Below are 69,802 nucleotides of genomic sequence, written 5' to 3' on the forward strand. Positions count from 1 at the left end.
CCCCAGCTCCCTGATAGAGACCTCATTTGAGCGCTGAAATAGTGGGCACCATTAAAACGTACAACAACATGACAACAAAAAATTACAAAATACTGCTACACTGCTATTTTATTTATAAATATCACCTGAATTTTCTCTTTTATTCTGAATCTGTCAGTTTCGTTTGTCTGCTCTGTCATGATTAGCTAATTTTCATTATTAAATTTAACTACCGATCTTGCATTTATGCCCATCTAAACAGTATATTGGATTACATAATACATATGTCATTGTCAGGGCGACCCATGGTGATATCCACTGGGATGCAGTCTATGGAAACCATACGGCGTGTCTACAAGACCGTAAAGGAGCACAAGCAGAACTTCACCCTCCTGCAATGCACCAGCGCCTACCCTTTGGATCCTAAAGAGGTCAACCTCAGTGTGATCAAGGTAATATTGGTGAATAATTTCCTCATACTCAGTCATCATGTTCTCTGATTATATGCTTTTATTGCAATCCATAGCAGCAAACAAGGGAACGTTCATGTTCCAAAAAAGGCAATCCCTTCAAGCAACATTCCTCAACACTTTTAGTAAAAATGACAATTCTTAGGACACTACCTGAACCTTCAGTTTCCCCATTCGGATTAGTCTTGTCCTCAGTGGCAGCTACTCATGGCATTTTTTTGTTTTGTTTTGTTTTTTCTCTCCTTTGTTTTTGGCTCTAGCTGTTGCTGCACACATGAAGTTTGGTTTTAGTTAGTTTCTTAAGCATAGGAAGATTTCCCATTGCCAATTATGTTAATTAAAAAAATTCTGTCAGACAATTCTATTTTATAATATATTTTCAATTTTTCACTTATCTTATTTATTCTTTTTTTTCTTTTCTTTTCTTTTTTTTAAAAAATGTGGCAGCAACTGACACTTCTAAGAAGCCATTTGACCTCACTCATAGCTACTCTCTGGTGATCTGCTCCCACAGTGCAAGGAGGACTCACAGTTCTAACTCTTGTGTTATCACTTCCTCAGGAATCTTCTTGAATCACTCTTCGCACCACTAATTATATTTAGCATCTATCAGCAATCACAACACTGGAAATGCTTTTAACAGATCAAACACAATAAATGTGAGATTAATAATAAAGACATTTAGTAAAAGTAATTATTTGTAGTTCTACTCTGGTACTGAGCCGTTTAGCCTTTTGCACTTGACTCTTTGCAAAAAGTTTAATCTCCAGTGCCTTTTTAAAGATTTATTATTTTCTGCAATTATACCATTAATTGCTCCTATCATTAACGATACAGATTTTGCATCTTTGTGCAATTAAGGAAAAGACTGCCCAAATGTATGCTAGCTTAGCCTCTTATAAGGATCGGCTGTATTAGCATGCCTTCTGAAACATACCTTCTTAAAGTTACTAATTCCAAACAGATCCCACATTATATATCCCACTGTCTATACCATGGAAAATAGCAGATCAAGGGTCTATGGAGCCTTGGCAGTTTCCAGCTGGACCAGTTAGTGACCGGTGTTGTGTCCATTCAAGTAATCACATCACTGTGGTTGCTGAGAAGGTTTTAAACTGTCTAAACAATAAAGAAAATTCTCTCTGGATTATGGTGAACAGTCCCAAAGGAAACTAAAAGTCATATGAAATGGAGCGCACTGGAGAGGTAGAGTGTGGGATTGTTTTTCCATCTCTTCATACATGGCACATTGCCAGAGATGAAGACTCATTAACCACATTAGTAGAGCAGGTCATTGTAGTAATCATTTCGAAAGTCCTTCTTGTCAACTGTAAACATCTTGTTGTCAACAAGAGAACAAGACGTACAAGCTAACACAACATTTAGCTCAACAGTTACTTAACTTCAAATCCATTCTTTAAATGTTATATGATATTACAGTGTCATCTTACACTATCACAAAGTTTTGTAGGTACTGTTTTCTAGAGAGAAGGAACCTGCCAATGAAAGACTTGAGAAACCAGTGTTTGTTTACACACTTTGCTTAGATGTTAAATTAAATTGTGTATGTGTGACCACTGTATTGTATGAAAGTGGTGGGTACACAAACAGGCAAACAAGTTTTTTACTCTGATTTTTCCATTTTTTCTGGAAGACATTCCAGGAAGAATTTCCAGATGTTCCAATTGGATATTCTGGACATGAGCAAGGCATCTACATCACTGTGGCTGCTGTTGCAATGGGAGCAAAAGTTGTGGAGCGCCATGTGACCCTAGATAAGACCTGGAAGGGAAATGACCATGAGGCATCCCTGGAGCCCTCCGAGCTGGCAGAGCTGGTCCGAGCAATCCGACTGGTGGAGACGGCAATGGGGTCACCAGTCAAGCAAATGTTACCATGCGAAAAGACCTGCCATGATAAGGTCAGTTTGATTCATTTAGGATGAACTTCAGCAAAAAGCTAAATGTTGAGACTGGAAGTCTGCATTTCAAGCTTGATTTTTTATTATTTCTCACAAGTGCCACTTCGTTAATTTAATTCAATTCAGTTTTATTTATATATCACCAAATCACAACAACAGTTGCATCAAGGCACATTATATTATAAGATAAATAACGCTACAATAATACAGAGAAAACTCCAATAATCACATAAACCCCCATAGCTGAATTAAGGTGCACTAAAAAATTACTGGGGTCCCTTTTGTACAACCACACACATTTCACATGTCTTTGTGCAAGATATTTCTCTGTTATTCTGTTCCAAATATGTCTATCTTTTTACTTTAAGTGCATATGTGCCAGAAATTAGACACTTGGTTGATGTTACATAATATAAGGTTTATAGTAAGTCTCATTTCATGTAGGGTCTATCCATCACGTTTATTTTAAAGTACCTTTTGAATTTTCTGCCAAAGGGGGCTTGGGCCTCTCCCTACCATCACTGGGCATGAAACAGGTTACAGCCTGGACAAACAGAGAGACAACAATACAATGTCACATCCATGATCAATTTAAAATCAATCATTAACCTAAGATGTTCTTGCACTTTGGAAGAAAACTCACTGTGGGAACTTGCAAACACAAATAGATTCATACATTAATAGTGCTAACAATTTCAGTGCCACGTTGTGTAATAGCAGCTTATAATTACCATAAAATACATACTTATGGTATAAATTTTATTTAGAGAAACAAAGACTAAACCTTGGCAACATTTGGCAATGTGGCAATACCTTATTTGTGAGATAGATCAAGTTGTTCCCATAAAAATGATAAATGTTTAGTATTTATATGTTGTTAATCTATCTGTGATTTCTGTATTCTTTGTTTTCTGCACAGCTGGGCAAGTCAGTGATAGCTAAGGTGGCCATTTCCAAAGGTACAGTGCTCAGCCCCGACATGTTTGCCGTGAAGGTTGGTGAGCCAAAGGGCATCCCTCCAGAGAACATGCAGAACCTAGTGGGCAAGAAGATCAAAGTGGATGTGAAGGAAGATGACAGCATCTTGGCAGACATGATAGAATGAATAACCTTCAAAACTGTTGGAATAGAGGCAGCCAGAAAGAGAGGGTTAGAAAATGTAGAAAGAAATTGGACAGGTGATGTGAACAGATAGAGAAACAACAAATAAGGGAAGAAAATATGGGCTTAAATGAAGATAAGGTGTGTATCTGGTCAAATTAATGGGAAGAGCGGAATTGTCATTCCTCTGCATAATTTGCACAAATAAAGCAAATTAAATGTGAACATGTCTGTACTTCAGAATTAGAATGCAGCTTAAGGTGCTCTATCTGTATGCTTCCATGCACTGTTTGCATGTAAAGGCAAAAATATCTGCATATTCTCATGTTAGGAATGAATGTTTACATTTATAGCATCAGATGCAAATATATCTGATATGCAAACATTTCCCCCAAAATAAGGAAACAACTGTGTATGAGATTTGTCAAAACTGACACATGCACTTTATAAGAATATACAAACACCTTCACTATTTTGTGAGTGATTTTTTTCCTGCTTCTGTTTTCCCAGCACACATTATTGGGTGATTATGGTGATATATGGTTATATAGGTTCCACACCAATCAAACACACCTTTACCACCTCTGTCATTTTTGCAGGCTTTACATTTGGAGAAATGATTATGGTCCTGGATTTTTTAATAATTATCCTTTAAATAAAAAAGTTCTGAAAACATCTAGTTTGCATCATCTTTATTCTGGAGTGATTCATCCCTTCCCATCCAAACATTTAAATATGGCAAAATGTGTCAATACAGAGGCTTCACACCAATTAGACACAGATTAATAAACCCAAGATGGTAACATTAGATATAAGTATGCAGTACTGAGTATAATTAGGTGTTAGGTACACATCAGTGTGTAATTTACAAACACAGTTTACAAAAACAGTTTATAAGTTTAAATATAATAATGACATTTTTTAACCTTAGAAACAGTGGAATCAACATTTAAACAATCGTCTCTATTAATTGTTCATGCCATCACAAAAATGGTCAAATCATTTATATGCAAAATAGTTAAATGTACATTTATAACTAAAACAAATTTTGTCAAGTTTTATAAACATTTATTGCAATCCATGGCTAATTCAGGGAGCTAATAGTTGTTAGTGAAATACAATGGGTGACCTCATCAAAAGTGAAGATCATCTATCGCTTAAGCATTTGTTAGTGGAAGGCCAGCAGTACCACAAAAGTCTCGGCTATTTTTGACATGACAAAAGAGAAAAGAAAAAAATGGAAACAGGCAAAGGACAAAGTGATAAACAGCATACAAATCTTTATTGCAAGAGTCAACCTTAACCCGCTTCAGCTTTACAGAATACTGCAATGAGAGTGTGAAGGATTGGGAGGGGTTTAGGAGAGAAGCATTGAGCAACTTAAGGCACAGGCTACTCTCAGCTTGAATATACTGAACCTCCTGCAGTTAAAATTCAACGTTAATTAGGTTATGCTTCTGTGGACTCATTTTCCACAGCAGCACAGAAGCTGAGGGGCAGCTCGTCCCACAGCATAGCTTAAAGTTCATTGTTAGCATGGAGGAATTTGGGGCAATTTGGACATTTCATAGGTTTTGCTTTAAATAGTAAACTCAAACACCACTTTAATGTTGTAAAACATCAGGTTGTAGGTAACAAAAAAAGCTAACTATTATAAATAATAAATAGTGTTACATTTCTAATTAAGTTGGCAAGCAAATAGCACGTAAAGTTTACTCTAATGAAAAAGACATGAGCTAAAATGAATAATAAAATTCTTACTTTCTAACTGCTGCTTGCCAGGTAAAAATTGCTGCAGCTTCAATTTGTTTCAATTTAAACCCAACTACAAGACAAAAACAAAAAACAAACAAAAAAGCTAGCTAGTCATAGAATCAAAGAGGATATTTGGTTATTATTTCTGTTTACAATTCCTATGGGGTTGACTAACAAACTTAAAAAAAAGCTGCATTTTCTCAATTCAGTTTTTTTTTATATAGTGCCAAATCATAATACCAAATGTTTCAAGGTGCTTCTAAGAAAAAAAAAATGTTTCGCAGTCATTATCCTCTAAATAGCAGGTCAGGTTAGCATTAACTGTGGCTATTGACTATTAAGTATTTTCAAATACAACTTTGATGTAAAAAATCCAACTGTCAAATTAATTCACATAGAATCAATAAATAGTACCTTTATCCTGTGTCATTTGTTTCTCCAATTTTCTTTCTTTTCATCCTTCAGCAACACTTCCAAATTCTTTTCAGGAGTCATTAATGCAACGTTAGGGTAAACTAAAATTCGAATTGAGATCTAACATTGATGTTAGCGTTGATGTTAGTGATGGTGGCTCTGTTCCGATCTTTCCCCCAGCAGCACCGCAGACCAAGCCCCGCCACAGATTCGCATATGTTGCATTAGTCCTTTACACGAATAGCCTGTCTTTCCTGAAACTAATTTCAAGACTTATAGGTCCACATAAAAAATCTTATCTGACAAGATAAGCTTATCTTATTGTTTGGTTTAATGACAAATATAAAGCCACAGCAGTTTGCTACTATTTCATGTGGCATGGTTTCAATTGTGGCAGGTTTTAGACTGGTGTTAAAGCAATGCGTATCAGGGCAATCTTCCTGAGCCTTTTTATAAACGTCTTTTCTAACGTTATCCTGGGAACAGATATGTGTGTGACACTCTTACAGAGAAACAATTCAGCTATATTGTGTGCTAGTACATGATCTGGGAGATTCATTCTCTCAGCTTACTAATAGGTGCCTTACTTAAAATGTCCACCCTATTGTTTTCCAGAAATACAGGGTGAATACACGTTGCTAGGCATGGTGGTCACTGACATTAAATGCATAATTGTATAAATACTTTTAATTCACTTCAAGCAAAACATTCTAGGGGTTTAACCTATAAAACATTTTTAGTTTGAATAATTTTTCAGTGCATTCATAAAATTCTTTCAGATTTTGATATCTAAATCCCCTAACATGTCAGACAGTGGAGAGTATTAAAATTGTGTTTAAGTGATAATAATAGTAAATTTAAAATATAAGCTGTTTATTTTATTTTTCTTATTATATTATGTTTTATATATAATATTTCATTTTTAAATAAATGTGTATAATTTATATAAATGTAAAAATAAGCCGTTTTAAAGCTGTTGATATAATTAAATTAAGCAAGCATTTTGTCATGAAATTGATGTTGCCATATGAGACTTTTAATTCGAAGTAAAAAGATAACAATAATGCAAAGTATATTTTACTATCCAGAGGGGTCTTTATTACTGGTTGAATTTTGGACCTCTCTCTCAAATATAGATCTAAATAGCTGAATTCAGATTATAGACAGTTGCATTGCCTGTCAAGTGGTACAACCATTATAAAACTGGGAAAATATTTGCATATCATAAACTCTTTTCTTCATCTAAGGTATATGTTTACTACACCCAAAAGCTAATGCAGCTGTCCACTTAACAGTCTGTTTGAGGTGAATACACTGTAAAAAACAAAGTTTTGTTTTCTTTTCAAAAAAGGCGTTCCATCGCAGCACATGCCATCTGCTCAACGGTCTCAAATTTGCATAAAAGATAATGGTATAAATTTTTAACATGTATGAGTGCTGTGAAATTTTAGCTTCATGTATCTAATACTTTAAGATATACTTTTATGAAAAATGGTCAGTTGACCCACTGGCCTTTCTTTCACACATTAAACACTCATAAATGTTTGAGGATGAATATCTAAAAGACTATTAAAGCAGTCGGTACTCTGATGTAATTGCTTCTAGTGATCTGTAGGTTCCAAAAGTGTTGGAAACATTGCACATTTTTGTTATCACTAAATACTAGCATCGCAAAATTGTTGAACATTCATGATGCAACCCCCCTAAGATATGGCATAATCAAAAGCATTTAGTAATGCAGTACTGCAACATTTATTGGTAACCACAGGACAAGACTCAGCAGTCCATCTGCATCCTAAGGACACTCTTTCGAGGATGCCAATGTTCACATTTTGGACAGAGAGGACAGATGGTTTGAAAGAGGAGTGAAAGAAGCCATCTGGCGATCGTGGCTCAAGAGTTGGGAGTTCGCCTTGTAATCGGAAGGTTGCCGGTTCGAGCCCCGGCTTGGACAGTCTTGGTCGTTGTGTCCTTGGGCAAGACACTTCACCCGTTGCCTACTGGTGGTGGTCAGAGGGCCCGGTGGCGCCAGTGTCCGGCAGCCTCGCCTCTGTCAGTGCGCCCCAGGGTGGCTGTGGCTACATTGTAGCTTGCCATCACCAGTGTGTGAATGTGTGTGTGAATGGGTGGATGACAGGTTGTGTAAAGTGCTTTGGGGTCCTTAGGGACTAGAAAAGCGCTATACAAATACAGGCCATTTACCATTACCATCTATGTCCACTGTGAGCGACCATCTTTGAACAGTGGCGGGGGTTTACGACACCAACTCTCTGCCATCTATAATCCAGTTTGAGATCCCTTCCCAGACGCCTTAACGCCCACTCACATCCTGGGCCATCTGACCTCAGGAATTCGCATGATAAGGTGGGGCCAGGTTTCACAATGAACACACCCGAAACTCTGGCTGATTGGGACCCACACCCAGTTTCACACCTTGGCTCAGGTGATTAGAGGATCATCAGGGGGTCCGTTTGTCCCTCTGTGGGGGGTTACTCCCACTAGGTTTATATCTGGGACTCTCCACCATTTGACCTTAGAACTGAAGAAGCTTCTTGGATGAGAGGTGAAACGTCTTCAAGTAACTTAAAGAAGTCCAGACGCTTTTCTTTGCAAGCTCCTTTGACCATGGTGAACAGATCAAAACACTGACAGAATCCATGGATGGCAGGCTTTTGAGTGTCCTTGCAAAGAAAGGTTGCTATATTGGTCGCTGATTTGTTTTTGTTTTGTTTTTGAATGTCAGAAATGTATATTTGTGAATGTGGATATGTTATATTGGTTTCACTGGTAAAAATAAATAATTGAAATGGGTATATATTTGTTTTTTGTTAAGTTGCCTAATAATTATGCACAGTAATAGTCACCTGCACACACAGATATCCCCCTAAAATAACTAAAACTAAAAACAAACAAAAAACTACTTCCAAAAACATTCAGCTTTGATATTAATGAGTTTTTTTGGGTTCATTGAGAACATGGTTGTTGTTCAATAATAAAATTATTCCCCAAAAATACAACTTGCCTAATAATTCTGCACTCCCTGTAGGGTTAAGCCTTAGATTTTTGGCATAGTTGATGGAAGCTACTTTTTACCACAATAGACACCTGTTTATCCAGTTTGAAGGAACTATCCATAAAAACTCCAAGATTCCTAACAGCATCAGTGAGGTGAATAGCAACCTCACTAATTATCCATAACTGTAAATCTGCAATTCTGTATATATTTTTACATAAACATCTTAATATTGCATACTCTGTATATATTATCACTGTGACAGTGTTGCAACTACTTGCACTTTAAATTCTTATTACACCCACACATTGTTTTACCTATTTAATACTTTGCTTTTAGTTAGACTTTCATTGCTCTGTGTAACCATTTGTGTTGGGCTGTGTACATGACAATAAACTTCTTGAACCTTGAGATAAGCTTATCTCTGCAACACTTTTGTGTGTGCCTGCAACTTTTGAAATTAGTTCGAGGAAGGGAAGGTTATTCCTGGAAAGGGCTGAATGCAACATGTGCATTTAAATCCCTGTAAAAAAACAAACCAACAAAAAAAAAAGCCCGCACTTTTCTATTTTTGCTCTATGCTTTTATTATGCATTCTTCCTTTTTTCTCCCCTGTTCCTTTTTCTTTATTTTTTCTTTCCCATCCTACCTTTCAGTTTGGACATTGACATACTGCACATGTACTATAATAACAGAAGTGCCATGAATTTGAAATATGTTGGTGATGTATGCTGCGCCGGTGGCGGAGCAATCGTGGCCGCGAGCCGAGCCGCCAGATTCTCAATCCTCTGCATCTGGCGCTCGATACACTCCTGGAGTTCTTCATGCTGGCAGCACAACACTTCCTCCTGCTCCCTCTGTGCAGCCGCCAGTTCGGTCACCATTCGGGCTAGCTCCTTCCCAGGCTGCCCCGGTCCTGGGTCTGCGTGCCCCGCTTCTGGGTTTTGACACCACTGTAACAATACCACGGCACACCCAACTATATGGTAACACTTTTCACATACACTTTATTCTTACAGTTGCTGTTTTACAATCGGCTGCAGCTTTGCAGCTTGCAGCCGCGCACATCACCAACAAACAACAATTGCAGCAAGACCCAATTCAGACTTTAAGCCGGCGAAGCATGATTGCCGATACCGCTCAGGTGCGTCCACCAGCAGCACCGCAGACGAAGCCCCGCCACAGATTCGCATATGTTGCATTAGTCCTTTACACGAATAGCCTGTCTTTCCTGGAACTAATTTCAAGACTTATAGGTCCACATAAAAAATCTTGACAAGATAAGCTTATCTTATTGTTTGATTTAATGGCAAATATAAAGCCACACCAGTTTGCTACTATTTCATGTGGCATGGTTTCAATTGTGGCAGGTTTTAGACTGGTGTTAAAGCATAACATTTCAACCTTGTCACCGTTATTTATAGCATAACCTGATATGCATAATTGTATAAATACTTTTAATTTACTTCAAGCAAAACATTCTAGGGGTTTAACCTATAAAACATTTTTAGTTTGAATAATTTTTCAGTGCATTCATAAAATTCTTTCAGATTTTGATATCTAAATCCCCTAACATGTCAGACAGTGAGGCAGCCCATGTAAAGTAAGACAATGGAGAGTATTAAAATTGTGTTTAAGTGATAATAATAGTAAATTTAAAATATAAGCTGTTTATTTTATTTTTCTTATTATATTATGTTTTATATATAATATTTCATTTTTAAATAAATGTGTATAATTTATATAAATGTAAAAATAAGCCGTTTTAAAGCTGTTGATATAATTAAATTAAGCAAGCATTTTGTCATGAAATTGATGTTGCCATATGAGACTTTTAATTCGAAGTAAAAAGATAACAATAATGCAAAGTATATTTTACTATCCAGAGGGGTCTTTATTACTGGTTGAATTTTGGACCTCTCTCTCAAATATAGATCTAAATAGCTGAATTCAGATTATAGACAGTTGCATTGCCTGTCAAGTGGTACAACCATTATAAAACTGGGAAAATATTTGCATATCATAAACTCTTTTCTTCATCTAAGGTATATGTTTACTACACCCAAAAGCTAATGCAGCTGTCCACTTAACAGTCTGTTTGAGGTGAATACACTGTAAAAAACAAAGTTTTGTTTTCTTTTCAAAAAAGGCGTTCCATCGCAGCACATGCCATCTGCTCAACGGTCTCAAATTTGCATAAAAGATAATGGTATAAATTTTTAACATGTATGAGTGCTGTGAAATTTTAGCTTCATGTATCTAATACTTTAAGATATACTTTTATGAAAAATGGTCAGTTGACCCACTGGCCTTTCTTTCACACATTAAACACTCATAAATGTTTGAGGATGAATATCTAAAAGACTATTAAAGCAGTCGGTACTCTGATGTAATTGCTTCTAGTGATCTGTAGGTTCCAAAAGTGTTGGAAACATTGCACATTTTTGTTATCACTAAATACTAGCATCGCAAAATTGTTGAACATTCATGATGCAACCCCCCTAAGATATGGCATAATCAAAAGCATTTAGTAATGCAGTACTGCAACATTTATTGGTAACCTTATTCAGTTTCATATTTTCTAATAAACCATGAAATGTATCTGTCAAACATTATCAGCATTTTGTTGAATTACTAAATTTCTTTTCTTACTCCATCTTAGCTTTCTTTGGTTATATGATTGAATTTTTCAGTGCATATATGTATCTGACATCCATAGATGGCTGTGGAGTTCCTTCATGAGCTGGATGTGCCCTTCTTCAAAGTTGCCTCGTGTGATGCGAACAACTTTCCATATCTTGAGAAAACTGCCAAAAAAGGTACAAGGCATTTTGCGAGTACTTCAAATCACTCTCACCTAAACTGTCATGGGAAACAGCAAATCTGCAATGTACAGTGCATTTTATAGCTGATCCCACCTTGTGGGTGTAGGCCTTAGTAAAAAAAAAAAAAAAAAAACCCCCCAGCTCCCTGATAGAGACCTCATTTGAGCGCTGAAATAGTGGGCACCATTAAAACGTACAACAACATGACAACAAAAAATTACAAAATACTGCTACACTGCTATTTTATTTATAAATATCACCTGAATTTTCTCTTTTATTCTGAATCTGTCAGTTTCGTTTGTCTGCTCTGTCATGATTAGCTAATTTTCATTATTAAATTTAACTACCGATCTTGCATTTATGCCCATCTAAACAGTATATTGGATTACATAATACATATGTCATTGTCAGGGCGACCCATGGTGATATCCACTGGGATGCAGTCTATGGAAACCATACGGCGTGTCTACAAGACCGTAAAGGAGCACAAGCAGAACTTCACCCTCCTGCAATGCACCAGCGCCTACCCTTTGGATCCTAAAGAGGTCAACCTCAGTGTGATCAAGGTAATATTGGTGAATAATTTCCTCATACTCAGTCATCATGTTCTCTGATTATATGCTTTTATTGCAATCCATAGCAGCAAACAAGGGAACGTTCATGTTCCAAAAAAGGCAATCCCTTCAAGCAACATTCCTCAACACTTTTAGTAAAAATGACAATTCTTAGGACACTACCTGAACCTTCAGTTTCCCCATTCGGATTAGTCTTGTCCTCAGTGGCAGCTACTCATGGCATTTTTTTGTTTTGTTTTGTTTTTTCTCTCCTTTGTTTTTGGCTCTAGCTGTTGCTGCACACATGAAGTTTGGTTTTAGTTAGTTTCTTAAGCATAGGAAGATTTCCCATTGCCAATTATGTTAATTAAAAAAATTCTGTCAGACAATTCTATTTTATAATATATTTTCAATTTTTCACTTATCTTATTTATTCTTTTTTTTCTTTTCTTTTCTTTTTTTTTAAAAATGTGGCAGCAACTGACACTTCTAAGAAGCCATTTGACCTCACTCATAGCTACTCTCTGGTGATCTGCTCCCACAGTGCAAGGAGGACTCACAGTTCTAACTCTTGTGTTATCACTTCCTCAGGAATCTTCTTGAATCACTCTTCGCACCACTAATTATATTTAGCATCTATCAGCAATCACAACACTGGAAATGCTTTTAACAGATCAAACACAATAAATGTGAGATTAATAATAAAGACATTTAGTAAAAGTAATTATTTGTAGTTCTACTCTGGTACTGAGCCGTTTAGCCTTTTGCACTTGACTCTTTGCAAAAAGTTTAATCTCCAGTGCCTTTTTAAAGATTTATTATTTTCTGCAATTATACCATTAATTGCTCCTATCATTAACGATACAGATTTTGCATCTTTGTGCAATTAAGGAAAAGACTGCCCAAATGTATGCTAGCTTAGCCTCTTATAAGGATCGGCTGTATTAGCATGCCTTCTGAAACATACCTTCTTAAAGTTACTAATTCCAAACAGATCCCACATTATATATCCCACTGTCTATACCATGGAAAATAGCAGATCAAGGGTCTATGGAGCCTTGGCAGTTTCCAGCTGGACCAGTTAGTGACCGGTGTTGTGTCCATTCAAGTAATCACATCACTGTGGTTGCTGAGAAGGTTTTAAACTGTCTAAACAATAAAGAAAATTCTCTCTGGATTATGGTGAACAGTCCCAAAGGAAACTAAAAGTCATATGAAATGGAGCGCACTGGAGAGGTAGAGTGTGGGATTGTTTTTCCATCTCTTCATACATGGCACATTGCCAGAGATGAAGACTCATTAACCACATTAGTAGAGCAGGTCATTGTAGTAATCATTTCGAAAGTCCTTCTTGTCAACTGTAAACATCTTGTTGTCAACAAGAGAACAAGACGTACAAGCTAACACAACATTTAGCTCAACAGTTACTTAACTTCAAATCCATTCTTTAAATGTTATATGATATTACAGTGTCATCTTACACTATCACAAAGTTTTGTAGGTACTGTTTTCTAGAGAGAAGGAACCTGCCAATGAAAGACTTGAGAAACCAGTGTTTGTTTACACACTTTGCTTAGATGTTAAATTAAATTGTGTATGTGTGACCACTGTATTGTATGAAAGTGGTGGGTACACAAACAGGCAAACAAGTTTTTTACTCTGATTTTTCCATTTTTTCTGGAAGACATTCCAGGAAGAATTTCCAGATGTTCCAATTGGATATTCTGGACATGAGCAAGGCATCTACATCACTGTGGCTGCTGTTGCAATGGGAGCAAAAGTTGTGGAGCGCCATGTGACCCTAGATAAGACCTGGAAGGGAAATGACCATGAGGCATCCCTGGAGCCCTCCGAGCTGGCAGAGCTGGTCCGAGCAATCCGACTGGTGGAGACGGCAATGGGGTCACCAGTCAAGCAAATGTTACCATGCGAAAAGACCTGCCATGATAAGGTCAGTTTGATTCATTTAGGATGAACTTCAGCAAAAAGCTAAATGTTGAGACTGGAAGTCTGCATTTCAAGCTTGATTTTTTATTATTTCTCACAAGTGCCACTTCGTTAATTTAATTCAATTCAGTTTTATTTATATATCACCAAATCACAACAACAGTTGCATCAAGGCACATTATATTATAAGATAAATAACGCTACAATAATACAGAGAAAACTCCAATAATCACATAAACCCCCATAGCTGAATTAAGGTGCACTAAAAAATTACTGGGGTCCCTTTTGTACAACCACACACATTTCACATGTCTTTGTGCAAGATATTTCTCTGTTATTCTGTTCCAAATATGTCTATCTTTTTACTTTAAGTGCATATGTGCCAGAAATTAGACACTTGGTTGATGTTACATAATATAAGGTTTATAGTAAGTCTCATTTCATGTAGGGTCTATCCATCACGTTTATTTTAAAGTACCTTTTGAATTTTCTGCCAAAGGGGGCTTGGGCCTCTCCCTACCATCACTGGGCATGAAACAGGTTACAGCCTGGACAAACAGAGAGACAACAATACAATGTCACATCCATGATCAATTTAAAATCAATCATTAACCTAAGATGTTCTTGCACTTTGGAAGAAAACTCACTGTGGGAACTTGCAAACACAAATAGATTCATACATTAATAGTGCTAACAATTTCAGTGCCACGTTGTGTAATAGCAGCTTATAATTACCATAAAATACATACTTATGGTATAAATTTTATTTAGAGAAACAAAGACTAAACCTTGGCAACATTTGGCAATGTGGCAATACCTTATTTGTGAGATAGATCAAGTTGTTCCCATAAAAATGATAAATGTTTAGTATTTATATGTTGTTAATCTATCTGTTATTTCTGTATTCTTTGTTTTCTGCACAGCTGGGCAAGTCAGTGATAGCTAAGGTGGCCATTTCCAAAGGTACAGTGCTCAGCCCCGACATGTTTGCCGTGAAGGTTGGTGAGCCAAAGGGCATCCCTCCAGAGAACATGCAGAACCTAGTGGGCAAGAAGATCAAAGTGGATGTGAAGGAAGATGACAGCATCTTGGCAGACATGATAGAATGAATAACCTTCAAAACTGTTGGAATAGAGGCAGCCAGAAAGAGAGGGTTAGAAAATGTAGAAAGAAATTGGACAGGTGATGTGAACAGATAGAGAAACAACAAATAAGGGAAGAAAATATGGGCTTAAATGAAGATAAGGTGTGTATCTGGTCAAATTAATGGGAAGAGCGGAATTGTCATTCCTCTGCATAATTTGCACAAATAAAGCAAATTAAATGTGAACATGTCTGTACTTCAGAATTAGAATGCAGCTTAAGGTGCTCTATCTGTATGCTTCCATGCACTGTTTGCATGTAAAGGCAAAAATATCTGCATATTCTCATGTTAGGAATGAATGTTTACAATTATAGCATCAGATGCAAATATATCTGATATGCAAACATTTCCCCCAAAATAAGGAAACAACTGTGTATGAGATTTGTCAAAACTGACACATGCACTTTATAAGAATATACAAACACCTTCACTATTTTGTGAGTGATTTTTTTCCTGCTTCTGTTTTCCCAGCACACATTATTGGGTGATTATGGTGATATATGGTTATATAGGTTCCACACCAATCAAACACACCTTTACCACCTCTGTCATTTTTGCAGGCTTTACATTTGGAGAAATGATTATGGTCCTGGATTTTTTAATAATTATCCTTTAAATAAAAAAGTTCTGAAAACATCTAGTTTGCATCATCTTTATTCTGGAGTGATTCATCCCTTCCCATCCAAACATTTAAATATGGCAAAATGTGTCAATACAGAGGCTTCACACCAATTAGACACAGATTAATAAACCCAAGATGGTAACATTAGATATAAGTATGCAGTACTGAGTATAATTAGGTGTTAGGTACACATCAGTGTGTAATTTACAAACACAGTTTACAAAAACAGTTTATAAGTTTAAATATAATAATGACATTTTTTAACCTTAGAAACAGTGGAATCAACATTTAAACAATCGTCTCTATTAATTGTTCATGCCATCACAAAAATGGTCAAATCATTTATATGCAAAATAGTTAAATGTACATTTATAACTAAAACAAATTTTGTCAAGTTTTATAAACATTTATTGCAATCCATGGCTAATTCAGGGAGCTAATAGTTGTTAGTGAAATACAATGGGTGACCTCATCAAAAGTGAAGATCATCTATCGCTTAAGCATTTGTTAGTGGAAGGCCAGCAGTACCACAAAAGTCTCGGCTATTTTTGACATGACAAAAGAGAAAAGAAAAAAATGGAAACAGGCAAAGGACAAAGTGATAAACAGCATACAAATCTTTATTGCAAGAGTCAACCTTAACCCGCTTCAGCTTTACAGAATACTGCAATGAGAGTGTGAAGGATTGGGAGGGGTTTAGGAGAGAAGCATTGAGCAACTTAAGGCACAGGCTACTCTCAGCTTGAATATACTGAACCTCCTGCAGTTAAAATTCAACGTTAATTAGGTTATGCTTCTGTGGACTCATTTTCCACAGCAGCACAGAAGCTGAGGGGCAGCTCGTCCCACAGCATAGCTTAAAGTTCATTGTTAGCATGGAGGAATTTGGGGCAATTTGGACATTTCATAGGTTTTGCTTTAAATAGTAAACTCAAACACCACTTTAATGTTGTAAAACATCAGGTTGTAGGTAACAAAAAAAGCTAACTATTATAAATAATAAATAGTGTTACATTTCTAATTAAGTTGGCAAGCAAATAGCACGTAAAGTTTACTCTAATGAAAAAGACATGAGCTAAAATGAATAATAAAATTCTTACTTTCTAACTGCTGCTTGCCAGGTAAAAATTGCTGCAGCTTCAATTTGTTTCAATTTAAACCCAACTACAAGACAAAAACAAAAAACAAACAAAAAAGCTAGCTAGTCATAGAATCAAAGAGGATATTTGGTTATTATTTCTGTTTACAATTCCTATGGGGTTGACTAACAAACTGAAGAAGCCCTGTGTTATTATATAGGTACTAATGTATGACATGAACCAGCTTGTTTGCATTTTCTGTCTTGGGGTTCTCAAAATATACAGAAACAAATAAATAAATAAGAAGTACAATCTGTACATCCTTTAAGAAACAAATATGCAGACCAGACAGCAGAGGACACCACAGAACATCCATGTATCATCCACCAAACAACACCATAACACTCCTTGAGTGTCTTTAAAGCAAGTCTCTTAAAAAACTCTTTGAAAAAATGTTAAAGAAAGGGAAAAAATTGTGTCCCTTTGTTTAATTTCAGGTCTTCCCCGTTTAAGGCCACCTTCCCTTCCCTGTGAGCAATGATTCTCAAACTGTGGGCGCCCTCTACTGGTGGCCATCCAGCCATTTAAGAATGGGTGCAGACAACCAGAGGAAAATTATTGTGAAATTACTTTGAATTCATATAATAATTTCTTAGCAAAAATATAGAATAGTTAATTGATGCTGTTGTCCCCATCTAAAAACAAAAAAACAAAACACATCTAACCTCAGATCCTTTTTCATTAATAACTGTTGATTTAAAGAACACAATAATAAATACACTTAAAAGGTGGAGGTTTTTGAAAAAACAACACTAACTCTTATTGGCTTCTCTTCAGAAATAGAAGGCTTGATTAACTGGTGTATGAGAATACTGTACTTACATTCAAAGCTTCACTGACTATTCACACAGTTCTGAAAGTATATATCAACCAACTGACTCAAGATTTCAAAACTCTAAACACAGTTCTATTTGTCTCACCAATATTAACTTTATAAATCTTTAAAAATTCCATCATTTAGATGTGTTTGGTCGAGGTAGAAACACTGGTGTTCAAAATGCAACATACTGAATACCAATTAATCTTACTCATGTTGTGCCTGAGCGCACTCAATTGGAAGGACAATTCAGCCATGTGTCAGGATAAAAACAAGGCCTCAAGTGACTTATACAGGTGTTACGAAACAAGATGGAGAAGCAAGAGCACAGAGGAAGAGTGATTGGAAGAGGCCTGTGAGGCAACAGAAGGCAATGTTCAAATTGTTATTGTCTTTTAAACGGACCAATTTGTGTAGCAAAAACAAATAAATATTTCTTATGTTATCTTTGTGATTTTATTTGTAGTATTTCCTGCCACATCTACATTAAATTAAAGTACTCAGGTTTGCTACATACACTGAAAAGTTGCTCATACATGTTCTTCTAGAACCATTTTCTTAATTCTGTTGTATAAACAAGTTAAACATGAATTTTCAGTTTGTCTGCACTGAGTCATCTCAAGTGGGTGGATTTATTTATTTAATAAATTCTTCAGACATTGTTTGCTTTGTGTTAAGACTGTCCTCTCTTTGTTTTACTTTCTGTTTTAAGACCACAGGCTGTTTATGTGAGACCAGGACCTTCATGTCTTTGAATAGGCTAAATCAGTTACTGCTGTTGGGCAGGGCTGAACTGAGATAAAATAATCAGCCCAGGCATTTGTGGTCCAGGCGACTCACCATGATCTCTATATATCATTTCATTTTGTTTGACTATTGATTTTAACATAGGTATTAATCGGGTCGGTACAGTTGTTGTTGTGTTATTTCTCAGTTGCACTGCAGTGTGTGATAATAATTAAAATCTACTATTAGCAAATGGTTTATGGTCAAAGCAGCCATTGATTTTACCCGAATCCCTGAATCTATCCCTTCCTAATTATGTCCCTCCATCTATTTTCTTACCACGTGAAGGTGAAATTCACGTGGTGAGAAATTCACGTGTCTCTTCCTCAGCACCAGCAGCCTTCTCTGATTGTAAAGCTTGATTATTAGATGCTGCTGGTACTTCTGTTACAGTCACAGCCAGACCGATGCTAACATGTCGGTTAATCTCTTACCTCAAAGCACACTGTGTTCTGTTGATTTTATGTGCTGCACAATAATGTTTAATATTTAGTATTTACTGTCATATTCCCATATATCATTGTGATGTTGTTTTATTACTCTTGTTCTCTTCTGCTTGTTTTCTTTTTTCTTTCTCAGCAGGTGATCCAGGTGATTGATATATGCATTTTTTTTTTTGCTGCCCATTCTGTTGGTTTTTGTCTTTTGCCCTTCTCCCCCGTCCCTCTTCTCAGCTGTTTCTCTTTCCCTCTTTCTTTCTCCCCTTCTTTCCCCCAGTCAAGTCTGTCCCGTATTCAGTAAGTGAAAATAAAATAAACAATAAAAGGTGAATCAAATGGACCATTACGGCAAGGCTGGGATGGTCAATTTGGTAAAGCAAATCCGTTGGGCATCTTTCTTTGCCTTTAGACAACAATTCTGATGGCAAAAGAGCCAAACGGGACAGGCAAAAAACAAACAAACAAACAAACAAACAAACAAACAAACAAACAAACAAAAAAATAACATGTCGGTTAATCTGACACATTTAGCTGCATCTCATATTAGTTTCTTTCAGTGTCCTCCCTCGGCTTTCCAGCTCCACCTTCTCGCTGCTTCTTCCACACCAAACATTTTCTTCAAGGTGCAGCGAAGGTAGGAGAGGGGCCGGTAGCGTTAGGACATTTGATTGGCTAATCCAGTTTCACTAATGAAAATGAACGAATGGGCTGCTGCCATTTCTTGTATGGCTGGTGCGCAGCGGGCACTTCAGGCCGTCCCATCGGCCCAAAAGTGAGTCGGACTCGGCTCACCGGGAAAATGCCCGGTACGTGCCCACTGGGCTAAATTTCATATATATATATACTTTGCTTGTAGCTTTGAGCTTTGGTTGGAAAGCTCAAAGCTTTGATTGGAAAATGTCTATTCAACCACTTGTTTCACGGGAAGTTTATAAATATAAATGTACATATCCATAAATGTGATTTTCCATAGCTGTAAATTTGTCGATGCAAATAAAAACAGAACAGAATGGTTGCTTTTATTTTGAAAGAAAATCCGCGATTGCTACGTTGATCCACAAAGGCGGAAGTTGCGGCACATCCTGTTTGTGCATGACGTTAACTGTTCCGGTTATCTACCCGGGTTGACACTTTTTAGTTGTCTTTATTACTTTCACTGGTTGTACTCGCTTTCTTTTCTACCAACAAAATGCCGTTAGAGTTTGAGCTGTGTCCCGGTCGTATGATCGGAGGGAACCATCCGTGTTTCATCATAGCTGAGATTGGACAGAACCACCAGGGAGACATTGAGATCGCAAAGAAAATGATAAAAATGGCAAAGGTAATGTAAAAAAGCAAACACGTATCGGTTTGTCTTTTAGGTATATTTACGCACAGACAATCAAACACACGCACGCACACGATATACCGTCTGTTTCCTGAACTTCATTCATAAGAAAGCAATATGACACGTTCCTCTGCTTCACCCAAGCAAATCATAAACTTTTCGTTTCAGACATGAAATCCTGAAAGCAAAGTTGGATGCTTCATTTAACCAGTTTATGCCATTTAAACGGTGTTTCTGGCATAAGCTGCAAAATATTAAATTACTAGATTTATGAATGGAGTTTGGCTTCTCTTTCTGTGCCTGTCCTATAGCGCCCTCTTGTGCCTGCTGCTTGATTCAAACCAGACGTGAATTGTATTCAATTGTAGTAAAATTTGTCTTAAATTCGTTAGCTGTGTTCATGTGCCCATTAAACCTGTTATGAAGGATTTTTATCATGTCCACATCTTTTTAGTACAACACTTACAATTTTTTTTCCCAGAACACTATCAAGTTACAGGTATTTATCAAGTGTGTCTTGTAGGATCTTAAAAGATACGTGAGAGCAACTCAAGAAACTAGTACCATTCAAAAAAAACAAAAAACAAAAATCAAAAATCTTATCCCCACCTCCTCAGGACTGTGGTGCAGACTGTGCCAAATTTCAGAAGAGTGAATTAGAGTTTAAGTTCAACAAGAAAGCCTTGGCCCGCCCATACACCTCCAAACACTCCTGGGGGGAAACCTACGGTGAGCACAAGCGCCATCTGGAGTTCAGCCACGATCAGTACAGGGAACTGCAGAAATATGCAGAAGAGGTGGGGATCTACTTTACTGCATCGGGAATGGATGAGGTAAGGGAGAGTTTTGTTCATAGTATTATGGTACTTTACTCAGTGGAGAAGTTTAACCATAAGCTTTTCTGTCTTCAGATGGCGGTGGAGTTTCTTCATGAGCTTAATGTGCCTTTCTTCAAAGTGGGTTCTGGAGACACCAACAACTTCCCCTATCTAGTTAAAACTGCCAAAAAAGGTGAGAGTGAAATACCATGTGTGGAGAAATGGCTCAAGTTTGAAACTCAATCATCGGCATCAGTGTTCAATATATATATATATATATATATATATATATATATATATATATATATATATATATATATATATATATATATATATATATATATATATATATATATATATATGTGTGTGTGTGTATATATATATATATATATATATATATATATATATATATATATATATATATATATATATATATATATATATATATATACATGTATGTATGTATGTATATATATATATATATATAATAGGGGTGCAACGATACACAAAATTCACGATTCGGTTCGGTTCGATACTTTGGTGTCACGGTTCGATATTTTTTCGATACAAAAAAATGTTCATGCATTTTTAATTTGTCATTTATTAAAATTATAAATATATATTTTAACTCAAAAGTACAGTTTTTAAATTTAACCCTAACCCTTGTGCGTGTTTTTTATTTTGACAGCGTATGCGCACCTGCGGACCACTTATGTGCAGCCCTGGTTATTTAGCTCGTCATATTGCAGCCACAGAAATTCTTTTGTCCATGAAACCATAAAGCTGCACTTTCTTTTTGCCTTATAGTCTGATTTATCATAACTTCTCCGTTTTGTGGTAAGCTTTTCTTTGGCTGTCACTTCTTCACCCTGACCTGTCTTATTTGGCTCAGCAGAACTGAAATGCTTTTACACATGCACTCACATAAGCTCAGCGATTCTCTGCGCGATCAACCTCTCACATGTTTAAGCTTGCTGCGGGAGATTTCACTTGTCATGTTTTTTAGATTAGATAGAACTTTATTAATCCCTCGGGTGGGTTCCTCTGGGAAATTCGATTTGCATAGTTTGCATAGTAAGCTAACGATTAATAAGACGATGTCAGAGGAATTGGTGCACAAATTATCATCACTCACAGATCAGTGCTGTCGCTCTCTATACACAGTTCGCACGATTGCAAAGTGAAAGCAAAAAAACAAGCACAAATTCAAACGCGACTTCAATATGTCACATATTGACAGTGGCTCACCGATGCCAATGACATAATTACCCAGCTACATTTCTGAAAGAATGCAAAAGCATTGACATATATTTTTCCTACAATAGCCCGACGGGCAGGGAAGAGATAGATTTTGGTAGCCCGACTGAAAAAATCGCTAGCTCCGGGACGTCGGGCTAGCGATATTGCAAGCCCTGTATCTGATTGAGGAATCACTCATCTTTGGAAAAGAGAGTTTATTACAGAGAAATGTCTCTTTCCAAAATAAAAGCTATACTATCCGCTTCTTCTGGGCTATATTCTCAGCAGCATATTAAACATATAAGGAGAATCATGTGCTAACAGCTGTCTAAATGACTCGGCTAAAGTTAGTAGCATGCTTGCTTTTTTTTGTCTGCTTCCACTTGTCTTTGCACTAGGATGATGTCGGCATAAATGTGCAGTCATATTCGTTGTGTTCCCACTAGTGCTTTCAGGTTAATCTCGTTGAAATGACCTTAACGCCACAACACGGCAAATCTCCGTTAACGAGCTACCGCCGATCGCTCCGTGCATGGGGCTAGACGGCCAACACGTTAACGAGCTAACTGCGCTAACACACTAGTTCACACCAATGTAATTGAGCATTGCATGGCACATAGGGCTGAACGATTATGGAAAATAATCTAATTGCGATTTTTTGCCCCAATATTGCGATTGCGATGCGATATGCGATTATTTTTTAAGGTCTTTGTCTTCTGTATTATTAAACAAAGACAAGCAATACATCATATAGTATGGCCAATACTATATTACATTAATTTTAAACGGTTCTTTCCTGGAAGACAGACCTCTGTTATGATGACATGAGGTGATGCATGAATTGATGACTGACATTTTTATTTAACTTCTTCAATCACAACAGTATATTTGAACATACACAATAGTTTATTTTTAGCTTACAAACATCTGAGCATAAAGTGCTGACAAGGAACCCTGGTGTAAACATTAAAATGAAAGTCAGTACAATGTGCAGATTGCAGAAATATACATAAAAAAAATCAGTGGCTTTACCACACTCAGTTTTTCGACATCTGTGAACTACTAGACAGTCATTCAATTAAAAAATAATATTAAATAAATAAAAAATACACACATCTTACTGATCTCTGCAGTCAGTAACATTACACATAAAGTGCAAACATAATAGCAATTGTATAAACACACACACAAACACGCCTTTAAAGTTTAAAGGCGTGAAATTGGACGGTCTAGTTCTGATTAGCGTCACCGCTGTCTCGGTGGAGTTTAATAAACTCGGCCGTCTGCTTCTTGCTATCTAAAATATAACCAGACACTGGTGTAAATTCTCGACTGTCTCATACTTCTGTTTAATAAGTTTTCTGTTTGACGTTTAGTCAGCTGTGTGAAAACCAAGGAGGAACCCACCCGGGGGATTAATAAAGTTTTATTTTATCTAATCTAATAACTTTAATCTCAGCCAAACCGATTTACTCACGAACAAACAAAACACTGAAAAAAGCCCAACAATAACATTTTTAGGTTGTCTAAGTGACTTATATATTACGTTTAACCCGAGCAGCGAAACTCCGCGGTGATCTGAAAATGATGTGCCGGGAGTTGTGCCGTTCTCGGCCGCATCAGTAACCCTCGAGCTCCCGGCTAGCTGTCGAGCTGGTGGGTAGCAGACGCCTCTGAAAACGTCGAAGCACTTTTGCAAATATGGGATATCTTGATAAACCGAGCAGATATTTGATGTTTACACAACTACTTTCTCGCCTGAAAATATGTTAAAAGTTTATTTTGTGACCCAGAAAGATTAGTATGAGTAATTTTAAAACTTAGTAGCGGCCGCCATTGCTGGAAACTGGAGTTTGGCTGGGCCGCGCTATGAATTCTGGGATATGGTAGTAATTTGGACAGCCTTCGGCGCGTCGCTGTGACGTAATCGGTCTACAAATGCGGCCTCGGGAGGATGCAGCCCATGAATTTGGACATGTCCAGAGTATAATCGCAGCCTTTGCGGTTAGAAAATTGCACTTGATCATGTCGCGATATTATCGCAAATGCGATATATCGTTCAGCCCTAATGGCACATCCAACATACTGTTTTACTTTAGTCCATGACTCGCTTACCTTCAGGGTCATACGTCACATGAAAACCAAAATAATTCCAAACGCCAGATCTGAATGAGGTTCAACTTGCCTGTTGCAAGGAGAGCTTAACTTCTGTCTCGCTAGCTTGCCCTGCGCTCTTCCTTCTGACTATGCTGTCTGTGTTGAGCGCTCAGTGGATCTGCGCTCGACAGTGCAGCCTAGGCGGAGTAGTCGAACACAGATTCACTGAGCGCTCAACACAGACAGCATCGTCAGAAGGAAAATTGATAAAATAAATTACAAATGTTGTATTGTTCATACATATGCGTACCGAACCGAAAGCACTGTATCGAACGGTTCAATATCGATACGAATATCGTTGCACCCCTAATATATAAATATATATATATATATATATATATATATATATATATATATATATATATATATATATAATTTTAAGAATCCTGATTTAAATTCTACTGATTCTTAGTGAACACCTAATTCATCCTCTCTGTTTAAGGCCACTGTCCCTTTAAGTCACATTTCTTCTGGCTCCCCCTTACAAATAAAAGATTTGAGCAGCACCTGATTGAGGCTTCTGTAACCAGAGCCAGAGTTGTATACCTAAGATTATGGTTCTGTGAATAGTTGCTGTTATACAGCAGTAGAATGTTAGGAAAAAACTGTGAAATTGTTCAGCTAAAGTTGTTTAAAACATGAACTTAATGCTCAGAGATTACCTTTGCATATACATACCTCATCATTTAACGCTTTGGTTTTGTTTAATTTGACCATCCATCATTTTAATTAGATGTAGATTAAATAGATAGACTATATTACAGAAATCAAGAAAAAGCACAGGTACACTTTAAAAAGGAAAAAAAGAGAAAACGATAGACAACTCAATACATGCACCATGTAATATATAAAATGTGTCTTAAAGGAAGCATACATTTATAATTTTATAAAATGTGACACAGAATTACAATTTAATATTTAGAATGTAATTTAAACTTTAAATATAGTTGGACCTCGAGGAGTCTGTGTCTGTTTTCATTCTGCATAAATATGGATGACATGAACTCTACACTGTACAAGCAAGGCAGTGTACAATAACTCCAGAGGAATACTGAGGGGTGTCGTAGCGCTTAGCTTACTGCCAGTAACATGAGGTTTCTTATAGTGTTAGTGTTGCTGTCTTTCATTTGCCAGGACGCCCCATGGTGGTGTCCAGCGGGATGCAGTCCATGGAGACGATGCGTCGGGTCTACAAGACGGTCAAGGAGCACAACAAAAACTTTGCCATCCTGCAGTGTACCAGCGCCTATCCTCTGGAAGCTGAAGATGTCAACCTCAGAGTGATTACGGTGAATCTTCTAATTCAAACTGCATGTGGGATTATTTTGAAGGGTGTGTTCCTTTGGGTATGAGCAAAATAATCCAGAGAGTCCAGAATGATCCAGTTTTACAGGTTATGAAGCTTATTTTTTATCCCTCAGCTTGAAAGGCTTGGGGTATTGTTGTCACCCTGCCGTGTGGGCTGGACTTAAAATGACTGGTGATCTGCACAACAGCATTTTTATATCATGTCAATAGCAACTGCCTGTAGCATCTTGTCAAAAAAAACCCCACATGAACATGAGTACATGTTGCAAATTGTAAAATGACTAACTTTTAAGAATAACATGTATGTCACCCATTTGTTGGCTGCAGGAATACCAGAAGGACTTTCCAGATATTCCCATTGGGTATTCAGGCCATGAGTCTGGAGTCAGTATAACAGTGGCGGCTGTGGCTCTGGGAGCAAAGGTTGTTGAGCGCCACATAACCTTGGACAAGACGTGGAAAGGAAGTGACCATGAAGCATCACTTGAGCCCGCTGAACTTGCTGAGCTGGTTCGCTCTATCCGACTGGTGGAGAGGGCACTGGGAAGCGGAATCAAGCGGATGTTACCCTGTGAGAAGCCGTGCCACGACAAGGTCAGAACGCCTTTCTCTAAAAAAAAAATTAATTAAAAATACTCAGCTTTACTGTTTAGCAAGCTTTTCAAGCAAATGTCCAACTTTTTCCTTTAATAATGTTGCTTTGTTTGCTGTTCCTTCAGCTGGGTAAGTCAGTGGTAGCCAAAGTAAAGATCCCCAAAGGAACAGTTCTGACTGAGGACATGTTGACGGTGAAGGTGGCAGAGCCCATGGGCGTTGTAGCTGAGGACATTTTCCAGTTGGTCGGAAAGACCGTCAAAGATGACGTGGAAGAGGACGACAGCATCGTGCCTGAGGTCGTCGATTGTTATGCCAAGAAGGCAAAGTACTGAAAATTGAAGGGAAGACCGAAGTCACTAGAGAAAGTGTAGTTGATTCATTGAAGGTTAGTTCTGAAGGTGCTTAATCTGAAACGTGGATGAGAGTAAGGGTTATTTTTCTTGGTGTTGCTGAAAGGCATGGGTGATCAGTAATTTGTTACATAATTGGACAGTTCATCAGATGGTTTTAATGTTATCACGTGCCCCTGCTTTAGTTCTCTTTAGCCAAAGAGTTTTTACATTTTCTACAAGTGGTCTCACATAATGCACTTTCTGGCAAACACTTTGATCTCAGCATCCGGTTTAAGTCCAACACTTTGAGAGATGGCACAAGAGTTGTTACCGCTAACCTTGCGTTCTTTGTGCTACCGTTTTTGCCTACACTTGAGTGATTATATAAATGTTGAATAGGCACTGCTGTGGCCCCATCATCTCATCCCATAGCAGTGAGGTCACGGAGGCTATTTGCTCTTTGTGTACGACCTCATTGACCAGCTGAGGTTGTCAACTTTTGCCAGAAAGAAGTTGTATTTATATCGTTTCTTCAGAAAGAGGAAAATGAGACTAATGCTGAGAGGGAAGCAAAACTAAATCAGACACCTTACACGTTACACATGCATTTGCCCTTTTACCCATTCTTGATTCATTTATTTTATTAATTTCTTTTGGTGGGGGGGTCATGAATTGAAAATTCCTCATTTTTGTTCCGGCACTTATAACACACTGCACTTCTACTTTTCAGATTAAAAATGTTTGTTTACACCTGTAAATGTCAACATTTTGATATCTGTTGAGGTCTGTAATGTAATGGAAGAATGAAAATTTTTCAAATTAAAATTTTGCCTCAACACTGATGTTGTTTTGTTTTTTGTTCTTTACATAGATGAACTAATTCTCATGGATGAGAATGTTCATGTCATGGATCATTTACTACTACTACTATAGTTGTCATATATGAAGATATAATAAATTCCACATCTTGGGTAATACACATTATTTAGAAATGGAAAAATAAGAACCTGGGTTTTTAAATACTGAGGTGAATAATTATACTATTTTCAAAGTAAATGCTTAGTGAATTCTTATAGATGAGTTTTTTTTTCAAGTAAGTCTCTAATACACTCTTACATTGTACTTGTTATTTAAATATATTTCATACTATTTCTGTTGTTAAGGTTTAATATTTTTATGCCTGTGTGCAGCTTTGCTTTAGTTGAACTTTTTCCACATCACAGTTAAATCATTTAGATAGATTTGATACATTAAATAAATTTGACTGAATATTTACTTCATGACATGTTGAGCTGGTCAGTTAAGTAGTAAAAGGGGTTATTAATTAGTTTCAGTTGATTTAGTGCAATAATGAGACAACCCCCCAAAACAGCTATGATTTGGGGCCACTGAACTTTTTTTTTTTTTACCCCCCTCATATTTTCTGACTGTGTTTACGTTTGGCTTGGGTCAGTGTCACTGTGATACCATGAGGCAATACCTGGATCATACATAGGTTGCACAAGTTGCTCATCTTCTCCAGGATGCCGCATCAATGCGTTCCATTGCCAGAAGGTTTGCTGTGTCTCCCAGCACAGTCTCAAGGAGATACCAGGAGACAGACAGTTACTCTAGGGGAGGTGGACAGGACTGTAGAGGTCCTTAACCTGAAAGCAGGACTACTCTCTAGTACCTTAATCATTAATCATAAATCAGTGCTTCATGATCTGTGAATCACTGTGAAACATGTTTTTATGTTAATGGAGTATTTTCTGTAAATGAAAGGTTTTACATTGGGACTGTAAAAAACTAATTTCATTCTCCACTAGATGGAGATGTTTGCTCTGGATCCTCCCGTAACTCCATTCACAGCATGACTGCCATTTCAGTAAATGTGAAACATAATTATATCAGATAAGAAACTTTTGTCCTATTGAGCCCCCTGAGCCAGAGCTGAACCAACTTGCTACTGATTTCCCTGACAATATCATAAAATATATAACGTTCTGGTTTTGTGGTGTGGGTCGGAAATTAAACTGAAGCTAATGCAAACTAATCACTACTCTGGTCTGGCCTTCTAACATCGTTCCTAGCTACTAATATCACAATCTTCATGTGTAACAGAACTTTATCAGTTTGCTGTTGAGAGGAAATACCCTGTTGACAAAATAAGATTCATCTCTAACTGCTGTCGACAGAAATACGAGGAGAAACATTTGCTCCACAATCTTAAAATAAAGTGTCAGCTGCAGAGGAAGCAGGTGCAGTCCTGTGGTAAATGTTGGTTTCGTTCCAGTAAGAACGAAGAATACAGAATTTACCCATTCTGTATGCTAAGTGATTATGCCAAATAACATGCAGTATATATTAGGGTTATATACTGCTAGGGTTATATATACTGGGTTATATTAGTTTTTTTTTTTTCAAGTAAGTCTCTAATACACTCTTATATTGTACTTGTTATTTAAATATATTTCATACTATTTCTGTTGTCGAGGTTTAATATTTTTATGCCTGTGTGCAGCGTTGCTTTAGTTGAACTTTTTCCACATCACAGTTAAATCATTTAGATAGATTTGATACATTAAATAAATTTGACGTAATATTTACTTCTCTGGTTGAACACTGTAGCTTAGCAGCCGCAAAGAAATGTGAGATATTTCTAGCTTTGCATTTCTCCAGAAACCGCAATCTGCATGGTTTAAATTCATTTATTTGTTATAGGGAACTAAGCTCAATAGTAACAGTTCAGCTCAAGGCTTAGTGTTATAAGCTATATGCATTATAGGGTTTACGTTACAGTGAGAAGCCTTATTCATGACAAGTACAAAGACTGTATCTGACCTGCTCAGAGGCCAGTATAAAACTCATGTGTGAACAGGGACAGTCCTGCAAACTTTACTGTGATCCTAACGATTGAAATGTTTGAACTGAGCATCATTATCTGCTCAAAACATGCATTCATGAATTTGCTATACATTAGTGTCTCTATCTGCAATCTGAAAATGTAAACTCTACAGTGGATGATCTGGTTACGCTGTTATGTGATGCGAGACATTTTGCTAGCATGGGTCTCCTTGTCCTGTCAGACAAAAGAATTACTGCAAATCAATACAAATTTATTTTAATTGGTCACTGTAACCCTTTAATTAAACATTTTTTTCCTGTTTGAATCATCAGTAGGCTGCATCATAAATATTTGGTGAATTATTATTATTGTTATTGTTTTATTTCATATCTTTGGATATATATAAATATACAACATATAATATAAAATACATTTGAATTTCCTGGTCATTTTCAAATGTTGTGTTCAAACCTTTCAGTTTTTCAACAATTATTCTTATGTCAAATGATTTCTATATTTCTATTAACAGCTAAAGCTGATAAATTTGCCACTAACAGTTGAGAGAGACTAACAGCGAAAATTACATTTTCTTTTTTAAATGAGTGTTATATCTAGATGTCTTTATGACTGTAAATTGCTTTTGTGCCTGGCAGGTGTGGTGATTGAAGGGGTGAGCTTATTGAAAGGTCACTTTTTGGAGAGTAAGTGAACTCAGCTATTCATAGACTCATTATATAGATCTCACCAATTACCTGGGCCGTCCCTGTTCACAGAGAAAATGTCCCTCCCTTTCCAACTTAGCTGCTATTTCAGACAGGAGCTTTTAGCCAATAAGCTGCTGCTGATCCTAGCTTCACAGAGGAACATCCATTTTGCGTTCTTTTCATTGACCTAGGAAGGAAAGAAACCCACTTCAGCTCTTAACCTAATATAAAAAATATATATGCAGTTAATTGTGCAGCTTATTTTTCATGCAAAAGTTCTGCAGGTATATTTATGTTTGCTTAGGTTTGATCAAATTCAGTCACCCAGATGTGGCTAGACCTTTGCACGGAATCTACATCTATTTAAGGGTTATTCCCTAGCTTGTGTTATTGCTCATTGTGATTGTAATTATTTACATTTCAAATTATATACTAGGTGTACCTCGCCTACCCCAAAGGTTAGGTTAGCTCGGCTGATTATGCAACACATTTAGCCTTGCTAGGACTTTACATAGCTCTTAATCTCTCAGCTACAGATACACAGTCAGTACAGAGGTCAAACTTGTCTGCACAAAACCAAGTGTCTCTTCAGGACATGGCAATACTATGCTTTCCCATGTGGAAATATATAACCAGAGAGAATGCAAAGTTTTTATAGTTTGTAAATTCCTTTTTCCTTCCTTCCTTCCTTCCTTCCTTCCTTCCTTCCTTCCTTTATGTGACATGGTCTTAGAGAGTATCCAAACCACCTGGACAAACATTAGAAATAATATCTTTCTTATCCTTTCAAGAAAATTTAACAAAAGTCTCAGTCATGATATTAAAATGTAATTAAGATTTTAAATAGTCTTGGTTTGGTGAGAAAACAAAGAAATGAAGATGCAAATTTTGCTTACAAAGGAAAATAAGCAGTCCACTCCATTAAGTATACTCCCATTTAATTGGATAAGAGCAATTGGAGGTGAGAAAGGTCCCATAGGATTTAATCCCAGCAGGGTTTGTGGTTTGTAAGGAAACTGAAACAGCATTATTCGGATTATTCTTATTCTACATGTTATTCTGAATACACGATTCAAAATGAGTATGTCTTTACCAATGTGTGAATGTGTGTGTGAATGGGTGAATGACTGAATGTAGTGTGAAGCGCTTTGGGGTCCTTAGGGACTAGAAAAGCGCTATACAAATGCAGGCCATTTACCATTTAGAAGAATTTTCTGATGAGATTTTTTATAACGAGGCTAAATCTGTATTTTTTTGGTACAATACATTTGCCTATTACATGCTTATTCTCCCTCATACATCTGTCTTAGAGACATGCTAGGTAACAGAAATGGCAGCATCATTTGATCTTGCCCTCAGGTAGCTGCTCCGGCTTAACCCTGACCTGACATTAAGACTGTTTCCTAAGAGTGGGTGCGGCATTCAAAGCCCATTACATACATTCAGTAAATAAAAGACAGCATGGTGATATCACTTCCATAACAACTTGTTATTTATGACATTAGCATAACTGATCAATCCCAACATCAAAACTACTTACCTAATATCAGATGGTTCTTGTGCTGCCAAAACAGCTCTAATGTAAATTCTTTGAGAGGGGGAGGGGTTAAAGGTCAGTTTTGTTTGACTGCTAAATCTTAGCAGTGAATTGCAGAGTGGGACATCTTTGGATCCCACTACATTGAATGGATCTTCCAAATGCTTGATTGGATTGGGCTCTAGGGAGTGTAGAGGTCAGGTCATCAATTTGGACTCTTTATGTTCCTCAAGCAGTTCCTGAACAGCTTTTGCAGCTTTGTACTGTCCAGCAAGAATCCAAGAATTCGCCACTAAAAGGAAAATATATGTTTGTATACATCATAGCCTTTTTATTTATTTATTAATTTATTTTGAAAACCAGTCTAATATGCACACAAGATATATGCTGAAGTTTGTTACAAAAACATAAAATCTAAAGTTTGGGGGAAGAAGCACCCAAAGGCATCTTGTTTCATGAATCATTCTGATCTATTTAAACTTGGTATTTATACATCAGGTTAAATGTTTTTCTTAAATTGTTTTTGGTTTTGCTACCTACAAAGTAAATGTTAAGTTATTTAGGTTTCTTCTCTGTTAATTGAGTTTTTTGGTGTGGGAGTAGGGGAGATTAGGTAAGAAAAAGCAGAGCTGCATCATATTTCAAATATGAAATGTGAAATTTATGGTTTGTCCATCTTTGTAAGAAATCACAGTAACTTATTTTGTACTTTCAAAGTATATACATACCTCAGAATCTATTCTCTCACATGTAAATATGTTTTATGCAGCTTAATAAGGTATCTAACCCTCTAAGAAAAAAATTACTTAAATTAATAAAACTAAATGGCAAAATGACATCCTATAACTTTCATTTTTTTAAATAGTTTGGCATCCTATTTATAGGTTATAAACCTCTAACGCATACAAATATCATGCAGCATCTATTGTGAACTATGCTGCAGAGTATTGCATAACAGAGTAAGTAGGATCATTTTCAAGCGCTTTATACACAAGACTGTGATCTGATAATTTCAGCCTCATCAAGCTGTAAGCTTATTGTTCTCAATCCATTATCTGTTCACTTGTTTGTAGAGCTAGGAAGGAATTATGCAGGTGATTTGGAGAGGTGGGGCGATAGGAAGGGTGGCCAGAGGAAGCAGATACGATTGACATATATAGTGATCCTCATTTTTTAACAGTGACTTGGCGACAGAGAGGACAAGGAAGGAGGAGAAAGTAAAAGGAGGTGGCCAGTGTCAATGGGGGAGGAACACTGAAAAAGAGGGAGGAGCTCCTTCAGGACATGCTGTCCTGAAGCTTTCTGTGCTTAGAGAAGAAAATCTCACCGAGGACTTACTGTTGAGACCTGCACTGAACACCTGGGATCATTTTGTTTTAAGAGTCAATTTACAGGAATATTCACTCAGAGATTCAGGATCTGACAAGCTGTTGACTGCTGTACTTTTCTCCACTGAACTGGAGATATCCAAGAGTGGTATGAGAACCTAAAAGATGAATGTGTGTGTTTGGTGTGTAGCTGCAATTTGTCTTCACTCTAATAACCTAAAAGATTTAGTATTCATCTGACAGCAAATTGTTGCTTGTTTAAAACATTTAAATGATAGAAATGAGACTGCACAAAATTGTAAGACTTCAGAGATTATTGTTGCTTTTGTAGAATAGAATAAATGTTTAATAACTCTAATGTGCAAAATAATCTCATCAGGTCTCATTTTTCATTCTGTTCATTTTGTTGGTGCCTACCTTTTGGTACCTGTGTGCAGGACGTGAGGCTAATCTAAGTATATCCTATGGGGGATTAAAAAGCTCTCTAATGCGATTTCACTAATGTTCTAGCTACAGTTAAAGAAAAGCTTTCACTGCATCTTCTCAGGACCAATTACAACACCAAAATTACAAAAACTACAAGTGAAAAAAAAATGTTGCTATATGTGATTTTAACTGTTATTTAAAATTAAGTTCTACCAAAATAAAATTATATATTTGAAGATTTATGTGTTTGAATAAAATATGATTTACTCTAGATTTGAGAATAGCTATTTCTGAAGCTGCTTTTTAACAAGGGTTTTAGTTTGTGACACTGTTACAAAAACAATACTTGCAGGGATGCTTGAAAGGAAACAAGAATGCTTGAAAGACTAAAGAATCAGAAGGGAACAACTCATCAAACACTTGAGTAAAGTTAAACCAACAAAGTTTCTCTCTGAGAAATAGCAAAGAAGTAGGTGAATGGGCATACTCGAGCCAAGGAGGCCACAGTAAAGCTAATAGCAGGAGTGAAAATGTTTGTTTTTTTTAAGGAAAGAAATAAAAGGAAAAAAAGGATACTCATCAAAATTGCTGATTATTATTGTCATTGGACGGCTCGTGTGATTTCCATTTGATAGATAAATAGTTAATTATTATGCATATCTTTTTATGTCTATATTTCATTTGCACACTTGTATTATAACTTCTGTTTTCTCTGTCTTGCAGTGTGTAATATGGGGAAACCTTTAAATGGCATAGATCCTGGAATCAGACTGAAGGGCTTCCGTTGTGTTTAAACCTGGCAGCAGTATGCAAACCAATTGGTAAACCGCCGTGGCCTGTCAAACCCCCACCCTTATAGCCAATATCACCACCAACCCAGCTTTTGGGGGATTCCAGACACTTCCACTCTGACAACCTGCACCAAACAGAATGGATTTCATCCTACCCATAAGAAATCAAGACCTGATAGCATATTCCAGCTCACCACCTCGCCTGGGCCCTCAAAGTAGGAGTACCATGCACTTGTACCATGGTGTCAAGAGAAAGCTACGGCCTGGACGGATTTTGGGCTTTATCATCAGCCTGGTGGTTGTCTGCACAGTCTGTTTATGGAGTGCCTTGATGCTGGCCAAATCAGTGACCACTCAGGTAGATTCAGCTGCTGAACGCTCAGCTGAGGGAGCAATGCCCCATAGAACTCTTCTGCAGTACCGGAACCTTTCAGCAGCACCAGAGGATACACCAGTGGCCATGAAATCCTCCAGTATAGAGATGAATCATGGGGACTACCCAACGGACTATTTCAGTGTGGAGGACAGGCGCCAGGGCTACGTAGTGCTTCATATGTTTGGCATGTTGTACATGTTCATAGCTTTAGCCATTGTCTGTGATGAGTTCTTTGTTCCTGCACTCACGGTCATCACAGAGAAGCTGGAGATCTCTGATGATGTAGCAGGAGCCACCTTTATGGCTGCAGGTGGGTCTGCCCCAGAACTCTTCACATCTATTATAGGAGTCTTCATCTCCCACAGCAATGTGGGTATTGGTACCATTGTGGGATCGGCTGTCTTCAACATCCTATTTGTAATTGGGATGTGCGCCTTGTTCTCCAAAGAGGTGCTGAATCTCACCTGGTGGCCTCTGTTCAGAGATGTCTCATTCTATATCGTTGGCTTGCTCATGCTCATCTATTTCTTTTTGGATAATCAAATTGTGTTGGAAGAAAGTGTTAGTCTGCTGCTATTCTACACCTTCTATGTAACTTTCATGAAGTTCAATCCCAAATGCGAATTGATCATCAGAAGCATTTTGGGCAGCAACCAGGTGGACGAGCTGGAGAATGCACAGAAGGTGAGCTGACTCCACCCATCCATCCATCCATCCATCCATCCATCCATCCATCCATCCATCCATCCATTTATCCTCCCTACTCTTACCCAGATGTTTTCTACTCCACAACACCCTTGATCATTGTCAAGCGACAGCTTTGTATAGTCTATAAATATTCTTCCAAGGTTAAGTTCCAAAACGTAAAACATAAATAAATAAATAAGTAAATAGAAATGCCAAAAAATTTCACAAAAGATTTCATCCACACTTCAATCTACTGGGTCAAACAACCATGAAGACTTTAAATTAAAAGAGTGTATCAGGAGAATGAGTCTTACATCTCGGATACTAAAACTAGGGAGTTTCTCAGAAAGAAAAATGCCTAATTTGAAATGAAGAAACTGATTGATTGATAGATAGATTGAATGATTTACATGAAATCAATTAATCAAAAAAAACAACAACATGTATATAAAATTAACCAAGAAAAGTGCACTGTAAATAGGTAAACAAAGAAAAAGGACACTGAATCTTCTCCAGCAACACTTGATTTGCATAGGAAAGGAGTGGTACAAAGTATAAGCTTCAAAATGGTTTAGTTTGTTGTTGTTGTTGTTGTTGTTGTTGCTCTTGTCATTTTGTTGTTTAAAATTTTTCAAGTAAATTACATAACAGGGAAAACTTACATAGACTGCTGAGCCTTAGAATAATAGTATTCATGGTTTGAGAATTTGAGAGGGTGTTAAAAGAGACCTGAGTACTAAACAGACTGCATTCTATCATCCATCAAAATCTCCTTAATTTCACTTTCAAAGGATATAAACATTTGTGCACCTGTGTACTTCAGATGATGTTTGATAGACAGCCAGATTACACCATATTCATGCTGACTAAGACCAGGCTTCATCTTTAATCATTACTTTTAGTAATGGAGTTCAGACCAGAGTCCAGCAGGGCTCTTAGAACAGTAGTGATGTAACAGAGCCAGTCAATGTCCCCATTTAAACTGGATTACAAGACTTAAGATTTTTTATGTTTGAAAACTTAAGTAAGTTAAAGATTAGATTAATCTGTCATGCATTTAATTTCATTCAAATTTTGTATTTTTCATTAGGGTTTTACTGTATTCCCATCTATCGAGATCATCACAGGTATTATTGAACATTTGCCAAAGACTTGCATCAGCCAAGTTGGTGGTCCAAACTACTTAACCACAAAGTTTTGCTTGAACAGATTTAACATATACACTCACTTTACAATTTATTTCAGATAATAACAGGAAAAGGCATGTCATGCAGAAATTGCCACCAAAGTGCCACACTAAGATTTTTTTGTGATGACTTAACCATCAATTGGACTCTTTTATTGTTAATTCCTTCATGTATTCCATATAGTCTAAAATGCCAAAACTGAAGCAATGATGTGAGAAGGAAAAGTACTAGTACAAACCTCCGTGTGCATTTCTCTGCTCTGTTAAGTCCTGTCCCTCATTTAGCTCTCCCAGCTGTGTCCTCACATTAGAAAAAAAGTGGGCGGGAGCTGTTATCTATGATAGAGTAATGTTTGGCCCTGTTTTTTTTTTTTAATTTAAGCATCAGTTTCTGTCGTTATTCACATCGTTAATCATTTAAACAAATGGAATCAGAAACAGTTGTTCAGTGACTCACCATCTATCCTATTATTGTTTGGGTACAGCTGGAGTTGAATCTGTTGCTCTGCGATTTCTTAATCATATGTGTGTAACCTCATCTGCCATCGTCCACTATCAGTCCATCAGGGTCATATTCAATCCATTGCTATACATGCTGCTTCAGTAATACTCACATTTCACATTGCATATTAGCTCTTGACCTCTGATGTGATGGTATTTGCTTTAAAGTTCCGCCCATGAAATTTTCTTGTAGGTCTAAACAAGACAAAATGTTCTCCAAATATTACTCCAAGTGGTTTTATTTCAGCATTTTTGCCATTAATGGCAAATGGCATATGAAGTATGATATAAATATATTTAAGCTTTTTCAACACAATTTCTTAAGAATTAATTTCCATTGTAGAGTTGTTATATTTTAGTTCATACTGAATTATTTAAACCTTTGATTACATACACATGTGTGCTAATCAAACTTAATATCACTGTTATTACAGAAGCTCTGTTTGACATCTGTGCCCTTCTGGGAATCAGCTGTTCCCCAAGCTGCCTCACTTGAACCAAAGAACAGCTTTCTTCTTTTGCTGTCCAGCACTGGATGTCAAGCTGTCTTGCTCTCATGTGTTGGTAGCTCCTAAATAATCCCTCAGGTTAATGCTCTCTAATCCTATTAGAGCCACTAATAATAGTCAGGTGGTACCTGGAGGAGCAGGAATCAGCAGATCTCAGAGAGAAACAATCCTGCACAGTTCATTCTCTGCCTGCAGTTATGCTCATAGTGCTGTGAAGCTTGTATTTTGTATGTACACTGGACTTTTTCAAGTTGGTTTGCTCAGTGCATGCATTTCATTTGGGTAGCAGGAGATGATTTTGTTATTATGACACATAATAAGAGCTTGGTAAAAAAGTAATATGTTATGTAAAATGCAAAAAAACACCCAAACTTTATAAATGATAGTTACTTGTCAGATTGCAGTATCTAATTAACAACTTCAATCAGAAAATAAATTGAAATAAAAAAAAAAATGCTTCTTTCAAAGAGGAATTACCAAAGAACAGCTTCAGGCTCAACAGATTCTACAGCAGGCTGCAAGTGTCTTCTGTCATGCAACCACTCTTATGAGCCATGTGAGCATTAGCTAACATGACCTAATGCCAAGCTGGCTTCTGCTTACAGTGCTCAGAAATCACGAGGCCAAGAAAGACAGGTGACAACAAAAGGCAAGCTTCCTTAACTTTAGGTTTGGTCCTTCATTTGACCATGTTTTTCTCGCTATCGTCACCATCATTATTATTACCATTATCATCATCATCATCATCATCATCATCATCATCATCATCATCATCATCATCATCATCCATATTATTATTTCATTTTATATATATTTTTTTGTTACAAGGGTAAGATGAATGCTGTGAAGTATTCACATCTTCCATCTTCAACCATCAAATGGTTTTAGAAGATTGGCCAAAACTTTCTAAAATTATGTTGTTTAGCTGAGTTTAATAAGTCTAATGAGAAATATGATACAATGTTTGAACTCACAACAATATAAAAAGGAAGAAAAGGCTCTGACTGATAAGATACATAGTTTTACTAGATTTAAATTGAAAACTGATCTCTATCAAGATTAGACACAATTGTTATTACCAAACAACCAGGTGGACCAGAGCAATTTGGTAGTGATGACTTCAAAAAACAATACTTAACCACCCGTGTCTTGGTTTAGCAACCCTAGCAGCGGCAGGTGTTTTAATTAAAGGGATTATCTGCTCAATCTCTGAAGACTCAGTCATGAAAACGTGCCAGGTGTGGTATTTTGTCTGTGTTTGTATATTTCTCAGAGACCACTTTAGTGCTCGATTTTGTTCATGAGATACTTGTTGAGTATAAGATGACTTTGTGGCTCCAGAGTGTGCCGGTTTAATGGTTTAAGCTTTTGCTTGGCAAGTGAAATGTTGCTGGTTTTGTTTCATTTGGAGACATAAATTCCATTTTGGTGTTGTGGCAGGAAGGGTACCTGTTGTTAAAAACAAAACCAACCATCAAGTTAGTTAGAAAACCCTCTGTTGTTGAGTTTAGCATGTTCACTCTGTGTTTGTAAAACGCCTCATTTAGATTAAGTGGAGACCATTTAGCAATAAGATCACACCAGCAGTGACAACAATGAGGTCTTGGACCACATCCAGTATTGAAACTGTACTTTATTATGATGTCACTTGCATCATTTACCAGTACAAATACAGGCCATTTACCATCATTTACACTACTTTATGGTACCATGGCTTCCTCTTGCACAGTTGTGACCCAGTCAGGTTTCTGGACCACACTGTCATGATTATAAACAACAGACAAGCACAATCACACAACAAATAGGTAAAAGGACCAGAAAATCTATATTACGTAATCTAATATTCGTCTAAATGGTTTTTGGGTTTTTTTTGGCTGTTGCTTTGCTAATGGAGCTTTAATTGCACTCAGGATAGTAACTATATCTTCTCATTTATCTTGTTCTTTGGTTCTTTGGAAGCTATTTTACCTTTAATAAGATTTACATCTTTGGAACAAAGTGAGTAAAAATACAGGATTATCATGTTTATACAAACCTGTCAGAAGTAATATTTTGGGAGACAACTTTGGAACAGTAAACACTGAGAATTTATATTATTTTAATTTGCCTTTCACCTTGGAAATGGTGCAAAAAATCTTCTATAGCCTTTAATATGAATCCAATTTGTGATTTTTTCCCCCCTCCAAAGCCAAATGGTTTTGTAGTTTGTAGTTATGCTGCTCATGGTTTGTCCTTTTAGTCTGTGTGCATGTTTTCTTTTCTTTGTTTTATCCTTGCTAGTTTTTCTGGAGTAAAATCCAGCTTTTTTGTTTTCTTTCACCACGGCGTGTATACCTCAGTGGCACAGTGTGAGTTAGGACTGAGGGAGCTTTGACATGTATGTATGTATGTAGCTATAAAGTGACATGGCTGGGATTGAGATTAGTGTGAGATCCTCCTGTGTGTGTAGTCTTCGTGTTGGAAAGATACCTAAAACGTGCAATGGTTTGCTTTCATGAGGAAGTTTAAATAAATACTGGACATGAACAACGTGATGTAATCTCCACTGAAGTTATACATCTAATTTCCCTCGGGATGAATAAAGTATTCTGATTCTGATTCTGATTCTAAAATAGCTGGGATACTGAAAAAGAAGGTGATGATAAATCTTGAGTAAATATTTTTTAATCTTTTCATTTTTGCATAATTACTTGATTAATGGTGTCTTTACCCTCCCTGCTGTTAGAAATAATTTACATATACTTGATCTAAAAATGCCTTCCAAAGTGCTTTGTGAATAACTCAAGCTGAGGTCCTATTCTTTCCCTAGTCCATCACCATTTCCATGTTTATTTTAATTAACATTTGTTTAAATGCAATCCAATCCAGTGCCACAAATACAAAAAGTGTTGGTGGCATTTTATTAAATATACTGAATATACTGACTACATATTTAATATGTTTATTATATTCTCCATTACAGTAATCTATTATTATGTCTATTATTATATTTTTATTATATTATTGTTTCTGTGTTCTTTCCTAAAGGTAAATGCCCCAAGTGATGACGAGAACAAGCTTACGGTAAGTTTATTTGTACTGTTTTATAAGCATAACATAGTATACCGCTTCTATATTTCACTATATTTCAAATCTTTCAAAAATGTTTATTTAAAAATGTGTTTCTTGTGCTTTCATTTAATTTTTAAATAGTAGCTTAACGTCTTATTATCTTTCTTTTCCCCTTTGGAACATTGCAAATTTAATTGTATTTATTTAAAGAACTGAAGCTGTGACCGGCTCCACCTGACAATGGTTTAAGACTATAATAAGCCCATGAGTGGACACAGAGAGAAATAATGATGCGTAAAATAAGTGTGCATTTACATTTGAATCCATAAAAACATTTGGTATTTGTGCTTTTATGTTTTACAGGCTAAACCCAGGCTGCAGAGGGAAGGCAGCTGTGCTTCTCTACACAACTCGCTGATGAGAAACAGCATCTTCCAGCTCATGATACACACACTGGATCCCCTCAGTAATGAGGGTATGAGTGAGCATGCGCAGATACAAATCACGTACACTCTCACAAACATTATAATCTTCCCAAATTCGAAATGTTTCAAATAAACACAGAATGTGACACATACAATGTGCTGACATAAAGATTACATTCCCTCACCACAACAAATTCAAATGTGACTTTTCTTGAGATTAAATAAAAGTTAATAACTTCAGGTTTCCAAGAAACAGATTAAGCCTAGCCCAAGATCAAAAGGATATCCTATGAAAGGTTTATATCTAGGATTAGGCTTAAGAGCATAGACAGTTAAGAGAGTTGCAGAATGGCTGCAATCACAGCATTGCAATAAAGATGCACCCTTAGGCCTTCTCCTTGATTCAGAGACGGTCCTTCCCTTGGCCTCCTTGACTCCCCGCTCAAACCAGCGTTCCTCCCTGTCCAGGATGTGTATGTCCTCCTTACTGAAAGAGTGTCCACTGGCCTGTATGTGTAAATAGACTGAGGAGTCCTGACCTGACGAGGTGGCTCTTCTGTGTTGTGCCATCGGCTGAAACAGAGGTTGTTTGATTTCCCTGATGTATAAATCATGGGAATCCTCCTGGCATTATACTATAGTATAATACCAAGGGACCAGATCCTTGGGGAACACCAATTTTTGGTGCAGCCTGTTTTGGGGTTTAAAAACAACAGAGGCGCTGTGTTTAGAAAAATGTGTCTCAGCTGTTCCAATACTAACCCTAGCCCTTTTTTCCACTTCTTCCATGCCCATATTTCTGCCTGTAGTAATGACCCTTGTATGTGAAATATGTGTAATGAAGACACAGTTCCAAGAACAAACACACTGTTTCTGCTGAGAGTGGTCCTGATGCTGAGGTTAGGGCCATCCTGAAATCTCTTACGAACTACAAACAACACAAGTTAAGAGAGATGTAACATCATACGAGACCATTGTTTCATCTGCCTCCATGATGACACCATAGCCACTGATCAATGGTCATGACAATTTACATTGTTCATTCAGTGGGCTAGTTTCAGTCATTGTGCAAATGTACTGTTTATAGGGTTGGGAAACCTACAGTCAGCTGAGACTAAAGGAGTCACTTGGATGAGTGACGAAACGCCTCCCCCACTGAAAACGCTACGTCCAAATGAACAGAATCAACTTTTTGGGATTTCCATAACTGGATGATTGAGCTTGCATTAAGACATGTTGCATTAAGGACTGTTTCTTTTGTTTTAGGACATTTTACAGAGAAGGCTTCAATCCTTCACAAAATGGCCAAGAAGAAGTGTAAAGAAGACGGTGCCACTGCCAACGGAGTAGGTGTGTACCAGTGAATACTGAAACGCCAATGTACTTTTGGTCAACCACCAATCGATAAAGTGACAAATCAGTTGTGCAATTATTTATCAGTTTATAGATGAATGATTGAAACGGCACACAAATTTATCAGTATGTTAATTTAAAAAATAGTGGAATAGATCATGGGCAGGCTACACAAGAAAGAATTGTTCAGGCAATAAAGCTTTGAAAAGGAAAACTAAATGCTACCTTTTCATTTCACGAGAAGACTGAATCTTTATTTTTTTTTAATGTTTTCCCTCATTAATGTAAGTAACGTGACTGTCCCTTGCGTCACTGATGTTAAAGAAACAGTTAAAATGACAAAAGTTTTATATTTTTATAGACAGTGATTGCATTAATACATTTATGGGTCAGGCTGTAATTTAGAGGGTTTTTTTTCTGGTTGTGGATTAATCTCTGATTTATTTCATTTAATACATTTTAGTTGAACAGCTGATCTGTTATCATCCAAGAAGTTTTACACAAAGATGCACAAACTGCTTTATACTTGTAAAAAAAAAGTAAACAAAGAGATTATCTTTTCTTTTTCTCAGTAGAGGAGATTAAACATGATCTTTGATTATTTTATTTCTAATTTGTTATTTTATATTAACTAACTATATTATAATTACTATTGATAAATTATTGCCATGATATTATTGCTCTTTTTTTATTGTCAGTATTGTCCCTCTATCTTTCTTGTTTCTTTCTTCTTCTTTTTTGTTTCAACACACCCTTTATTGCTTGTTTTAAGCACAGTTTTTAACTGTGCTATATAAATAAAATGCACTTACTTTTTTTTACTTACTTTCTACCTCCAGCTGATAAAAAGATCACAAAAAGTACAAATGTTGCAGTGGAAGTTACACCACCAATGAATGGTGCTGCAGGAGGAGATGAGGTATGGAAGCATCACTCCTTTTCAAAAGCAAAATGTTTGACCTATAAACAATCAGGAAATTTAATTTAGTTATGTTTACCCAAAGAAATATGTCCAAATATATTTATGTACAACATAGGCACAATATTACAATGTAAGATCATGACCTAATCCTCAGGGTGGTGAGGAAGATGAAGATGAAGACAAGCCTTTGAGCCTGGCATGGCCTGACACTCCCAGGAAACAAATCACCTACCTCTTGATCCTGCCAATCATCCTCCCTCTCTGGCTCACGCTGCCTGATGTCAGGAGAGAGGTAGATATACACATAACCAAATATGAAAATACAAACTGAAACCCTATTTGAAAATAGAGTAGAGCTCCACAGCTCTACTGAGTAACACACACAGCTTTAGTTTAGGGGTATAGGGCTGTGCTTTGAATGCTCTCTACTGCTTGATTTTACATGTTAAGTTAGATGAAAAAGAAGTGATAGACTAAGAAGCTACATTGCTTTATTTTATGTTTTTTAGACCTCAGAAAGGTTCTTCCCGGTCACTTTCCTCGGCTCCATCTTTTGGATTGCGTTCTTTTCCTACCTGATGGTGTGGTGGGCTCATCAGGTATTTCCCACACAACGCACTCACAAACAAATATTAGAGTATGATTGTTTGCAGCATACAACAGCCTTGTTGTCTATACACACTATATCTGAGGCCTTTCTCGTCAGAGCGCAGCTGTCAGGGTGTTAAATGTGTGACCGTGGGAACTAATCCTGGCTAATCTGTCTTGAGCCACAGTCAGATCAACCTGTAGCACTCTATTTTAAGAGCACAAGTGCAGTGACAGGACAAAAGCACAAGGTTACTGACAAAGTGCACCTGCTAATTTAGCTTCTACAGGTGCAGCACGCCACGTGAAAAAGCATTGCCAAAAGTGCAATAAGAATTGGTCATTACGCTCTCACCTGTGAGTGGCAATGCGTAAATAAGTACATTTTCAGATATTGAAAGCCTCATGTCATTTTTAGTTTTTAAAGCAGCATCCATGGACTGATTCCCTTTATCTTCTAAAATACATGAAATATAATTGTTCTCTTAGGTTTGTTTTAATGAAAATATTATAATATTTTTTTGAAATAGGATTAGATTATATTTAAATATTATTATTTTTTTGTATAGCAGATTTAACTCAATGCATGCAGATGAATGTGTGTTATCCAGAAATATTTATTAATGAAAAAAAAAAGAGGTTGGATGTTCTACCTGTGTCTGTGTGAGTGTTCCCCGGGTTTTTCCCAGAGTCCAAGACATGTATGTTAGGCTAGTTAGTTATTCTGTCTTGGCCGTAGTTGTGAATGTGAGTGTGACTGATGCTGTCTTTTATGTTAGCTCTGGAACAGACTGGTGGTCCAGGGCCACATATCTTGCCCTGTGACAACTGGGATAGGCCCCAGCACCAGTCCAACCCTGTACTGGATAACCAGAAACTAATGGATGGATGAAAGTCAACCCATAAAAAATAAACTGATTAATACAAAGAAATAAGAGAATATATCACTCTTTCAGCCAGGGACTCTTTTCTTTATAGACTTCATGTCTATATGTATTAATTTTAGAAGTGTTATTAGGTTGAAGAAAGTAATGTTTTGTGCATCATTTTCAGTAATATGCAAGCCTGAATGCATGAAACTGCACACAGCTAGAACTGGACATGTCTAATCAGCTACATTTATCATCTGAAACTTAAAATGTTTCTTCTTGGTGATTTTTCCTGATACAGAAGATATTTCTCAATTTCTGAAATTCTGTGTGAGGAACACGAGCAGCTGATACAGTGTGCAACACACACACACACACACACACACACACACAGAGAGAGAGAGAGACTTACAAACTCTGCCCTTAGTGACACTTGTTGACTAAACTAAATGTAACGTCACGTCACAATTACTGTGAAGTGTAGGGGCCCTGTCTTTCACTTTCATGCATACGTCTGAATGACAGAGTTATCATAACTTTAACCTATGTTTTCCTTGACAGGATGCTGTCACATTAGTAGATTTAGGTTTTGTGTGGCTGAAAAGAACTGAAGATTTGAGTTGGAATATTATTAATTTTAGGTTGGAGAAACTTTCTGGATCACAGAAGAAATCATGGGTTTGACAATATTAGCAGCTGGCACTTCAATTCCTGACTTGATCACCAGTGTGATTGTAGCTCGAAAGGGCCTCGGTGACATGGCTGTGTCCAGCTCAGTGGGCTCCAACATCTTTGACATCACTGTGGGGTGAGTCTGCCAATAAACAAGAACACACAAGCCATTCATTTTTAAATAAGAATGTGCCAAGAAAACCCAATTCTTCTCTGTTGTCTTTTCTATGCCTCTGTCCTCCCTCCAGTCTGCCATTCCCCTGGCTCATTTTCAACATTATCAATGACTTGAAGCCAGTGGAGGTGAGCAGCAATGGCCTGTTCTGCGCCATCGTCCTTCTCTTCCTCATGCTGCTGTTTGTCATCATGTCCATTGCCGCTTGCAAGTGGAGAATGAGCAAGAGTCTGGGCTTACTTATGTTTTTGCTGTACTTTGTTTTCCTTGTTGTCAGTGTCATGCTGGAGGACAGAATTATTGTCTGCCCCATTACAGTCTGAGGGAGGGACTCTGGTTAACTGCTGGTCAAACAGCAGAAATTAAGCATAACAGCACATATTGACCATTACATAAAACAAACATATACACACTGTCACTTAATATGCACACAGTAGAGGTCTGCATAGCCACTGTCCACACACAGACATACAAGTTTGCACCCACACACACACACACGCACACACACACACACGGTTGTTGATGTCAGCTAGGCAGAAGCCGTGACATAAATCAATCTTGCAAATTCAGGCTGGTGCATCACAGGTGTTTATCCGTGGAAAACAGACCTGTGCTTCTTTTATGGATTTCATGCCATCGAATAAGAAGAATTCTCTTTCTCCGACGTGACTGCAAGCAGTTTCCTGTGTTGGCTGAAACATGCTGAAAATAATTGATGGTCAGTGAAAGAAAAGCCAGATTGAAATGTCAGCTGAAGATCTCAGATCTCAGCTGATTTTGGTTTGTTGATGAAGATGTCTCAAACCAAGTATGAGACATCATTACTCTTACAAGCAGATATTTAGTATATAAGATCATTATGAGGGCGATGTCCAATACTCCACGTACTTTGCTACATCAGAGAAATGTTATGTGTTTTTAAATACATTTTGACATTTGGGGTCATATTTGGCAGAATCCACTGAAATCTATTGTAGCACATATCAAATACTAAATAGTTGCTGCACATGGATAAAACTGGCTAAGGTTGTCAGTACTGCCTAAATATGTATATCCCAACTATCTATAACGAGCTTGTGAACATGACTTCTTCGGTTCTGGCTGCCTTTACATTGCATGACTTTAGTGAAGGGTTGATTCCCAGAGATGCAGTTTGGACAACGAGTGCTGGACTAAAGATTAACAGAGGTTGTTTTATTTTACTTGTTAAACTTCAAGGTTATTTTTCAACTTATATGTTCCTGAAAAAAGAGTGTTCAATATAAGCGATATCACTGCTTTTCATCTGTATTATTTTGATGTAAAACAACTAATGTACTGTAAAAGATAACACAGATTTGTGTTATTTCTGTTAGACTTACAGGCTGTAAGCCATTGTTCAGTTAGTGACATAACGCTGAGTAAAAAGCAGGGAATTTTACATCCCTAGTAGTAGTAAGAAAACACAGTACAATGTTTCCATTCAAATGTATGCAAATGTTAAAATTTTTTCTTCGGGATTGAATGGAAATGTTTAAGGAGGTTGTAATTTTAAATACTTACAGAAAAATACAATAAAGAAATGTTAAACTGAAGAAAGGCTTTTACTTCTTTGGCATTTTCTCTGATGGTGCGAAATTTTTACTCTATTGTTGTTGTTTCATGAGCAAAATCCAACTACTGTGGCCCATTTAGTAACATGGGGCCTTGCTAAAAAGGCAAGTTAGTATCCATATTGTCCATCTTGAGCATTTTGCACCACCTGTTGCTACCAACCGCCTGTCCTCATATACAGCATAGACCACAGATGGCTTAAAATCTCTTCTAACCTGCGCCAAAATACTCAAAATAAATAAATGACACAAAAAAAAGTTCTAAAGGAAAAAAATTTTTCCCCTCGGTTCTCAGGAGAATTTGAAGCAGACTTTAATCTGGGCAATAATTTATAATTCTTGAAGAAATGAAAAATAGTTTATCTGAATTTCAGGAGCATGTCCACACCGCAAACAATGCCCTTTCAGTCATACACCTATAAATGCCTACACATATATTTCTGCATTCCCTTCCATTTTTCTCTAGTCAGCCTCTGCTGATTCTTCCCCAAACCCAAACGTTGTCTCTGGCCTACCTTGTTGCTTCATTTGAATAAACCTTTGTCATTTGGGTTGGGGTCCTTGCTAGTTAAATGAGCTGTAGACCATTATCACCTCCCTCTGCTGTTAATTCTTGGAAGTGCAAACATTAGCATTTAAAACAAGTAAAAAAATAAATAAATAATGGAAACAATATATCACATCTTTGTTAAAATTATTCTTGGATTTTTTTTAAAATTCTGTATGCTAATATTGAAAAGATGTCATGAAAAATATCAGCTTTATTCAGGTACATATATATATATGCATATATATTTCTGATTTTTCTTTTCATTGTACTTTAACTGTATTCTTATTTTTTTAAAATAAGTGTACAGTTTATTTCCATAAAACTGATACCAACTATTCCGAACGTCAAAATGTGTGTTTATTGTGTATTTTTATGTATACTACTTTTTTGTAATCGTTAATTGAGACTAATGTGATTGTAAGCGTTTGTATGTCAAAGTCATAACAAACAGCAGCTTATAAAACTCAGCACAATGTTCTCAGACTCCAGCTCAGATTTGGCCAGTCTATGCAGTATCACTACTACATTTTTCGTGCTTTGATGGATCATAAGAATGTGAGGAATGTATGTGAATGAGTGCATTTAGAAAGATTCGTTCCGACCAGTTTCAACAACAATGTTATAATGTTCTACTTGAAACATGTATTATACTGTAAAAACATATATAATTTATCTCTGTATAAAATGTTATATGGTCAAATAAAAAAAAATTAAAAAAATCAATGTCGGTGAACTTTTTTAGTTAATATTAAGAAATAGATGCTCCCGACAGCCTTGTCAGCCTAATTTAACTGCAGTATATTTGCAATTTGTGAATGAAAATCATATGAATTACTCTGCAGATCTTGGAATACTTTGCCTGCTAGATTCTTAACAAAATGTGACATTGACATATTTAAATCACGTAAATAGGGAGGTCAGTTTACCACTCAACCTTCCTCATAACACAGATTAGCAGTGTCATCCATCAGGATGTGGTTTGCTTTACATAGACACAAGCCTCTTACAAAAGCAGGCATGGCCCGCTGCAAAGACCAGTGAGATGCAACCAAGATTAAATGGACAGCTGAGGACAGCGGTAAAGGTTGTTCTTGGGGGATATCTGAGGACATTTCCTCACTACCTATAAATTTAGGTTGTGAGTAACTCAAGTACCTGTCTGCCAGTTAACAAGCTACAAAATCACCCCAGCCAAATTCCCATATATGTATCAAGTGTCTTTGTCAGTAACTGAGTAAATGTGTGTGCTATTGATTCCTATAAAAGAATGATCATTTTTGGGGTGGAACTGTTTTAGGATTACAGAAGTTGTATACAGATATAAGTATGATGACATTTAAAATGTGCTTGTTAGGGAGTAACTGAATAACTGAACTGAATATAACTAATGTTGAGTGTGGACACACGCAAGCTAATGAGTTTTGCCCTGTAAAGGTTCAAGGGCATTAGGTCAGTGAAAGTCGTAATGAGTGGCATTCTGGTGCAGCGATAATGAGTTTACATTCTCACAAAACCAGGATTAAGAAAGATTTATAATTTGAAATACTATATTTAGAAGCCATTAAGGGTGCAAGTGTTTTACTTTTGTGCAGGTTCCTTTTCATATTGGAGATCGTTTAAAAAGAAAGAAAGAAAGAAAAAAGAAAGCAAGATTATTTAGGAAAAAGAGTTTTGAATGGTGTGAGATATCATATTAGCCATAATTCCTCTGACTAATACTTCTGGAAATTACAAATAATTAAAAAAAATTACATTCACATTTCCATGACGCTTTCCAGTCAAAATGCTTTACTCTTACATTAGTATGACAGGACTGGTTATAACTGTTGGATAAATTAATAATAAATTAATAATAACTCAGCAGAAGCACAAGCTGATTGTCTCCAGGCCATGCTACGCTGATGCTGTAATTTGCGGCAATCTTTAAGAAGTTTACAAATATAAAGCTCTTCTTTGATGTTGGTGGTGTTTTGCTCCACTCTCTGCCAAGATGATCTCACATAACTTCACTAATATTGAGGTCTGAGCTCTGGGGAAGCCAATTCATGACTGATAGTAATGTGTGTTTTTCTATTTGGGAATGCTTTCGCTGCATTACCAGTGTCTTTGGGATCATTGTTAATAGTAAATGGTCTGGTTCTTATGTAGCACTGTTCTACTCGAGTATTCAAAGCACTTTATATGACATTACTCATGGACCCATTTAAACCCATTCATACAATTTTTTAAAATGCTATTTCTACCTAAGTGCTTTCTATACAGACTACAACGAAAGCATCTGAGAGCAACTCGGGGTTCAGTATCTTCCACAAGGATACTTTGGCATGCAGACTGGAGCAGCTAGTAATGAAAACACCAATCTTCTGATTAGTAGATAATCTGATCTTCCAATCTGAGCAGCCAATCAGATGTTTTCCAGATGATAATACACAGTGGATCAGAATCTTACCATACTTTTTCTGTTTGTACATCCATCAATTTTGACAAGACCGCTGACTAAAATGTAACACCAAACAATAACAGTGCCTCCCTTGTGTTTGACAAATGACTGTAGGCTCTGCTTAGCTCTTCTTTCCTAATATCCACCATCAGGTCCATAAACCCTGTTGCTACTGAAGGACCATATACACCTGTCAGGCCCTGGGTCTGGTCTCTGTTGTTTCTTCAAGACATGACTTTCAGATACTGTATGTGTTTCAGGCCCGACAATTCTTTTGAATGAAGAAAAAGTCTGGATAGCTGTTACTAAAGAGTAACTGAAACATTTTAAGAAACTCTGGCTCATTGGGAGCTTTATTTAAGGATACATTGTATCCTTTCTTTTTGACTAAGTTTAGAAAATAATAATAATAATAATAATAATAATAATAATAATAATAATAATAATAATAATAATTGGAAATATTGAATTTCTGGTTTTACAATCACTAAGCCATAAGAATCAAAATGAATATGCAATATTTTATTATATAAAGTGTAAAAAATAGATATGTGGACGTTTTTGAATTCAGTTACTATTAGTCCGATAGCGGTGTGCTTTACTCCACACGGGGTCAGACAGAAGGTGGCGGTATTGCCCCCGAAAGCTGTTTGAAAATCACCAAAAGACCCAAACGAAAAAGAAGCCGGAAGCATTCAGCTGTCAGTTTTGTAACAACAATCTAGTGCTGGACTTTGCATGGAGCGAGAGGGACCGGGGCAAGTTCTGCAGAGTAATTTAATTCATTGCTCTGCCGTGATCGCTGTGTTTAGAGAGCACCATGGATCCGTCACAGGCCGAGACAGTGGATGGTGGTGCTTCGAGTCCCAAACTCGAGCTTTCCCCGGCGATGCGGGCTAAAATCGAGAGGAACCGGCAGCGGGCGTTGATGCTCCGACAAGCCCGTCTTGCGAGTCGTCCTTTGTCCGCTGTGGAGGGCGCAACAGCGGCCAAAGTTTCCAAGACCATCGACTCGGGAGCTGGGTTCTTTATCGACGAGGAGGGAAATATAGAGGGAGAGCAGACGATCAAGGTAGTGGTGCATCAGCCAGGTGTGTGTTTAGTTAGACAAATACGTGCTCGTCTCGTACTTACATTACAGTTTTTCTCAAATGCTAAAACACATGTCACAAACGTTACCACCAGGTCCCCCAATGTCCAAACACAACACCCTTCTCTAAAGCTACATAAACACAACCACACCTTCCCACTGCAAAACTCAAACTCCCACACCAAGAGAGCAGCTCGAAGCTGTCAAAACTGTAAACACTATACACAGCATTACACACTACAGCAAAACAATTGAAAACACAATGCTCAATTTGTGAGAAGGTTCTTTGTTTCATAACTGCCAATGCATATTTTAGAAACTATACAGTAACGGATCGTCGTAGATCTCTGCAGAGGATTAGGCATTTAGATTTGTGAGTTTCATATGAGTAGTATAAATCTATAGAAAATCCTGCATGTACGTACACTACTGTAACACAACTCAATGCAAAAACAGAATCTATTGCACACAACAGTAATCTTGAAAACATGAACAGGGTGTGAAGTTTTTTTATTTACGTTATTCACACTACACACACACCACAATCACTGTGCGGCATCATGTCGCTGAGCTGTTGCTCGCATCTCGTCCGTAATGATGGTGCGAGGTTGTCTTGCTCTCCCTCCTGGACCTTCTCCTCTCCCATGTTGGCCTTCTCCTCTTCCTCGTTGGTCGCTCCTCTTCCTCCTCTCATTTGAACTCCTCTTCCTCATTGGCCTGCTCCTCTTCTTCCAGGGCCAGCTCTTCTCCCTCCTCTGCATCAAATTCCTCTTCCCCTGACTCTGCCTTCATCCATTGTGTTTGTTTGGAACCTTCAGCATACTGTGCACTCTGAACTTGCTTTTACATGTGGGTACAGCATTAGCAACAAGTGTCTTCAATTTTGAGTCATTGTGTGTAGTGAATGACGCCAGGTGTGTTCCCTGTGTTCAAAGATTGGTGACTGTGGCAAGCATTTTGCATCACATGGGCTTTCATTTGAGAATATGAGCAGAGTTGTTTTGCAACATGTGTTTTAGCAAGGAAAAATGTGTTTAGATTTATGAGTACAGAGGGTTGTGTTTTGTGAATTGTGTCTTCATGTGACATGCGTTTATGGTACTGGAATATGGTGGCTACATTTAGTAAATGTGTTTAGACTACTGGTCATTTGGGTTGCAGGATTGGCTTTTGTGTTTTAACATTTGAGAAAAACTGTATTTACCTTTGTTCTTGATCACTGTGGGTCTGCGTTGTTTTCAGCTCCGGTGATTGAACCAGAGTACCTGATGTGTGATGAATGTCAGAAACCCTTTATGGACTCGTACCTGAGCAACAGCTTTGACCTGTCTGTGTGCGACAACTGCAGGTATACACTTACACACACACCTGATGTGTTTGCTGCAGTCTGTGTGCACAATTAATACGTTTATATTTATTAGATTTATTTGGTGACTTATATTTTAAAACTTTGAACCATAAACACCTGCAAGCCTCACTGATTTCCAGTGTTTAACAGCTGTTTACAGTCATGCTCCCTGAGATCTGGAAGAATTTGGAGGATGAATTAACACCTCCTCATGTTACATGTTACATGTACTGAACCTTTTTTTTTTAAACAAAACTAAACTAAGGCTTCATCATGACGAAATTTAAAAAAAGGATGATTTGCTGTCATTTACTGTATTTGCTTGTGCATTCTATATTAAGCATTAAGATACCTAAACATTTTGTGTTGGTGTCCATCACAGTCTATGTATTTAGGGGCTTTAAAGTGCAATGTTTTGGTCATTTAGTTGCCTCAAACTTTTTTTGTGTATAACTGTCAACTTTGTTTTATATAGTCGTACAACTAAAGATCTATTTTAAACCTATTTCCTTTTCAGGGACAATGAGGAAAAGCACAAGCTGATCTCCAGGACTGAGGCTAAGCAGTGCTACCTGCTGAAGGACTGTGACCTGGACAAGAGGGAGCCTCCTCTCAGGTTTATACTGAAGAAAAACCCCCATAACCCACGTTGGGGAGATATGAAGCTCTACCTCCAGCTGCAGGTATGAAAATATGCGAAGGGCAGTTCATACAACTTTTTTAACCTATATTCACGTTATGCTAATATTCTTTAGCATTCAGTGTTGTGTGGCTAGACTGCTCACTGTGAACTTAAATATAGTATTTCTGTCTTAAAAAGCTTAATGTATGTGAAACTTTATTCATATAAAAAAAGTGAAGTGATTGGTTCGTAAATCTTCACTAAAAACAAGCAGATAATTGTTTTGTTTTGTTTTAAGTTTACAATGCACACGTTTTATGACACAAGCTTACCAATTAACTGTAATTTTAACACACTGTGTGTTAAAAATCGTTAGTCATTAGATTTGTGATAACATAAATAATGTGAAAATACTATTACCCAAGAAATGAGAGGCTGAGGTGTGAGTAAACCAAAGTACCGCTAAATGTTCAGGAAATGTATTAGGGTGTATGTTTTGTAGATTATGTAAAAGTCTCTTTTACATAATCTTAAAGTGAAGAAGATGGTAAAAGTGATTTAAACTTGCAGTCTTTCTAATGGACAGCAGGGGGCGATTCCTTTGGTTACAAAAAGATCTATGAAAAAAAACTTAGTTCCCAGTTGGTTTAGTAACTTATTAATCACTTTTAAACATTTAGAATTTACTAGCTACAGTGTGGCTGACTAGTCCTCGGTTTTCCAGATATTAGCTTCAACCCAAAACCAAAGATGGCTGCAGCGAAATGCTTAAATTTCAACTTTAAAGCAGAATTTTACAATTCCAAGGGGGGCATCATGGTGCCAGTGTCCATCTTACCTGTACAGTCTATGGACCTGCTAAAAGGTTTTTGTATATTACAGGTGGAGAAAAGATGTATGGAGGTGTGGGGTTCAGAGGAAGCTCTAGAAGAAGCCAGAGAAACAAGAGAAGAGAACAGAGAGGTGCAGAAACAAAAACGCTTCAACAAGAAGGTCAAAGGTTGGTGTTTGCTTTGAGCCAAAATTCTCCCCTCCCAAATGGGTTACACTGAGCATTGTTAAACATCAGCTGTGTGTCTCTGTGCGTGTATCAGAGCTACGCAGAGCAGTAAGGAGCAGTATGTGGACCAAAAACACCACCGCTCACCAGCATGAGTACGGACCAGAAGAGGTTGTAGATGAAGAGGAAGACCTCTACAAGAAAACGTGCCTCACTTGTGGACATGAGCTTAGCTATGAGAAAATTTAGAGACACACGTCCACAAACACTGTTAAAGACTGATGTCTGGTGCTTCGACAGGAACGCAAGTTTCCAAATTCCTATTTGTATTTTTTCCATTTATAATAAATAGCAATAAAATGCTCCACCTAGATCACATAATAGGGGCCAAAATCACCATTGTATTCAACACATTAGCAGTAAGTTCTTTTTTTTAATGGCTGTTGCACATCTTAGCTTGATTGCTGACTCAGTTGTATTTTTAGCCATACCTATGCACATTGCTTTTCATTGTTCTGCATCATTTGAAATTTGGCAAGTCAAGGAAAGCATGATACTGAAACTTGTGTAAAATGTTGTGTAAAAAATTGTAGGTCTTCCTTGTGACAAATAGGACATTTTCCAAAGCTGCTGCCTTCTTAGAAAAAGTCATATCTTAGGAGGGCAGTTATGAAAGAAGTCTGCAGCTGTTGCCAGATGTCTAAGACTAGAAGTTCACATCACCTGCTGTAGTTTTGTTTTCATCATGGCTTTATGCTCAAGGCATTCTGGGAGTCAGTCCAGTGCCAGTCTGCCAAGAGTATCAATTTTCAATTGATAAAGACATTATCAAAGAGCATTGGCCAGATGCACCAGTGCACACACTTCAGCCTGGTCTGACCATTGTGAATTTTCACATCTTGGTTTTTATAAATGTTATTTTGTATTAGCTTTAAGGAAATGTGTAAATTTCTTTATTTGTAACGATGTAATTAAAAATTCTCTAGTTGTAAAGTTCTGAAAATGCTTTATTTATAGGTCCCTTCTGTTAGCTAGGTCGTCTGTAATGCTATTCTACAGAGCAAAGCTGTAGTTCGTGATCAGTGTGCAGCCACATCTCAACTACATTTCAGTGGTATGTGAAGAGGATGGGTGGCTTTGGCAATTCATGCTTTTGACTTAGTCTTCTACTTCCTCACAGTGCATGTGAGGGGTGGAAAGTGTACTTCATTATACTTTTTGCACGTCAGAGTGTCTGAATTACTAGTTCAGAGTGTAGTCTGAACTGTAGAGTGCACACGGCCATAAACAACCAGAAGAGTCTGTTCAGTGACAGGTTGCTTCTCCCAAAGACAAGAACTAACAGACTTAAAAACTCCTGTCCCACACGCCATCAGACTGTTTAACTCCTCCCTGGAGGGGAAACAGGAGGACAAAGGAGGGGGGAACTACTAAGCTGTAGTGCCTCTTCACCTCACTGTGCAATACTTTTGTAAATAGTCAACGGTGCAATAGACTCAATACTTGAAATGTGCAATTCACTTGTATTTTTATTCCTATTTATCCCCTTCGTATATTTTATTTATATTGTCTCTGTATGTATATATATAATATTCTGTAACTTCTGTCGGTGCTGTGCTTTTTTGGAAATCGAATTTCCCAGAGGAACCCACCCGAGGGATTAATAAAGTTCAATCTAATCTAGTCAGCCAGACTTGAATGCTTAAATTTCAGTAAAGGAGGGATTGCCAACTCATGTTCAGTTTTAATAAACTTCAGAGTCACTACCAACTGTAGGAAGCAGGACATGATCCTGACAGTTTAGACACTGGTGGATGAAGCAGGTGGGGACGGGATAAAGGAGAGTGCCACAAATGTTCGAGAGGCAGAAATAAAGCACCTTTAACTGAGGCCAATTTTGTCAGTCTTCTGCAAGCTAATGATTTGCCCAGAGTGATACAGAATAAGTTACAGCGCAGGAAAGTAGTAAAGTGAAACTAGCAACCCGAATTCCAGCAATGCAGTTGACGTCTAGCCCTTACTCAAGTTTACACTTGAGAAGTTGCAGATTTAACAGTTTTAAATGTTGGAAAACTTGTGACATTTTAGTTTGCTGTGGTTCACAGGTGCAAATGAGATTTGCCCAAGTTACCCATGACTGTTTAGTACCATTGAGATCATTCCTTTATTCAAATTTTCAACATGAATTCAAAACATACAGAGTCAGTTTTAAAATTCAAAGGCTTTCTGGACATCAGGGCTTTGAAAAGCAAATTCATCCTCTGTTGCATCAACCTTCTCACCATGAGTGTCACTCTAGATAGAGAGGGGAAGAGAGAGAAAAAAAAAATTTTTTAGTCAGCTTTCAAATCAAAATGCAAAAATAAAATACAAATATTAGTACAAGTTCCCAACTTCAGATTACAAAGTTTAAGGCTTACATTATAACTGTTCATCCACACAGCTAAGACTTACATCACTAAAGTACTTCTCAATTATGTTATGTGCAGCCTGATACACCATTTCATTGTCATGGTTCTGCAGCATCTCAATGCGGTCCAGTCCTCCCAGCTCTTCAATCAACAGGCTAAGCTTCTCCATCTCACCAAGCTTTTCTGCAGCCTGAAAAAGTCACAGCCAACCCCACCAAACATAGTATCATTTAGACTTAAATCTCACTGCATTTTAATTTGCCAGATTAATGCATTTTATAATCTGCGACATCTTCTGCCCTCACCATGAAGATGTTGTTTATGGCATCCAATATGACCAGAATGACTTTAGCATCTTTGACCTGAAGTAGGTTGATGATTGCTTCCAGAGCACCACTCTGCACCAACTGGACTACCTGCTCCACAGTAGCCCCACTAGTCAAGTTTGTCACAGCCCAAACAGCTTCCCTCTGAGTTTTGAAGTCACCCTGAGACGAGGAAGAATATTTACAAAAATAAAATATTTGGCAGCTGAACAGATAAGCCCATTGTTACTTGTGAAATTGGACAATTTTCTGTATTAAAGAAAGAAAAAAAAAAAAAGAACCTAACATACTGATGGCTAGCTTACTCAGAATCTGAACGGCACTAGTGTTTAAGTGCCAACTTTCGGTGTTGATTTCAGCCCATTTATCACAACTTCACTTGGAAAAGAACTAAACTCCTACACTTCATTGTGGCCTTTATCCACAGAGTGATGGCTCATTAAAACTACGTTGGATCAAGTAACCCAGTAAACACAAAGGTGGTGTACACAGTTTTACACTTTGAATTCAGACTACAGATTGAAGGCTACTCACATTTCTCAGTAAGTGTACTAGAGGAGGAAGCAGACCACAGGTGATCAGCTGTTGGATTTGCTTGCATGGACCTGCAGCAATGTTGGACAAGGCCCATGCTGCCTCCTTCTGAATACTGGCCTTTGGATGCCTCATTAACTTGGGTAAGACATTTAGAACTCCAGCATCAATTGCAGTCTCAGTCTGTAGGTCAGAGCCACTCACTATGTTCCCAATGGAGCGGAGAGCTGGGGTCTGGTTGTCAAAGATTTATGAAAAAAAAAAAAAAAAAGTATATGAAGTGATCATTCATATTCAAATGCAACACTGAGTAATGACAGAGGGGAAAGTATTAAATCTTCGTATCTCATGTCAGATTTTTAACTTATGCTCAAGTGACAGACCCTTAAGTTCAGAGTAGGGGTGTGTGTATATACACTACCATGACACCAAGCTCCTGGTGACTCATGAGCTCCACCAGTCGAGGAACAATACCGGTTTTCACTACAATTTCAATGCGGTCATTGTCACCATCAGAAAGGTAGGAGATTGCCCAGCATGCATCAGATAAGATGTCCTTGTCACTTAGATGAAGCAGCTGGACCAGTGAAGGAAGCATCTACAGAAGCAGAAGATGTAGCTTATCAACTGGTGGATTTGGAATTAAGATGTGCAATCTGATCACGTGTCAATACAACAGTTCCTGATCTTACCTGCTGGACTGCAGACAAGGGTGGAAATGGATTCTTGTTTCGACACAGGTTGGACAGAGTCCATGTCAGGTTACGCAAATAGCCAACCTAGAGTTAGAGTCAATTACAGTTTAGACTTGAAGTTTCTTTCACCATTTTACTAGTTATCTGATAATACTATTTTAGTAGCTTTTAGTTGAAGAATCATGCAGTTGAAGTATTATTAATAATAATCTTCCTCATTAGAACTTATTTGATCACATTTGACCAATTTGATGCACTCATTGGCATTGAAAGCCATCAACATGAATTACTATACACTAGAACCAGTTAAAGGCAGTCAAGTTCCTTTGTGGGAACTTCAGTTTGACAAATTAAAACCATAGATTTTTCAGCATAATGCATTTAAACCAGTCATGATTTGGCAGTGTGGTTAAAGTGCAAAGCTAAACCTAGACTCTACCAATCTCAGGACAATCTCAAATCCAGAATATTTAGAAGTTATCAGAAAAAGAGGACAAACACAAACAAAGCTTGCATAAAACTGACCGGTGTGTCTGGAGAGATTCGAGACAACAAGGCTGGGATGACATTGCACTCAATCAGGACATCGCGATAAGTTGCACCATCACCTGAGGAGTAGTTACATTGTAAGCATAACAATGAAACTGAAGTAGAGGACTGGATTTTATTTTCCATATTCCTTTGTTTAGTGGGAAGACCACAGAGTTACTCAGCAACTGAGGCGCTTTTTGAAACTCATCTCAGATTCCCATTTTCAACACCCCCCTTTGTTAGAGCAAAGCCAGACATGACAATACATTGTATTTAAGATTTAACCTGCAATGTTCCCAAGAGCCCAGACAGCCTGTTCACTAATGTGCAGCATTGGCGAGGACAGCAAAGAGATGAAAGCTGGTACAGCCCCATGTTCCACCACCTGAGGGTAGACACACACATTTAGTCTGCTCTGAAAATGGCTTGAGGAGGTTACAAGGTAAACCCAAAGCAGACATGTGACTATAATATGTTGAATATTGACAATATCCAACATGTTGGTAGATTACTGTGAAATCTGTCCAACATAACATTAATATCAGACAGCTTTAATACCTGCTGTGTATGCCAAGAGGTCCCAGAGGCAATGTTTGTTAGAGCCCAAGCTGCTTCAAACTGCAGAGTTGGCTCATCGTCCATAGACAGGAAGGACACAAAGTTAGACAGCAAACCAGCATCTATAATCTCCTTCAGAGGAGGGTTACGCTCTTGAGAAAGCAGCTTCCTGAGGAGACGATTAAAAAAAATAAAAGTTAAGGTACAGGCTTTACTTTGCTCAGTTCACTTGTACCCAATAAATTCTTGGGTGTCATTAACATTGTATAAACGCCCATTACGGTTTCCCCACAGGTCCCATGTGATCCCTGAAATTGATGTTTTTCTTTACAGACAGACTGAGCTGGTAATCATCTGTGAGATGGCAAAAAGCAAGGGTTACATTTGAAGACAGTATCAGACAGATCATAATCATCCCTGAACACTCACCGGGCTGCCTGACAGCCTCGGGTCTGGGACTTCCTGCAGTCGCTGTTCACGTCTTTAATTATGTCCTCAATGGATAAGTGGGTCACCTGGATTACAGGTATGTTGTTAGAGTCTCTGCTAGTTTTAGTAGAGTTATTAAAGGTTTCTGGAAACTTACCAGCTCGTTGGGGATGTAGTCTGGAGACAGGGCCTCCTCGTCCGGGAGGGACGACAGCGTTATATTTCTTCTTTTCAAGAAATTTTCATTCTTGTGAGCTTTGCGCAACTCCACGCATTCCGTGATCCTTTTCTCCCGAAGTTTCTACAGGAGTAGATGGTGTAGCTCAGATAAAATAACCCATTACATAGAACCTAAAAAAATAAATAAATTTAAAAAAAAAAAAATCATAGTCAACTTACTGCTGGATCTTTCCCCTTATTCTTAAATTTGGAGAGCCGTTCGTCGGTAACGTTTTTGGTGGGCATGTTGGCCTTTGAGCGCACAGTAATCCAAGCTCCTGAAATAAAAACTCAGTGAAACCAACCGCCGGGTGATTATATTTGTCAAAGCCGCCTCAGGTGAATCAAGTTAGATGTGATTATTGGAGGAGTCGTGCTGATTCATTCAAGCGCAGCTGTGCAGGTTTCAATTAAGTAACGAACTTTAGGGCTCCCGCAAGGTCACTTTCAGTCTACAGCAAGAATAGAACGAACTGCTTCTTTTAAAAATATTCGCAAAAACAATAAAATAAAATAAAAGCAAAAAATGTAATTCTACTACAGACTGCCTTTTACTAGATTTTAATTTTATACGGATCATAGCTCAAATTAAAGGCTGGGGATTTCCATTTTTAAATATTTTTTTTCCTATAATGCACTCTGGAATACACATGATACATGCATAATAATACATATATATATGTACACAGTTATAAGAAATAATTAAACGCTAGCAGCCTAAATTCCTCGCACTGGAAATTCTGGGGGCTGCAGACGCTTTTGCGTAGGATTAATCTTAGACGGCAGAGGGCAGCACAACATAACAGACAAACTGCTTGCATTTGATCAAAAGAACTGTGACGAAGTTAAAGTCCCTGCTAAATAAAAAGAAGATTTTAAATGTATAATTAATTAGTTCGTGCCTATCGAACAGTTGGTTTTAATTCAGCTGTTTATTTTAGTATGAAGAATAAAAGAAAAAGAAAAAAAAGGTGGAGCTAAACAGTGAAAATGAGAAAATAAATAGATCGAAGTAGTGAAAGAGAAGAAAGTCACTGACAGAGAAAGCTAGCTAGAGAAAAAGTGACAGTGATGGAGTCTCGTCTTCCTCTGTAATGACCAGGAAGGGCCGAACAATAGTCAGAGGTTTCCCTCTGACCAAGTTATACAGTAATCACTTCCTCTTGATAACACTCACACACGCAGAGGGTCATGCGACTGTAAGGGCTCAGACTCATGTGCTGTACTGTGCTGTATAAACACACCAATTTTTTCTACTTCCTCGCCTACAATCAAACGCACAACACAATGCTCATCACAGTTGTTTCCTCTAATGCAGCACCTCAAGAGTCTTTCCCAGACCAACTGCCTCTCTTCTACACACACACACACACACACACACACACACACACACACACACACACACACGCACATATATATATATATAAATAGGGCATGCAAACATAAATCTATCCAGCTCAGGTTTACTTTAAATGTGCTTTATATATACAGATAAAACAGCTCAGCCCACTGCAGCTCGACCTCTGCCCACCTGTATAGCCCACTGAGAAGGTCACCAAGCAGCTACAAGGCAGATGTTATACTGAAAAGGTTTTTATACTGAATATTATACATCAGTGTCAGTCATTTGAATGAATCATTAAAAATTTAATTATAAAACAAGGAAAAAGAATGTAAATTCTCCATTTGTGTCATCCTTCCCTGTGTCTGTTTCTCCGGCTCTGCTGTTTTCTCAGTCCTGCTTCACTGTTACTGTCAGATGCAGGAAACCACAGAGGATAATAGAGATGAATGACTTCTCATGCTCTCTGACAACTTATTTTATTGTCATTGAGAGGTCAGAATGTCCTTGAGTGGACAACCAAGCAGCTGTGAGCCTTCAGCAAAAGTGTTATAAGAAACACAAAGACTTAAAGCATCCCTCTCTATGAAGACCCACTTCTTTAATGAAATGTGAACTTTCTGGACAATTACCTGGTGAATTAGAGTGTGCTACCATGTGTGTGTTTCTGTTGGACTTTTGACCTGGAAGTGCTTATGGTTCCTCAGAGACACCCCTGAGGGTGTGGAGTGTTTCTGTCCTGCCCTGTTGCTTTGACTCGTTGTTCGTGTGAACAATGTGGAGTGATTGGAGGAAATTCCACTGTGCAAGTTCAAGGCATTCACACAGTCACACCATACATACAGAGCCCACATACAAGTTAGCAGGAACGCTTGCTCTTACACAACACAGTATCATATATCAGGAACTCCAATGCAGACCTTAGCAGAAAAGTATTAGTTCAATTTTATAATTTATCATAAAAACATTTCTTACCAAATTACAGATGTAAAAATGTACTGAAATGACTAAATATCACTTTCAATTCAATTTTAACAGTTTTCCATAAATAAAAACATTTCAAAAAAGTTCAAACGAAATGACAAAGCAAGCAAACACAATAAATGCATTTTAGTAATTAATGAAAAAACCCACAACATATATATTAGAAATGCTAAACAGATAAAAACTGAGAAGGGAAAGAAAGACAGAGGTAGATATAGACAAGGGAAACAAACAGAACGACAAGGCCAATATGATATATATGAAGAAAGTAGAGTTTCTTAAAATGCTCCTCTAATATTTTGCCATATAGGCAGAGTTTGTGGACACATGCAAAGTGATTTCTCATATTTGGGGACTTTCAGTACTGTAAAACCAGTCCCTTTCATATTTTTCCTTTTACCAGGTTAAGTGTACTTTAATGGCACGGACAACTTTTACTATATGATGAAAGTGCAGCATGACATTTACGCTCACAAAAAGACACATAATCATTACGGTGATTAATGCATTGTTTATTGATGCGTTATTGGTCAGTTGTGAGGTATTTCTAAAAGATTTTTAGTACCAAGATTTTTGTTACTGAATGAGCGGTACAGCTTTTACTGGTACAGCATCTGGGCTACAAACTACAAACTGCATTTAAGAATTTATTAGCAGCTGCTAGAATGAGAATTGCCATTTACACTCAACAAACATTTCATTAGGTACACATCACTACCAGTGGGTTTGAACCTTTTCCCAACTGCCTTCGTTGTGTCATAGATTCAACAAGGTGCTGGAAACATTCCCCAGAGATCTCAGACGTCCATACTGACATGATGGTTGATCTGGTTGCTGTAGATTTACCGACACCACATCTGAATCTCCCATTCCACAAAATCCACCACATCCCAAAGGCGCTCTTCTGGATTCAGGTTTGGTGACTCTGAAGTCCATTTGAGTACAGTGAACTCACTGTCACTGTTCAAGAAACTAGTTTGAGGTCATTTGAGCTTTGCAATGTTGTTGCAATATTTTTCCAAATTTGTTTTGTCTATTTTTAATGAGTCAGTGTGAACTGTAGCCTATGTCCTATTCTTACATCAGTTGCACCACGTATGGTCTTCTGCTGCTGTAGCCCATCTACTTGAAGGTGGTGCCTTCAGAGATGCTCTTCTGCATACTTTGGTTGTTACTGTTACAAGTTATTTTTTACTTATTTGAGTTACTGTTGCCTCTCTGTCTTTCTGTCCCCTGGCCATCAACAAGGAAGTTTTTCAGAGCATTCTCTGTAAATGGCTGTGAAAATGTGAAAATCCCAGTAGATCAGCCATTACTGAAATAATCAGACCAGCTTGTCATAAGCCAAAAACCTGCCACATCCTGAGTGATTTTACCTGTCTTCCCAATTCTGTTTGAACTCAGTTTGAACTTCAGCAAGCCTTCTTGACTATGTTTACATGCTTAAATGCATTGAGTTACTGTACTACAATTTGCTGATTAGATATTTGTGTTAAACAGTTAAACAGGTGTATCTACTCTGTAGTCTATGACTGTATAAGTAAAGGTGACCATTTACCTTTATACAACATTTATACATAACATTTTTACTAAAAGCCTCCCTAATATCCTAATAATGACAGTTAATGGCTTACTAGCAAAAGGTAAGTCTAAAGTTCTAAGTATTTCATTACCTTTTAGTAACGTCATCATTTATGGCTTATAAACCCTGTGCAGGGCTCTCAATGTTGCAGCTTAAAAGGTAGCACATGTTTAAACTGTGGCTTGTGCATTAAGTGTGATAATAATCCTTTTACAACTTCCCTCCCTTCCTCCGTGCTGGCCCTACCTTCCTTCAGTCTGTCTCCCTATAGATCTATCTTATCGTTCGTCTCTTTTGACTTCTCTCCCTCCCATCCTCCCCGATTCTCAGAACAACTTGAGGTGTCTATGGGAAATCATTAGTATAGATTGCTCTGCAGTGCTGCATCAATACACACACACACAAACACACCCACACAGACATCAAGATAACATGCCCTCCCCACTTCTAGCAGGGGAGATATGTTGCAGCCCTCTTTGCTGTTTAAAGTGCATTACCAAGGACAGATTCTTGGCAGGACTTTACTTGTTCTAAGTGTGTTAGTCGCTATTGTATTTTAGAAATGGCCTGGACGCAGTCGAACAAACGCATTTCCAAAAACGATGACAAACACTCGTGCAGTGTGGCAAAGACAAAGGTGTCCCTTGTCTGTCTGTGAAAGTCAGCGGTTCTCAGATATCAAAGCCGAGGAGAGAGCAAGAACCACAACAGGATATGGGTTAGAGTGACAGAGAGAGATTTGAGTGTGTGTGTTTATGTGAGATGTGTCAAACATGGAGGGAATTTCCATTGAGAAAACCAAAAATTTGATACTGATATTAGACATCTTTCAAATTCTCAAACAAACTTACATGAATGCTTGCATTTTTTTTTATCACTATGCACAGTTTGTACTTGCTATCAAGCCTCAGGTACAACCAATTGCATTTCAAACATCTCTCTTTTTTGCCCTTCTCTTTCTCCTTCTCGCTCTATGTCAGATCTGCATTTAGCTCCTGCCTATTAATATTTCATGTTGGCCCTCCAATACCTGCCTATCAATATCCCAGACATGACACACCTCAGGTGCAATCCATCATACTCATTACTGACCAGGCTGCAGAATTGTGTTTGTGTGTGTGCATGTGTTTGTGTGTGTTGATGGATCATTTCTTTTTGCTGACAAAGCCATAGTTGTTGGTCTATATAGACAGACTCAACAGCTGGGAGATCGAAAGCCATTCATCATTTACTTTAAAACTACACATCAACACTGTTACGTGTGCACATAAATGCATAGACATTCACATAAATACACAACAGATGTTTACTGTCAATCAGGCAACTAAGGAAAAAAATATATGAAAAATTAAGAAACACTGAATACATTTTTTTTAGCTGGGTTTAATTAACGGATCGTTTCATTCTTTAATATTAGTAACCAAAATTGATTTTTAAAAAAATGCAATTCAATGCAGCTCTTTGCATTTCTGGTGTACTGTATGAAAAAGATATAAAGTAGTCAGGCTTTAGTATGGGGAGAACCAAACAATTTGCCTGGATCGTGTTGCCCTGCCGTCATACTCCTCTGATGTCAAATGTGTTGAACAGACTTTTCTGCCTTCATGTTATTGAAATGCTTAAATCCGGAGAGCTAAGCATACCTGCTGTGCAGCCATGCACACCACATGTCTATACAGTACTTTTAGCAGATAATTCCCTGATTTTTTCCCATGTTGCTACATTAATATGTATAAATATACCAAGTTTATGTTGCGGTAAACACAAAATCGGTCAAGTTTGTGTGTATTTATTTTGATGAATTATAAAAAACTGGCTGTTCACTGATACCAGCTGCAGTCAGACCAGTTGTGGTTAGGAAATTTGAAATGTTTACATTGGCTCTGTGAACTAGCGAGAAAAAGAATATTTCATGAAGGTTTTTGACTTTTATTATGCTACACTGATGCTTGGTGAGAATACAGAACTGCTTCAAAGTCAAGGTTGAATTTTCCATTTTAGATAAAATCACAGCTACTGTTTCAGGAAAGTTATTCACTGCAGAAATCCAATTTAAGTTTTCATTTTTCTCAGTCAAAGATGTAAACTGCACAGGAGGTCAAACCAAAAATAAGAGTGTTCCTGAAACATGAAGGCAACATAAGTACAGCGTTTTGTCCTGAAAAGAAAGATACTGCTGTGCCAACTTGACACAGATGTGCGATAGTTAACACCTGTGATAACTGTTTGTGGATGTAGTAAAAGGGAATGAAGACGTTTCATTATATTGTTCTTGGGCCAGTCCAGTCAAACTATCATCAGCATGCAAATGTTAGTCTTGTTTTAATCCATTTGTGTGCTTTCAAAGCAGCTGTGCTATTTCAGCACCTTGGTGACACGCTGTAAAACGTGGAGTTTGTGGAAAAAGTGCACCAATTAACCCAGTCCAGTAATGGTGCCATGGTTCTTACCCATCAATCCATTTTATTAACCCATTTTTAGCCTGCGCACCTGTTGGCCCTAATTTGTGGCTGCATACTTAAGCAAATAAATCCACAAATTAACAAAGTTTAGTTAGGCTCTGAGCTGTATAGGCTCTGCTCCTGAATTATACATTGATTTGTATTTTTCAAGTAACATGCAGCCTCGGAGAGACCAAGTGGCATTATCTGTGGATCAGCCAACTCCCCGTAACAAGAAAGGGAATCAAAGCAGTGAGAGAGACAGGGCGGGGCGGAGGGGGTGCAGAGATGCATGGTAGAGAACTTCAAAGGTGAACACAGAGTTCACACAGATATGAGGCTCAGACAACAGGGCAGAGCCCACATAGACATACAAAAAAGAGACGGGGCAGAACTAAGAACATACGTACAATATACAGAGTGTGTGTGTGTGTGTGTGTGTGTGTGTGTGTGTGTGTGTGTGTGTGGTGGGGGGTCTGCATTGCCGATACTGTCAACAATAACTTCTTTCACTCTTGTTGTGAGTCTGTGCGTACCAAAAAAAAGAAGCAGCTGGCAGGCTGTCAAGAGAAGTTGGGGGGCTTTAGGAGTCCAGTCAGGTCTTTGGAAGGTTAGGTGGTGGATAGATTTTATTGTGGGGGTCTGAGCCAGGTATCAGGTGTATCTAGGCTGAGAGGCCCCTTACATGGGCATCCTATTCACCTGCTGCCTGGATCTGGACAAAGACTGGGGCTCTGGGGCTCTGCTAGGCCACAGACAAACCAAGTAACCCTAGAAGGTCTTAATGGCTCCAAGATGAAGGGAAGATGGTTGAAAGATTACAACATGGGAAAATGTTGGGTTAAAAACACGGCTTTTTGATGATCTGAGGTGCTGCCGTCACCAACGTGACTTGTTTCCCACACTGCTATTTTAAATGTTGATTCTCAGAAACCAGTTCAGTTTTTGCAAGACTACACCTGGTGTTGCCAGTTTCATTACTTGTGTGATTAAAAAATGTAAAGACCAAATTTATCTGATTATTGCAAAAAAAAAAGCAAATTGTGCCTTTCATGCACTGAGCACTCTGATCAGTTTATAAAAAGCTTTTTTCAAAATTTAATATATGAATTTTCTTTATTTTTATTTTTATTTTTTTTGTACACATCTTTAAAATTAATTATTATTAATTATCAGTGTTTCTTTTAATTTTGTTTCTTTAATTGGGGCAATGCAGAGAGACACATGTTGAATTTGGTTTAAATTAGTTTTGTGGAAGGGATAGTAAAAATGAAACCTTATTAGTGTAGTTAGTAAGTAAATTGTATTTATATAGCACAATTAAAACCAAACTGCTTTATAAAAAACTAGAATAAATAGTTTCCTAAAAAATGTATGCTACATGTATGTACAGTGTTTATGCAATAACTCAATAGCTCAACAGCAGCTAATTCAGAAATCAGAAGTTTATAAAAGCTTGACAGAAGAGGTATGTCTTTAGCTTACAGTTCTCGTCTGTGTCAGGTGACTGAGGAGCTCATTCCAAGGTCTTGGTGCAACAAATACACTTTGACTGTGGGATCATCCGGAGTGACTGAAACACAGACTTTAAAAATTTCAAAGGAGTATAGGGCACATCATATCTACCACATATGCAGGTGCAAGACCACATAAGGCTTATACTGAATTCTGTAATGCACAGGGAGCCAGTGCAAGGCTGCTAACACTGGAGTAATGTCCTCTCTCCTTTCTGTCCCAGTCAGTAATCTGACGACAGCATTTTGGGCTAGTTACTAAAAAAATACTAAAAACAAGCAATAGATGACTAATTCCAGTATACCAAGCAGTACAGTAGACAAGTTTAGATGTAACAAAGGAATGCTTAAATGTTTTAAATAAGGATTACTCCGGAGATTGTTCTTAGTCGGAAAAATACTGCATTTATTTGTTTCCAAAATTTCTAATTTGCATAAAAGATTATCCCACAGTTCTTAACCTTTGTTTGAATAAAAAGGGTAAAAAAAAAGTCCAGGTTAGTGGAGAGGTTAACCCTATAACCCCATGTTTCCAGCTAAAATTAGATAATGGTATTGCCCAAATTGCCCAATTGGTTTTAAGCAGAATAACAGTAATTATAGAAAGTCATAATAGAAAGGGGAGATGGTTCACATGTTGTATTAACAGGCATATATGTGCACATTTGTATTATGATACTCTAAAGGTGAAAAAGTTCAAACCTAGTACACTCGCTCACCACAAGCCTTGCTAATAATGGCATGTGTGATGTCTCACAAAATATTAACCAAAACAGTGGTTTGCGTCTTATTCATGTCATATAATAAGTTATTAAAAAAACTCTTACAGCTGTTTTTGATTGTGAAGTTGGAAAAAAAATCCAAGTACATCAAGGAGTGAACAGATGAGACTAGGTCTTGTGCAAATACTTCAAATGCTCAGCTGTGTTGGAATGATGGAAAAAATTGTTTAATGTAATTCTATTACATCTCTGTGTGTGTTCTTGTTGAAAGAGATTGTGTGTGTGTGTGAAACCGATCCTTGTTTCAGCACCAGCCTCCCTCTGAGACGCCATTAATAAAGTTTATGAAAGAAAAGACGTTTTGATTTCTGCATTGTTCAGTATGTTTTGCTGCTGAAACATACCTACTGCAGTAAAGTAAATCTAAACAATAATTATCATACCTCACTGACATACAGACGTACAGAACTTTTTGTTGAGGACTAAATAAAAACAAGGTCTAAGGCTATACTCACACCAGGCATGTTTGCCTTGTTCCGTGCCAAAGCACATTGTCCCTGCTCCCATGCTGACATGCACTCACACTTCTCGTAACAATCCAGCCTCCTGTCTCTAACTCGTAGGCTCGCTTTCATAAAACAGTGCCGACACGCACCTTTGAAAATCACACTTCAAGAGAAAAATGAATTTCAGGATTTCATGCATTTTTTGGCTTTATTGGGGACATTTTATAGACAGTGAAACACCATCCTTACTTGCCTTATATACATTTGTTAACTACTTAACAAAGCAGTTTTTCATGAAGGCAGCTGTACTGGGTGAACATTCATGATTATACTACATGAAATCTAACTGAACCACACCAAGACTCACCTCTTCAAGCAGTCCAGCGCACAATATGCTTTCCTGCACCTGTGCAGAAACCACACTTGTCAAACGACTTTGGAAGTCAGATGTGCTCAGGAATGATACAGATCAATTAGTGTGAGTCATATAATTAGGTCCATCTTTGAAAGATAAATTAGGTCCATCTTTCGCACATTTGAAAATATTTCCATATTTTTACAGTGGCACGGTTTTTTGTAATTTTGGCACCGAACGCTACAACAGTGGATTTCAAATCAAAGAAAATATGACTGAAGTGCAAGTTGTGAGATATTTTGGCCAAGACACTTTTGCAAAATAGATTTTTAATCTAGTCTAATCAATCCATTTGCACAAAGGTCTGATTGTTGGGGTT

General features: G+C 37.5%; 6 protein-coding genes across 9 annotated transcripts in view; 5 read left to right on the forward strand and 1 right to left on the reverse strand.

Moving 5' to 3' along the window:
- The window catches only part of LOC146630869 (N-acetylneuraminate-9-phosphate synthase-like), a 5,568-nt gene extending 2,093 nt beyond the window's left edge, over window positions 1-3,475 (forward strand). Inside the window, exons 4-6 of the mRNA XM_085356157.1 lie at window positions 277-431; window positions 2,104-2,370; window positions 3,290-3,475. Coding sequence (XP_085212283.1) covers window positions 277-431; window positions 2,104-2,370; window positions 3,290-3,475 — 608 coding nt within the window. The remainder of the gene's footprint in view (window positions 1-276; window positions 432-2,103; window positions 2,371-3,289) is intronic.
- Window positions 3,476-11,372: 7,897 nt separating this feature from the next.
- LOC146630870 (N-acetylneuraminate-9-phosphate synthase-like) lies at window positions 11,373-15,088 on the forward strand. The gene is made up of 4 exons (XM_085356158.1): window positions 11,373-11,472; window positions 11,890-12,044; window positions 13,717-13,983; window positions 14,903-15,088. The coding sequence occupies exons 1-4, from the start codon at window positions 11,373-11,375 to the stop codon at window positions 15,086-15,088; spliced, it is 708 nt and encodes a 235-aa protein (XP_085212284.1).
- Window positions 15,089-20,029: 4,941 nt separating this feature from the next.
- On the forward strand, window positions 20,030-26,916 carry LOC146630871 (N-acetylneuraminate-9-phosphate synthase-like). Its single transcript, XM_085356159.1, has 6 exons — window positions 20,030-20,248; window positions 20,872-21,087; window positions 21,166-21,265; window positions 25,603-25,757; window positions 26,104-26,370; window positions 26,496-26,916. Exons 1-6 carry the CDS (start codon window positions 20,117-20,119, stop codon window positions 26,703-26,705), a joined length of 1,080 nt encoding a protein of 359 aa, XP_085212285.1. The 5' UTR covers window positions 20,030-20,116; the 3' UTR covers window positions 26,706-26,916.
- Window positions 26,917-34,457: 7,541 nt separating this feature from the next.
- LOC146630872 (sodium/potassium/calcium exchanger 2-like) lies at window positions 34,458-45,955 on the forward strand. Of its 2 annotated transcripts, none has more exons than XM_085356160.1 (9): window positions 34,458-35,378; window positions 40,605-40,640; window positions 40,992-41,109; window positions 42,320-42,403; window positions 43,246-43,325; window positions 43,483-43,620; window positions 43,838-43,927; window positions 45,427-45,593; window positions 45,706-45,955. In XM_085356160.1, exons 1-9 carry the CDS (start codon window positions 34,458-34,460, stop codon window positions 45,953-45,955), a joined length of 1,884 nt encoding a protein of 627 aa, XP_085212286.1. The 2 variants fall into 2 exon arrangements, with proteins under 2 accessions (XP_085212286.1, XP_085212287.1); XM_085356161.1 differs by having other exon boundaries at window positions 40,992-41,103.
- A 5,079-nt stretch (window positions 45,956-51,034) lies between these two features.
- Window positions 51,035-54,571, forward strand: xpa (xeroderma pigmentosum, complementation group A). Its single transcript, XM_085356162.1, has 5 exons — window positions 51,035-51,305; window positions 52,547-52,652; window positions 53,170-53,335; window positions 54,157-54,274; window positions 54,369-54,571. The coding sequence occupies exons 1-5, from the start codon at window positions 51,035-51,037 to the stop codon at window positions 54,521-54,523; spliced, it is 816 nt and encodes a 271-aa protein (XP_085212288.1). The 3' UTR covers window positions 54,524-54,571.
- Window positions 54,572-56,482: 1,911 nt separating this feature from the next.
- On the reverse strand, window positions 56,483-60,223 carry kpna7 (karyopherin alpha 7 (importin alpha 8)). Of its 3 annotated transcripts, none has more exons than XM_085356163.1 (12): window positions 60,158-60,223; window positions 59,931-60,059; window positions 59,759-59,862; window positions 59,330-59,498; window positions 59,057-59,156; window positions 58,766-58,848; window positions 58,238-58,324; window positions 57,967-58,143; window positions 57,546-57,779; window positions 56,991-57,173; window positions 56,729-56,875; window positions 56,483-56,569 (listed from the first exon to the last, which is right to left on the reverse strand). In XM_085356163.1, exons 1-12 carry the CDS (start codon window positions 60,221-60,223, stop codon window positions 56,483-56,485), a joined length of 1,566 nt encoding a protein of 521 aa, XP_085212289.1. The 3 variants fall into 3 exon arrangements, with proteins under 3 accessions (XP_085212289.1, XP_085212290.1, XP_085212291.1); XM_085356164.1 differs by having other exon boundaries at window positions 59,759-59,844; window positions 59,916-60,059; XM_085356165.1 differs by having other exon boundaries at window positions 59,759-59,829; window positions 59,904-60,059.
- Between the last annotated feature and the right edge of the window lie 9,579 nt (window positions 60,224-69,802).

This window comes from Diplotaxodon limnothrissa, linkage group LG6 (genome assembly GCF_057381915.1).
Source record: "Diplotaxodon limnothrissa isolate DT_005_m linkage group LG6, D_limnothrissa_male_GT1.1, whole genome shotgun sequence".
NCBI classification, from domain to species: domain Eukaryota; kingdom Metazoa; phylum Chordata; class Actinopteri; order Cichliformes; family Cichlidae; genus Diplotaxodon; species Diplotaxodon limnothrissa.

Bases quoted from the DNA above. Each gene is read 5' to 3' on its own strand.
- LOC146630870 (XM_085356158.1), top strand. From the start codon at position 11,373: ATGGCTGTGGAGTTCCTTCATGAGCTGGATGTGCCCTTCTTCAAAGTT. The intron at 11,473-11,889 runs GTACAAGGCATT...TGTCATTGTCAG, and splicing joins TGAGAAAACTGCCAAAAAAG to GGCGACCCATGGTGATATCC. The intron at 13,984-14,902 runs GTCAGTTTGATT...TTTTCTGCACAG, and splicing joins AAAAGACCTGCCATGATAAG to CTGGGCAAGTCAGTGATAGC.
- LOC146630871 (XM_085356159.1), top strand. From the start codon at position 20,117: ATGCCGTTAGAGTTTGAGCTGTGTCCCGGTCGTATGATCGGAGGGAAC. The intron at 20,249-20,871 runs GTAATGTAAAAA...CCACCTCCTCAG, and splicing joins AAATGATAAAAATGGCAAAG to GACTGTGGTGCAGACTGTGC. The intron at 26,371-26,495 runs GTCAGAACGCCT...CTGTTCCTTCAG, and splicing joins AGAAGCCGTGCCACGACAAG to CTGGGTAAGTCAGTGGTAGC.
- LOC146630872 (XM_085356160.1), top strand. From the start codon at position 34,458: ATGGATTTCATCCTACCCATAAGAAATCAAGACCTGATAGCATATTCC. The intron at 42,404-43,245 runs GTGTGTACCAGT...TTCTACCTCCAG, and splicing joins TGCCACTGCCAACGGAGTAG to CTGATAAAAAGATCACAAAA. The intron at 43,326-43,482 runs GTATGGAAGCAT...CCTAATCCTCAG, and splicing joins GTGCTGCAGGAGGAGATGAG to GGTGGTGAGGAAGATGAAGA.
- xpa (XM_085356162.1), top strand. From the start codon at position 51,035: ATGGATCCGTCACAGGCCGAGACAGTGGATGGTGGTGCTTCGAGTCCC. The intron at 52,653-53,169 runs GTATACACTTAC...TTTCCTTTTCAG, and splicing joins TCTGTGTGCGACAACTGCAG to GGACAATGAGGAAAAGCACA. The intron at 54,275-54,368 runs GTTGGTGTTTGC...TGCGTGTATCAG, and splicing joins CTTCAACAAGAAGGTCAAAG to AGCTACGCAGAGCAGTAAGG.
- kpna7 (XM_085356163.1), bottom strand. From the start codon at position 60,223: ATGCCCACCAAAAACGTTACCGACGAACGGCTCTCCAAATTTAAGAAT. The intron at 57,174-57,545 runs GTGAGTAGCCTT...TCCTCGTCTCAG, and splicing joins TAGTACACTTACTGAGAAAT to GGTGACTTCAAAACTCAGAG. The intron at 56,876-56,990 runs GTGAGGGCAGAA...TGACTTTTTCAG, and splicing joins CCATAAACAACATCTTCATG to GCTGCAGAAAAGCTTGGTGA.